The sequence below is a fragment of the Sinohyriopsis cumingii genome, chromosome 10 (genome assembly GCF_028554795.1).
Source record: "Sinohyriopsis cumingii isolate HCF-2022 chromosome 10, ASM2855479v2, whole genome shotgun sequence".
Taxonomy (NCBI): Eukaryota; Metazoa; Mollusca; class Bivalvia; order Unionida; family Unionidae; genus Sinohyriopsis; species Sinohyriopsis cumingii.
The window spans coordinates 64,767,193-64,831,890 of NC_142970.1; the positions used below are offsets into that span (position 1 = coordinate 64,767,193).

A 64,698-nucleotide genomic window follows, 5' to 3' on the forward strand; every position below is an offset into this window, starting at 1 on the left:
AAGTATGGCACAAAGGAAAACATCAGTTTTCCTTGGCAATGGTGAGGTAACACGGTATGGTACAAGTGGGTGCGAGGCAAGACTTTGCCGCTGATGAAGCTTTTGTATTGTCGAATTTGGTCCAGATCGATGTGCTCCATCAGCAATTGCTGGTGCCCAGTAGGAAAGCGACAATATGTGAACACACGTCCACGTATTTAATTTTTTCTCCTTTCTCTTCATTAACGTGGTACAGCAAACAGGTGGCATTTGTCCGTCCTCCGTACAAACTATCTCTCGGGTTCAGGGGGTCCACCAGCTTGAAACTTTCTACGATGCGTTTAAACTCGGGATCGGTTTTCAGACGGTGATCGTATTCGTGTTCCCACATTTCCACCACTTGGTATCCTTACTGTTCTAACTTCAAGCGTCGCTGACAAGTGGCCTGGTACAAGTCTTCTATGGTTCGCTGTAAAAACTGATTTTTAGTGCCACGTTCAGGGTAACAGACGGGACATCCGTGAAATAAGCAACCGTTAAACTCGTACACTATCTTTGGGTTTTCTAAGTCTCAGCCATCTACCGAATACGTTCCGATGGTCTTTGCGCCCCCTCCGTTGCGGGCGTGCTTAATCCATTTGTCTTCCTAGTCGCACAAGTAATGTAACCAGTGTAGGGCTTTTACCGATTATTGACGTATGACAAAGTTAGTTGTTTGTGGACTTATGACAGCCCGGGTGTTTTCGTGCATGAATCGTTGGCGGTACACTAAGGAACATGCTTTGGCAATGGTACAGGCTTCTTTCAAAGGATCGACCCCTCCGTGTTTCATGAATAGTTCTCGAAAGTTTCCACAGCAACGCCGTAAAATATCCGCGTCAGAACGACACTACTTTAACATTTCTTCCTGAAAGTCGAAGGGGTCTGAGGCGCGATCCTGCAACAAAGCGTAGAAAGCTACTCGTTGTTCGCTACGCATGTTATCGGGGTCGTGGTCGTGAGCGCAGGCAAATGGGGTAGAACGGCGTAGTGATTGGCTCGGGTATTGAAAAAATGAGGAAAATAACCTTTGGCCATTTCTGCCATTCCAAACGTTTTAGGCATTCCACCCAAAGGCATGGCTAAATAGTTCATCGAATCTTTAAAATGTACTTGTCCCACTTGCACGGAAATGATTTTGGCCCCGTGCAAAGTTACTTTAGGACGTTCGTTGCCTTGTTCAGTATGGTATCTCAAAAGAAACTGTCCATCATATCCCGAGAAATTGTGAGCCATCACTGTGGCATGGCGATGACAATCACCGTAACGTTCGATGTACTCTAGGCTCCACGTCTCGTCGATGGGGTCGAGGATCCATTGGACGAAATCGGCCAACGTGTTCGGTCCTCGAATAAGTTTTTCACCTCTTCCAGAAATCTTGCTGCAGTGAGGGCAATGACTAAAGATAGGTTCTTGGATGAACTTTTTGCACACTCCTCGATGAGCTACGCAGAAGTTAGGAATGTTCTCTCAGTCTCTTTTCCATTCTACTGTGTCGTTCTTGTTGGCATACGTTCGTCCCACCACGATAGCCTTGGCTAAACACATCTGGTCTTGAGAATTGTTAATTTGGACGAGAGACTCTTTTTGGTGATACGAAGGTGGTCAACTAATCACACCTTGCGTCCGGTCCCTTTGGGGAGAGAGGTGGGTCATGAACAGTGTGGCTTTTCCATCGATGATGTGAAATTTGTCGTTGGATTGTTACACGTCTTGAATCTTGTCGATGACTTTGGAAGGTTTCAATTCTGCTGAGTTGCTAAACTCGATCCAAACGGGGGATTTCAGACTTTCGTGATGAATGAAAAGTCTCATGCGATCGTTTTCTTTGGCTTCAGATTGGCGTTTCAGAGTGGTTAACAAAAAATCCCACACCTCGGTGATGAAGCCCTCTGCTTTCTTCAGCGGTACGTTGGACTTGAAATCTTTAAGCGTCACTGTGTACGTGTAAGCCGTAGTTCTAAGTTTTCTAGAGGAGCGTTTTTCTGTCTCTCGAATGTAATAGTAATTTTCAGGGTTTACTAATGGTGGTTTAACTTTGATTGGGTGAATAATCGCTGAGTCTTGATTCTAGTTTACTCATGTCATCTTTAAAATCACTGGCATGAATTGTGCCAAGACTTCAGCACTGTACGAGGGGATAAAGTACGTTTCTACCTCTTACTTTCTTCATCTTTCTTCACTAATTGGTGCGATTGTTTCATCTTGACTGTGGAAAGTCAAATGACTACATTTTAAACACCATGGGTCACCGTAAATCCATAGCAGACCAGCGAATATATAAAGGGTGTGTGAATTCTCTTCCAATATTCATGTCACTCTCAAACCGAGAAGAACGATGGAAGAGCCCACTCAGTCCGAACCTATGATCAGAGCTTTGCGAGGTGTCATAAGAAAATGTTCTTTAGACAAGCCGACGGACTACTCATCCTCCTTTCGAGATATGTCAAGATACTTGCTATATCTGAAGAAAGTTATTGGCCTTCAGAGTGTCCAGACCGTCAAAAAAGCAAATCAGGTGCTAAAAAAAGACAAAAGTCATGATACCTGTTATCATTGTCAAGAAAAAGGATATTGGTCTTCAGATTACCCTAAGAAACAACAGGAGCAAGAGGAGAGGGGTTCCGAAAAAGGAAAAAGAAGACTTTCCCTCCCCAAAGGAAGGACCCATATATGTGCAGAAAGTTATACATGAGAAGAAAGGAAGATGCGGAGAAAGTGAGGAAAATGTGGAGGTAAAAATTGGGAAAGTGAAGAAAGTATAAGAAAACCAGAGAGAGTGAAAACAGAGACAGAAGAAGCCTATGAACTTTTTAATGTGTTGTGAACTGGATTGTAAAATTCGTACTAGAGTAGACCAGGCATGAAACGTAATTGTCTCTTGATTTTGATTTTTAGAATAAGAACCTACACTCACGCACTCACTCAAACATTCACGCACGTACATGATGGATAAAATATGGCTCTTTTGAGTTTTAAATGATTTTGGCAATTGATATGCTATCTCTTTTCTAGTGAAGTGGGTGGCTAAAAAAACAACTCAGGAATGGGACGTAATCAACTTTAACTGTCTTAAGCCTTTCCACTACCGAGCCTACTTCTTAACTGACTCCTGTCGGTGATGATTACGTAGAAATAACTAAGGGCGGTATGGCAGGCGTAGTAACAGGGTTGGGTTGTTTAGCTAGGGATGCTTATTTTCTATTCGGTCATAATAAAGAAGTCTAATACATTTGTTTCAGACTCCTTAACTCTGCTAAAATGTATTAGAGTACCGTGGCCGTTTGACTTATTATCCTTTTCTATTAGACCTTGTTTTTTCTGCTTCTTCTTCCTGTCGTTTCCTTCTTGCTTCTTCTTATCGCTGTTGTTGAAGAAGTAAAGTTTGTTCTGCTTCCTTTTGCTGCTGTACAAATTTCTCCAATTCTTCTTTCTGTCGCTGTTTAAAATTATCCACGTGTGGTAAAGAAGGAAAAGTGGTGAAGGTACTGGTACCGGAACAAATTCTTGCGAAGAAGAAAGAAAATCGACAAAATCCCGATTAAAATCAACCTCTTCTGCAAGTAGACTTGTGTTAACTTGAGTAGCCGCTGCTATACCATCACTTGTCTTCTCCACAGCCGGTGCACCCAGTTCATTGTCTTCTTAGGTTCCGTCATGATTGAAAACTGTGTCGCATGGATTGATTGTGCACAGACGCTAGCGCATCTATATAGGGAATGTGACGTCACAGTCCGCTCTCTTCGGATTGGAAGACTGACTCTGTGTTGTGACTTAATTTTGTAACGCTTGTTTGGATTGGTGAATAAATTCAATCCGTTTCGATCCTTTCTTCCCCTATAAATAACCGCAGTTCATTGCATTCCCTTCACCTATTCTCGTCACAAGATGTGGACGAACGTAGAATCATCTCTACACATAACAGCATTGAATGCAGCTCATCTTCCCAATAATAAAAAGAATATCCCTAATATAATTAATAATCCTCTTTATATAACCTCATATATAGATATGATATTATTCAATGACAAAAAGCAATGATACAAATCGGAATAAAATATGATGTTTAAATCACGCTCGCGTGATGTTGATTTTCAATCCCTGCATAAGTGCTTAGGTACTTCCACAACAGAACGAAAGACTTAAACACACTATATACATGTTTTCTATCACGTCCTTGTGATAGAGGTTTTCGACCGTTTTGGGATGCTAAGGTATTTCAAAAGTAACTATGAAATGACTTGAAACATACACCAGAAAATTATACAACTTTACTAAATCATAACTGTAACTAACAAAAGAATAACTCTCTCCTGATAATTGTACTAAATCATAATTGTAACTAACAAAATAATAACTCTCTCTTGATAAGTATGCAATCATAAACGTGCACTCTAAAGAGAAATTATTAGAGATAAATGTAGGACTAACACAGAAAACTTCAATCCCTTATATCAGGTGCTAAGGCATTTTCTAGTAAAAGCTTAAAGCACAAAACAATGTTTTCCATCACGTCCGCTTGATGGAAGATTTCAATCCTCTTTCAAGTACTAAGGTGCAACAGTACAAAAATAATTGGACAACAATATAGATACAAATAACAAAATGCAACTCATACACTCATGGTACAAAGATAATATGCATATAGACACTTTATTATTTTTAACACATATTTTTGGATACGATTCAACATTATACACAGACAGGATTAGATAAGAAAATAAACCATAGAAGATTTGACCAAGATACAGCCGTCCATACACGAAAAAGGGGACATAATACAACAGAACACACATAAGCACACATCACATTGGACTAAAATGACTCTGGCAGAGTCACTACTCAATATTAAAACAGGGGAAAGGGAAGGAAAACTACCCCGGGATTTAAATAGTCCGCAGGGTGGATAGTACTCCCCTATGTTCGAAGTAAGGAAGGATAGAAACCAGGCCCAATGCCAGCCCAGGTATAGGGAAGGGAGTACAACCGACCAAACTTTATTGGGATAATTTAAACTCTATCATATGATGAACAAAACTTAGACTAACCCTGACCAAATTTGTACCTTTATTTGTCTTGGAGACAAACAGACTTGTAACACATTATGGGTGGGCAGGGATACACAAAGCATAAAGCATCATTAGAAAACCAGGGTGTCACTTCTAAGTCTTAACCAATTAAATGGGATGGGATGAGACTAAGAGGTGTCAACATAGTAGAATCCTCTACTCTCGTATCGTCAGTGCTGTTCCGTACGGACGTACCAATGTATGTGAACTCATCAATGACAATTATTAGGATCACGGACACGAGCACTTGGAAAAGAAGAATTTATGTGGAGAGACAAGGCTGCTTGAAGAGGGTTCTGATTTACGGCCCAGAAGTGAGAAGAAGTTTGAGGAAGAGAAGAAAACCTATGATATGCCCTCTATTTTAACGGAATAATATTAACATAAACCCAAAGGCACTGTTCAGGGCCACACATATGCATTGAAAAGAACTGTTTTCTTGTCTCAAAAAAGAATGTTTAGTGTTGTATAAGTGTTTGTAACTGTATGTTGGCTACTGTATGTGTTATATAAATCTAAGTCCCCTCTATCTTCCCGACTGAGGTCAGTCCGGTGCATACCTGTTCCTACCATTGTTGCAAAATTGTTACCAATCTCCCATACCGTGACGTCAGACGCTAATGAGACTCCACTTTCCCTTGTCCGTAAACAGACATAATATCCCCCATGTTCAATTCCTCTTGTGCCCTTTACAGGCCCAAGATGTTTTTCCTTCTTTGTTCTCCTTTGCCCTATAAATCATTGCTCTAAACAAGTCCAGAGTGTTTCTCCTTCTTTGTTCTCATGTATCCTGTAAATCTTTGCCCTAAACGTATCCAGGGTGTTTTTCCTTCTTTGTTCTCATATGCCCTATACATCTTTGCCCTAAACGTACCCAGGGATTTTTTCTTTCTTTGTTCTCATATGCCCTATAAATCTTTGCCCTAAACGTAACCAGGGTGTTTTCCTTCTTTTGTTCTCATTTGCCCTATAGTGCCCCACTTCACTACTCTCATACCTCCTGCTCTGGAGACTGTCATAATACGCATGGTTCTTGTACCTTCTTTGCGTCTCATTTTGTGGGGGGGAAAAAACCTTCAGCATAAATGGCACCTCTCATCATTTATTTCTTTTAATTATGTGTTAAGTTGGGTATCATGGGTGTTAAGGATCTACTGGGTTCGACGTTGTCGTTATCTATTATTAGAGATGGGAATAAACCAACGAATGTTTGAAAAATTAACCAACATGCTAAGTTATGCTTACAGTACTCAAAGTATTTTATTTTTGTGCACAGGCCAAGAACGAATTGCCCGGATGTAAAATCTGTCAGCTGACTCTAAGTTTCTACTGCGCAAATTAGACAAGTTTATTTTGTGCGGGCCAGACTGTCAGCTCATTTAGAATATCGGAGGGACCCGATTTACATTTAAATGGGTCTCGGGCGTAATGCTCTCCGATCTTTTGAACTCTGCTAAAAGAGCAAAGTAAACGAAACATCACAAATTTCAGGATATATTTTGCACAAGCCTAGTGCACACTAAAAGAGTAAATTTACTATGTTAGTTAAATCGTCACATTCCTTTGAACCTGGCTTTGCACAATTCATCTTCAAAACTTCTTTCATAATATCTATTCAACAATAAAAACATTTCATGCTATAAAGAGCATTTGCTTTGAGTTTATTCACTTGCATCCATAATGTGAATTATAGTATAACATCCGAGGTATCCCAAATACGGAAGTCGTAATAATGGTTGGAATCGATACAAAAGACAATTTCTGGAATGATGAATACAAATGAAACACTTAGCTAAATAAAAAGATAAATACAAAAATATACAGAGAAAACGAGACACAAAGAAAGATAAGAATAAATACGTCAAGTGTATTTAGCATTGTTGCAAATTCTGTATGAGAGTTATTCCTTCAAATAATCTATTCCTTTAAAACATTGTTTCTTTGCAAGCTTAATATGTAGTGATATCGCTAGACACTTTTTTAAATGACTGCCATTATTTTAACAATAGATGAAGGGATGAAACAATGTGCTTCCAAAAATGTATTTATTAGTCTCCAATTGCGTTTTTTTTCAGAGCCGTATCGTTGCGGACGCGTACTTGTTTTGCATGTTTTGGTCTTAGTACAGAGAAGAGGAATGTTTTGAAACAGTGAATGCTAAGACATTAACAAGTACCTCACCGATGAAGAGAACAAGAAAGGTCATTGGACTGGCCTGATGACACTAGCTGGATTTGATACCTTGTTTAATTAGTTTGTCCTGATTCTATATGGGCAGTACCTTTGCTTCGTGGTCGAAATATACACGGTTACGGTAGTGCGGTTTCATTTTTAACAACGGGTGACCAATCATCGAATACCCAACATTAAGTCCGTCAAGTTCTGCACAATGGCGAACGATTTTGAGTTCCTTGGCTTATGATAGCGTGGACATCTTGCACCAGCGTTTAGCGATTAACAAATTTTCGTTTATAACCACAATTGCAATAAAAACTACAAGTCCATGTGATAGGGGTCAGGTGTTGTAGTTGCTGCATGCACATTCAGTGATTGTTGTACCATCGGATCCTCAGGCGTTGCCTTTCGCTTTTGTTTAGACTGCCCTTGCACCGACAGCTATTGAGCTGCATATGAAGAACGCGCTCTCCAAATCGAAAACGCAAAATTTACCGTCATACCCACTCTTCTCTTGCCATTGTTTAACTATTTTATAACGTTTGAATTGCTGCCTCTAAACTTCCATTCCAAATAGATCGTTTCCAACTATCATGGCTATTTTGTTTCTTTTCAACTGTTTGCAAATATTATGTGTTACGTCTGTTTCTTCGATGATATATTTTTATTTTATTTTTCTATTTGTTACAATGTTAGACTTAATATGTTATACTTTCCAATTGACAACTGTTACTTCATTGAACCAACCTCTCTTTATTCTCTTTCATTTTGTGGAGTAAATGGTCTACGCTGTGCAGGTGCAAGTTCTTCTCTTCGAATTTTCTCGTTGTAATCAGGGCAGAAAAATACGGTGCTTGCATCTCGAGGCAAGGAAATTTTGGCTTCAGGCAACCACACTTCTCAACGTTTGCTCTCGACCAGATCCTGGCCGTGAGTAGTTTATGAGCAACGTTTACTTTCATGTACTCGCAATAACAGTGGGTTCAGTATTGATTTTTTCTTCCACTAAAGCTGAGAATATTTAAGCTAGGTTTGACCTCTGCCCTATCATGACAAACGTTGTAATTCTATCTGATTGCATTTACGTGGTTAACTATAGGTTTTCCTCATTGATTCAAGTTGCGGCGCTATGATCTTATTTCATGAAATAAGCTCTTTTGAGTCGGCAAATCAAACAAAAAAAATGCTCATTATCAAGGGCTCACAAGATACAGGATATAAGAAAGTTTTACCTAACATACCTCCAGACCAGCTATTTTACCGATATAACATAACGAAAGTATTTTATTTTGTTGGATGCATATATACATGCATATATACGATTGAACGGACAAGTACAGAGACAGTAGATATCTATAATGAGACAATACACATCTATACAAAAACATGACCGTGATAACAGTAGATTCAAAAACAATACAATAGTATACAACATACAAAATTTTAGAAAAGGTGAAACATACATGACACATCACCGGAAAGATTACATTTAAAACATTAAGTTATAAATACAGCAATTATGTTTTCAAAGCATGCACAATGCAAACGATAACATCAGATTAAAAGACGATAAAATTGTGCATAGGAGGAAAATGCACATTTTCAAGCGTTACAACATAGAGTCTTACGTATCACAAAAATCTCATGCATCTTACTACACTAATATCTAGAGCAAGGAGGTTTATTTTGCTTGACCGATGACCTATTAAAATCATTAAAAGCCAATTTTAGTGGCGTATTCTTGCACTTGAGTTGACCATCTCTATCTTCTCCAAGGAGTTTTACATAGTTCTCCTTTTCTGTCATGGTGAAATGGGATATACATTTCGCGTTTTTTTGGACACGAACAATTGCTTGGAATGTGTGTGGGATTTTGCTTGAATGCCATTGGCTGCAAGCAAGAAACTCAGTATATTGTTCCCATTTGACCAATGAAACATACTTTTCAATTCCGGTTCGTGTGCACAAAGCATGTTATGTTCTTCGTATATATACTTTCTGCTTCTCTAAATTGTGAGTTGTTTAGTGTCATTTGTGGTGAGCGTTTGCATGCCTGTTTCATTGCGAACTCTTATTATCTACTTTTGCTTGGAAGTGGGTTTTAACAGCTGTTGTTAAGATCCGTCAACACGTTACTGACACATGTAGAGGTAGGTGTTAATATATAATTTGGATTATAATGTTTAGAAATTTGTGTGAATTTCCGTTGTCTTCATTGCGATACAATATTTTACAATACTGTTTAAGTGAATCTTTATTAATTAATATTGCACCATCTATATTAGAAACCTGTCTCCGTGATTATGTGAATTCACCTTCTAAGTTTGTTGTAATAGAACTTGCAAATCCCTCACTGTGCAAATAATTATCATTTGAACAATTTCATTCATTGAATTTTAAACATGTTCATCAACGTCATCAACAAAGTAAAGATGACTTTTTGACCTTCTGCAATTGTACACTGTTTAAAGTGATTATAAGAACTTGAAAGAGAATTAGATTTCAAGGAAGATAAAAATAGCAGATAAAAAATACATCCCTTGAAAATTAAAATACGAAAAAAGACTTAAAATTAGGTGTAGCAAGCAGGATATATAAAGAGATAACCGGTAAATGTTTAAATGCAAAGAAGTCCGAAAAATGGACATCAGGAAAGAATATAAGATCTTTGTCAGTGAGAGATGAGTTCGTAAGGTCATAGTTAGATGTTATTATACTAGCTGTAATAGTTGTTGATTAGCAAATTCTACATGTTGACAATTTAAAGGAATTTTACAAAGTTGAAAGAAGATTTTAAGTAGCATACATACATACATACATACATACATCATTAGGTTATACTAAGACGGCACGCCCGGTATCGCATTCGACCGGCATGTTTATGTATGGTAGTTTCGTAATCTAAATACAATGGGTACGTGAGGGGTGGGAATGTATATAAAGATTACCCTGACTATAGGATGATGTAGCTGTTCTCGGTAATTGGTCTTATATTGCCGTGACATTTTTCAATCTTGTATGAATTTGCCATTTTAGGATATAAATAATATGTTAGAGTCGAGATTGCAAACTCTGTAAAGCAGTTTGTTTAAAACTGAAGCCCTTGCTGTGCAAAGGATCTTGCGACCTTTTGTAGTGTAAAGCAGATGTTTATCTGTGTTGTTCCGGGCAGAAGTTCAATATGATTGGCTTAAATATATCATACATTCACAGATTATAATCTCAACCCAGAGTTTTGTTGATTCTGCACAATTACGAGACGACTTGATTTTGTACATTTAATCCTTTCACATTATTATCATTATTATTATTATTATTATTATTATTATAGATGGCGTTGCCATCTTTTGAGCTCCTGTTGGTGGCGGTGTTGGTCATATATGGTGTTACGTCTCTGAGCCCCCCACCTTATAAATATGATGCCTTATGGGGTGAAGGCAGCGACCTAGCTGAGGAACAAGACGTGGGGGCTCGAATAAAAGAAGATGGTAATCCATAAGTTTATTAATATGTCATAATTTTATCAATACGTACTAATTTTTTTCCATATGTCTGTATTAGCTTCCAGCCGATTAGAACCTGATATTAAACTCCGCTTGTAAAATTCCCAGAACCCCGCCCTCGTTATTCTTGCAACGTTACTGCCACCAACTATTGCAGTCAAGCTATCATTTGCTTGAACGAAAAATTTAAAGAAACCAGAGCGGGTCTGTTCAATTATTGTTGGTTTAAAAAATAATGATAATATGACGTCACACGCCCATTTAAACATGGCAATACCTCAATACCTCAGTTTGCCTGGGAAATCTGCATTTATTCTATGTCTGATGAATAATCCATTTTGGTTCATTTTGGTGAAATCAGCAAAGTCACGCTACCTCGCGAAGTTATCCATATAAAACTTTATTTATTTACCTATTCATTATTTATTATTTATTTATTTATTTCAGATGCAGGCAGACGTTCAGGACGTAGATATGAAAATCTGTTACAAAAGAGTCACGGCTACATACCCAATACTCAAGAAATAAGCAATAGCGCAAACCAAATATTGTACATGACGCAAAGACTTTTGGAGGAGTAAGATTTTCAACACTCAATCTCTTAATGTAAATTAATTATTATCCGTTTCAAGTGGGATTACTTTCAATCCTGGTGTATCATATATTTTGTTTTTCGAATAAGGATTTTAAGTACATAGAAGGGTTCATCAACAAGTACCGTTTATCTGGACTTTACAATACTCGGGAAAGATTTATTAAGACACAAGTCCAGTCGGTAAATTAATTTGAGTGCTCAATACAATGACACACGGGACAAAAGTCGAGTTCTGCTTAAAAATGAGCGATCCGATTTCTCGATTTCATAATAATAACCCTGAAAAAAACGATACTGAGAAGCTGAGACAGAAGGATGTATATTCGACATGAAACCTTTTACCATTTTGAATAAGTATATTAATGATATAAACTGTTAACTAAGTATCTGGATAAATCTGTATCTTGCCCATCATGTTCTGCTAACTGATTCTTTTCTGTGTGAGATTATATATATATATATATATATATATATATATATATATATATATATATATATGCATTTGAGTTCACCCCACTTGATTCTGTTAAAATAATTAAGTAAAGTATGATCGATTAAGGTCCTCAACGGTGAGCTTGGCAGATTTATAAGTGTTAAGTGTCGATGGAAATCGAATTATGTGCGTGTCGATTTATCAGAAGTAAGAGTGGTTTCGGTATGAAGAGTCCTCGGCTCGAAGCTAGAACCTTTTTATATGTTGCTTCATCACCTTTCATGACTTAACAAAAGTATAGGACGCATGTATAAATATATAAAGGAACAAACGAGTTATTAATTCATCTATGAATATTTTTTTCCTTTATATTGTGACATCATTTTTTAATCCTATTCCCCTACATTCTGTACGCATTCTCCCGCATCCCTTCCTTCCTTCTTTCTTTTTTTAAACCTTCCGTCTTTTAGCTTTCCTTTACGTATTAGTTTCTTCTCTTTTTTTTCAATGAGTTAATAACATCGTTTTTTTTTAAATTTATTTTCATTATTTTCTGTCTTTTTCTTTCTCAGAGGATTTACCATTGAAAAAGTGACAAGTGACTCCGTGGCATCCGCGATAAAAGATGCCCTCGTTTTAAGAGGAGTTTGTAAATCGCCCACCGTGTACAGATGTAACGCATCAAGTCCGTACAGAACCATCGATGGATCATGTAACAACCTTCAATATCCCGAATGGGGGAAATGCTTCGTGGCCCAGCGAAGAGTTATCGGCCCTGCCTACGAAAAAGGTGAGTAACGCAAACGAAAAGATTACTAAGGTAATTTTCTCGTTTCAGTAATATTTCAAAATTTCAAAAATTGTCATGGTTTTGGTGCGTTTACATGTCGGGGTGGATAAGGGAATGTTTACAATGGGCATTAATTAGGACTACACTCATATGAATGATTGGACAACTAAAATATTTACTCGGATTTGACACATAGTCATGACAGGGTTCGGTTATTATTATTATTATTATTATTATTATTACTATTATTATTATTACAGGTACTGTTGGAGGGCCGCGTGTTACTGGTATTACTGGTAGGCCATTACCCAACCCACGAACGGTCAGCAATGTCGTCCATAGCAATAAAAATGGTGTTACGATCAACGGTACCATCTCTCTACACACGTTCCAAATGGGGCAATTTCTTGACCATGATATCATCTTTACACCTACTGAAACAGGTATGAGAAACTAGCTCAGCCATATTAGATAAATTTCAAAGATTAAACAATGCAGAAGGGATAGCACGATACAATTGCTACACGTAGACACTAACAAACAAGCGCACGCACAGACAGGATGAAAATCTGGATATTTTCTTCGAAAATAGATTAATATATCTGATAAAGTTTTCTATTTCGTTTCCAACGTTAGTTTTCTTCAACGGATGATATTTATAAAATATCCCAAAGGAACAAACGAAAGAAAGAATTAAAGAGAAAATAGTAAAATTTAGATACAATCCCTCTTTTGGAATGTTCAGGCAGTACATTCAGAGAAGTTAAGTGTAAGTGACCTTTCAGGAACCGAATTAATGACACCTGAGATGGTTACGCCTTAAGTCTGCTTTCCATTGAATGAAAGTAACATTCTTCAAAATTTGGAAAATCTCTTGAAGAAAATGATGTAATAAAATAAATGATTTTCTTAGTGAATACATTAGTTTGCAAACACATTTCTTATTGATGTAATGAGCATTACGAATCCATGAAGTCTATATGTAGTTTTCGTGGAAAGTAATGCACACGATTGAAGAAAAAAAAAGGGAAAAAAATCCATAACTCAGTTTGCCAAATATTTGTATTTGAGCGATTGGCTTTCGAGAACAAACGTTCATGCAGTTGAAAAAGAAGAACAAGAAGAGAAAAATAAACGAAACCATTCTTTGTATATGCTTATTAATGTTGAACTTGCACATGCATTGAATTTCTCGACGTAATTGACATATCTTTTTGTTACCATAATGCCACATTATATATATATATATATATATATATATATATATATATATATATATATATATATATATATATATATACACACCGCATGTTCCAACGAGGTATACTCAGCTTGGCTTATCACTCTTATTTCTGAACATTGCAACGTGTGCTCATTACTGTCTATACTTTCATCCAGCTCATGTTAATAAGGGTTTAACATTATGAAACTTGTCAAAAAAAATCAAATATTCCACTGCAAGCATTTCGTCAACGATAATAGCTTCGTTAAAAATAACTGCAGTTTAAAATTTTCTGATTCAGTTGAAGATGGATGCATAGAAACCTGCGAAGATAAGACTCGGTAGGTATTATAAATAAAATAACTAAATAAATAAATAAATAAATATTAATGAGAGAGAGAGAGAGAGAGAGAGAGAGAGAGAGAGAGAGAGAAGGAGAGAGAGAGATCGTCAGTCCTAAGCACTTAGCACAATTAAAATATTAACCACTGGGAGAACCATGCTTATATTCGATATTTAATTGATGGTAACGAACGTTAACTATTTTGTGTAGTATTTTTTGTATATTGGTAATTTTGTATTTCCACAGGCCAGAATGCATTTCAATCAAAATCCCTGCAGGAGACTCTTATTTTACCGACGGGACTTGCTTGCCTGTTGTTCGATCGGCAGCTGCAAATCCCGACTGCACACCAGGTACCAGCCTCATTGTTTCTCTGTCCGTAAAATAATTTAATGACGATAAAAAATATGATTTGCTGGATGTCATATACAATGGGGACATCTTTAATCCTTTCTGTCACATGGAGGAACACAAAAAAACACTCCCAGAGTTCATTGCGCTTGCTCATTTTACTGTAGCATTATATACTTAAAATACTACATTGCTAAACGAGAAAGGATTTCTTTAAGACCATAAATGTTTCCATCATTAAGTGCCGAGCATTCGACGTTAATGTTTACATATTTACCTGCATGTCAGTTGCAAGTTCTACTATGGCCATGGTTTGGAGCAAAGGTTTCAAAAGATGTACTCACCGTTGAATCGGTAGCAGTATAAACATGAAAAGATTCAATTGGTTAGAACAAACCGCTCCAAGTGATGCAAGTACGATTGGATAGATGTTTGAGCGTTCGTTTATTCTTGTTTTCTTCCTTCTACTTGTGTAATCCTCATTCATGCTGCCCGTCCGTCCGTCTCTATACTTTAATGAATGCTTTTGTTATCAGATATATTCGAACAATACAACATATTTTATCAGTCAAATATGTTTATAATTATAATTATAATTATTATTATTATTATTATTATTTTTATTATTATTCAGGATTCCGTCAGCAGCTGAACCGTCTCACTTCCTATATCGACGGCTCCAGTGTGTATGGCTCGACTAACAATGAGCTGACGTCATTGAGAGATGGCGGTAGGGATACATGGAAAATCTAACACACTAAATTATCAAACCTTCAGATGGTGTCTATTAAATATTGACCTTGAGATTCCCTGTTTTAAACCGATTGATTGTCAGTAAAGTATTATCAGTCAAACAACCCGTCTATAAATTCAATAGTACACTTTGCAGTCTGCCATCTAGGGACACACAATATTGGCGAGTGTCATTAAAACAAAATATTTTAGCTTTGATGCAAATGTAGGCAAGAATGCAGTCGATTCCTAAAAATAGCTTCTGCTTAAATTATAATATGTAATATATAAATCTTTCATTCGTACCTTCTTGACTATTACAGTGCCAACTATTTACAGCCGGCACAAATACAATCTTTTTGCAACCGGCACATTTTCTTTTAAATAATTCTTTAAATTAGCTTATTACTCACGCAATAACCTATAATTACTACCAAAACAATGAAATGTCCGGGATATAATTTGCGGTTCCATAAATGTACAAAAAATAAGAGATGGCGATATAGCTCATCCATTTCTTTGTCAATATAACAAAGTGTTTAGCATCAGCATCAAGTTGAAGTAAACTAGTTGAAACAAAAAAAAATCATGGTTTTATTACTGTAGAAATATTCATGTAATGTTTCTTAATCTCAGAAATTTTTCTGGGTTTTTTTGGGGTATGTTGTATTTGTTTTGTATTTGCCTTTGAAAAGGATTTATTTAGAGTCGAAAGCTCTCGGATCTCACTGGATATTTGTTTGTTTTTCTGTGGGCTTTTTGTGAATTTTCATCCGACAGTGACCTATGACAGAAAAGGAGAATAGTTCTACATTAAAGATACAAATAAAAACTAACTAATGATTTTTGTATGTTTGTGAAATTATGCTTGAGGTATTGAGGTTAGTTCCTTACACAACTGTTGACTTTGATATTGAACCGACACTGCCACCAACCCCTCTTTTTTACGTTAAGTTATTTAGAACAATGATCCGTTTGGAATATTTTTCTGTGACAAACAGGCGAAAGGAATCGGTATGTGCCATATGCATGATTAAAGTTCACTAGTATAGTAACAAATTAGGATGCAATGTCATCACCTCTCAGCCATCTCGATTTTTATATATTTACTTATGTGGCAGGCATACGTGATTACGTAAGCCAATTCGGCTTTTCATTTGCAGCCCAGGTTAGCATTTAATCTCCAATGCTAGTGGAACTGTGACGGGCAGTCACCAAATAAGCCAACGCATTTTCAAACCTAACTCAAAGTAAATGTAAACCACATTACAGATTTAGCTTCTGAATGAATTTATAAACGCTAGGCTTATAATACTTAGGCTCATGCCTTCTACCTTAAAAATTAAGGAGGTGTTAAAATACGAAACTATTCTCAGGTTAGATAGAAACTACTGTTGCAATGTTCGTTGTCAGTTTGTTGCATTTATTCCCCGACACACGTGACCCAGTGCTGGATCCAGTGCACTTCAAAAGATGTAACGCGCTTAATGATTCGTATTATATATATATATATATATATATATATATATATATATATATATATATATATATATACATTCGCTTGTATGGATAGTTTTCCGATCCTGCCGCTCTTAATTTGTCTCTCTAAATATTTATGTGTTCTATCTATTATTCTAACATTTTAGAGTACATGAAGACGAGCCGTGGAAACAACTTGCCCACAAATCCCAACGGTCGCTGTACCATTGATCACGATGGAGAATTCTGTCATCTTGCAGGTACAGTTGTTATGTTGTAAAAGTGGAATCTCGTTAATTTTGATTACCTTAGTGGACATACTAAAAGCCTTTCGCAAAAAACTGATGAACCAGTTTGGCTTGTACAAAGTCAATGCGATGTGTGTGAAACCATATTGTTCACGGTAACCGATAACACAGATAAACAAAGTTTTAGATTAACAAGATGACGTACTCGGGGTTTATCGGATTATTGGAAAAGTCGTCCTAAATTTGCCCTTTGCGGACTTTCAGAATCGTATGTGTTTATCAGACGACGAATGTATGTATGTTTGTACGTATTTATGTTTGTATGTATATATATATGTATGTATGTGTAAGTTTATATCTATTTATGGGTGGTATTTGAGATGTTCTGAGTATTTTATTATGCCCTTTTGGGTTCACTGAACCTATGAATCAACTGAACTCCCATCGATAGACAAAATAACGCTCAATAACGAAAGAGCGTACTCTAAAATCCCGTAGCGTTTAGGACAACGACACTATTAACAAGAATGACTTCAATGAACTTTACTTATGTATTTCTCTGCCAGATCCTCATTTTAAAGTGCGTGTGTGTGTGTGTGTGTTATTTGGATTTTTAACATACCATTAACAATTTACCAGTCATTTCGCTACGATGTCAGCAGTGCGGCAGTTTATTGTGATCTCTAGCGCTGAGGCATCATGTCGCAGACATGTTCCACCCAGTAACATTATCCTGACACCTCGCCGACCAATATCTTAACACTGAGCACTAAGCGATATAGCTGCTAGTACCATTTTCATAAGTCCTTGGAATGACTCTGCCGGGTTTCTGCGATTAGTCAGCGGGAACTGGTTGCTGTGAAGAGTTGTTAATGAAAACGCTAGATATATACTGAACGATAATATGACTGTAATGGGAATTAAAACTCGTGACCTGATTTAAATACACCGAAAAATCACAATTTTATTTTTTGAAGCTTAGATAGTTTGTGTAAGATGGGGCCCGCGATTTTTTTGACGGCTGATAAAAAACAGTCTTTTGCAGAACTAGCCCAACAATATACTGTCCAGCTGTGAAATGGAGCCACCAGACACGTGTGAATGAGATTGTCAAAGGTGAAGAAAAAGAAACAAAAAAACAACAACAACAAAGATTTACCATATTAAACCAGACTAAAAGGAAAATAAAATTTGGATCGTATAACATGAGCAAAGACCATACATCGCTAAAATTGGTAGGACTATAGAGAGTTTTATGCAACATGTTTCTTTTTCGATGTAACCATTACAAAGCACCGATGCATAAATCAGCCGTCTTGACGGACTGCCTGAAGAAGCACAGCATCAAAACGTTTTCACATCTCTCATATTGTCCTGATGTAGCTCTAAGTGATTTTTGGCCGCATCACTTTATCAAAGACGTGGTAGTGGAGAAAGGTTAAACGCCGCCATGTGGTTGGATATTAATTTTTTCAGCGTATGAACAGCATACCAGTAAGCGAACACAAACTGGCCTTTAAGAAATGGTTAAGTGTGTAGAGGGGCATGGATGGTACTTTGAGGGGATTTTCTGACGTACTGTTCACTTATAAAGAACTTTGTTGTACAGCGCGCTAGTATTCAGAACTATTTATAATACTTCCCGTGTGCACGTATGTAGATATACGTGTATTTTATCCATCCATCAATCTAACTACATGTCTATCCTTGCAAAGGAAAAAATGCCTTAGGTTCAGTTGTGAGGTAATTATCTAGTAGCTGTGGTCGTAACAGTCGTTACCAATCTCTTATATATATATATATATATATATATATATATATATATATATATATATATATATATTACCTTGTATACTTATTGTGTTATAATACCGTGATTCAAATAGTACACATGCAGAAAATAGTAATTTACCTGCAAATGAGCGCAAACACACTTACATTGTTAACAACTATTATTTGTTTTGTGGAAATGGACACCCAAAAACCTATGCATCGTGCCTTGCTCTGATGGCCAATTTCACTGCTAAATAGACCTTCCGCATTAAGAAAAGTACAATACTGTACCTTCTCGTTATCATATCTTTTCCTGTAAACATAGTGGTGTTTTCTTGTTTCATTTTTGAAAAAAATGTTCATTGTTTGACATTAATAGGTATGTTCTGACCATATTGTTCAAATTTGAAATTGTGTACGTGTTATTGTAAATCCTGTATTTGCCTTCTTCTCTTAGCCACTAAAATATTACCATAAAAATGCAAATAGGAAATTATTCACATTCAGCTCGTGATTAAAGTTGTTGGAGGTCCAATATAAATTTGTTATAGAGTGTCTAACTGTCAGATACCAGCCGCAGCAGATGGGCCAACTATCTTTTCCGGAATCATATCTAGAAATAGCCTGCCTTTGCTGCCCCTTTCAAACCATTCTGCTGTTGATGGGGTGGATCACTCACTGATATAACGATATCAGTGGTCGTATGTATGTTCAGAGCAGCAGGGAAGTTCTACAGACCAGACCGTTCCAACAAAGAAAAACCTTCTATGAGAACATTTTCTGCAGAAACCTCAGAAAACAGAAATAAACCTTTCCAGAAAAACTAATTTGCGTAAATTCAACCCCTAATGCAATTTTTGTGTGCGAATTATGTCATTCTGGACAATAGAAAAAATATGATTTTTCGGGGGGGGGGTGGAAAAATGATCGGGTGTCGATGAAGTTTGCAAGGGAAAGGCTGCAAATTTATGAGTAAATCTGATCAAGACCGACTCGATACCTACTACGAGGATCATGAAGATTAATCGTGACAAAACCGTGTGGTGTTGCCTGAGCGTGACTGAAGAAATTTTTGAATTTATTTATATCCATATCGCCGTTGCACCAAGTCTGATGAATGTTTCTTAGCGTGTGAGTATCAACGCCATTGAACATTGATAAGATATTACAATTGTCTCTAATAACCTTTGGAATTTGCGTATATCGCTGTGTCACGTAAATCACATCGGTATTCTTGTGTCGGCCACGCGAAAATATCCTAGCTGGGTTAGTTTGCTTATCCAGCATTACATCATCGAAAACAACAAGATTATTAACATCGCCATCTAAATTTTCTACCGATGGAGCTTCATTGATATCCGTTATAAATTCTATTGTTCCTTCTTCAGTATTATCGCTAAATTCCTTCAGTACTTGATAACATCTTTGATCATCAACAGATGGCGCAACCAAATACAATTTGTCCCATTTTAGCCATCGCATTATCAAATTCAATAACAATTGTGTCTTTCCAGATCCCGACGGTCCAATGATTATCATTCTTATCGAATTTGGTAATGCCGCGGTGTGTTTTACTTGCTCGCGTTTTTTCGTGGCTGAAAAATCAATTACATTCATGTTATTAGAATACATGGATCTATATTGTGTTAAGTGTCGCACTCGAACTGCTACGATAAATCCAATCGAAGTCGTTACACGCAACAACAGGAATGCAATTAAGGGAGAATGCGCGGTTTGTGGAACAAGTAAATTTAGATTTGTAAAAAAAAAAGTAGAACCGGAGGAGACATCGCTGCCTCCTTAACAAATCTGCCTGGAGCTCCCTGGGCGAAATATCCCGGAGAGAAGCATCTACCAGGATATAATTACTGCGGACCTGGTACAAGGCTAGATATAAGACTTAACGATAATAATCAACCAAATCCTGGCGAGGATCCAGTAAACGCTATCGATAACGCATGCTACTATCACGATCTTGCATATCGCAGCGGAGATTTACAACAAAGACATCTCGCTGATATTAAATTAATTCACGCAATAGATGCTATTCCTGATAAAAATTTCAAAGAGAAATTGGCAACTTGGTTAATAAAAGGAGCAATGAAAGGTAAATTAGTACTAGGTGCTGGTAATTTATAATGGAGCAAATATATTATTCTCCGCGAGGATTTTGGCGAGGAAAATCAGCAATAGCCAAACTTGCCAAGGCAGCAAAAGTAAAGCAATTTGTCGCTGAATCGTGGTTATCGAGACAAGCAGTTTGGCAAATTTATCTTCCTCCGCCTAAGAAAATATCATATGCGAGTTTCTCTGTCAGCGTCCCTAATGAAGTCCATCAGGCTGATTTAATGTTTCTTCCTTACGATACCGTCGACGGAGTCACATATAAATACGTGTTGACGGTTGTTGATATCGCTAGCAGATACAAGGAAGCGGAACCGTTATCGAATAAAACAGCAACAGAGATTGCTAAGGCGTTTAGCGAAATTTATTCACGATCTCCATTAACATGGCCGAAACTTCTCCAGGTTGATCCAGGTCGAGAATTTCTTGGCGCGGTTACTTCACTGATGAAAAAGAATAATGTTAAAATCCGTCGCGGTATTGTAGGTGTTCATCACAATCAAGCTATCGTTGAAAGATTCAATAAAACTCTTGCAGAACGATTATTCGGATATCAGTACGCGAGAGAATTTATCCAAGATAAACGATCTCACGATTGGGTAACAAGATTACCTCACGTGATTAACGCACTAAATAACGAAGTAACACGAACAATATCAATGAAGCCCGCAACTGCAATTACAAAACTAAATATACCACTAAAGCGAAGTTCCACAAATCCGCCTGTGCTAGGTAGTGTTATTGTAAGATATTTATATAAGGAGGGGGAAGCCGAGGGTGGCAGAAAAAGAGCAACTGATCCAACTTGGAGCGTTACGACACATAAAATATCAGCTGTAACAAGATCATCAGGAAGACCAGCAATTTATTTTCTAGATTCGCCAGCACCACAACGAGGATTTACCAAAGAGGAATTACAAATAATACCGAAGGATACTCAATTACCACCGTCGTCGTTAATGTGAAATTTAATTCTACCTAACTGAGATAATTTTCTTACTCGAGAAACTGCTAGATAAACTAAATTCGACCAGGAAATTCTATCATCGACTATCCAGACCTGGCCATCTACTGTTAATCCCTGCGATGAATGTATCGTTGCTGCGTATCCGAGTTTCCATGGAGATCTTTCCGCGTTTATCGCATCATTGACAAGATTAATATCAACGAAAATAATATCATTCAAAACCATTATTTTTTCTTCTCCGCATGGCAAAATAACATTAATATTTTGTTTCCTGGTATCAGCGGGCCTGTAGCACAACGGTACCTGCAATGTTGGAAATTTCTCACAATGAAGTTTGAATAACATTTCCTGAATAGCATCGCGAACAATTTTTCTGCTAGCAACAATCAGATGATCTGGACGCCACAAATTTAGAAAATTATCCATCGAAGTCTCGTCGATTATTTTTCTCATTACATCGCATTGAAATTTATTAGGTTGTAATCGAATCATTTTTTTAAACTTGGTCAGTAAAATATCATTAGATCTATAATCAGCATCAATCTCTTCATAATAATCCACAAAGTTCCTAAGCCACTCGTGAGGAGATTCACCATCAATAGGATCTGGTTGGCCGTGATCTCCGCACATTATTACTGCGGTGTTTTTTTCTTCCAGCCAACCCAGGAACGATTTTAACGTGACAAGACTTACCGTACAAATTTCATCAAATATTATAATTTTATTGATATATTTGTTTCCCATGCGAGCCGAATCCCACAATCCACCACTGTACTTGAAATAACTATGATACGTACAAGAATTAACGCCGCGTTGTCTTATTTCTCTCGCTAATCTGTGAGTTGGAGTCAACACGATCATATCAGAGTTTGAAAATAAGTTTATTGCTCGTGTTGTTTTACCACTACCGCCAGGACCGTTCATGTAGACAAATTTACTTCGTGAAATCGGATCGAACGCAGATGCTGCTGTTGATACTTCATCGTATTTATCCTTATGAAACTTATCGCAATCTTCCACATCAGCGTCTTCGCAATAATCTAGAATATCCTCGTTTTTTATTCTCCAAGTTCCCCAGGAACCATCGGTGATTAAATTTTCCAGCCTGTGTTGAAATTTCTTATCGATATAAAACGAATCCGTTGCAACTCTTACCGCGATATCAGAAAATTTATTTATCATCGACAGCAAATTAATACTCACATAAGCTAGCATCGATGATCTTAAATGAGTATATTGCGCTGATTCTCCATCGAGATAACTAATCACGGTACCCAACTTCGTTCCATCAATAATAATATTTTCTCTGTTGCAAAATATTCCACGCGATACTGTATCAGCAATAATAAAATCCATCTCGGCATCATTGATAAATAACCTAGCGTGGCGATGTTTATGATCAACTGATCCTCCTTGAGTAAATTTACCAATTATTTTTCTTCCAATATCTTTCGCATTTTCACAATCTGTCGGCAACCACACCTCGGTCTGCTTTCTATACGATATAATCGCTTCACTTACCGTCAATGATATTAACATCGACGAATCCAGCATATATCTCAACAATACCGTAGGGACCCATCTTCGCTGAGATAAATGCCGACCAAACCAAATATAGCAAATCTTATGCAAATTTTCAGCAAACTCGAATGAAGTAACATGAGCGAATCCTGTCATAACAAAATCGGGTAACGGTCCGTTAATCGATACCCTTGTCATATCGCTGGTTGGATGACCAAATTTAGCAAAATAATCTGCACAATCGCCATATCCGAGGAAACTTCCAGGATAACACGCGCTCATGTCAACGGAAATCATATCTTCGAAATAATATTTGGTATTCCACAATCCTCCATGGCCGTATTCGATACAGCTAAGTTGAATATCAGTGAGAAATTCGTTCCTTGTAGGTTTCCACGAGTTTCTCTCTCTAGCAGCATGAGCAGTAACAGATGGAACAGTAAAGCAGTTCGTTAATAACTGATCCGGATTTGATGAATACTTCACTGCGATATTTTTCATCGATTCGTGTAATATTTCATCACGGTAAATATCTCCGCGCGGCAAGATAAATTGATCATATTTTTCTTCGCTCGAAAATAACCAAACCGATATTGGATCGGACGCGGCTAATATTTTGATATACCTAAACATTGCATCGGAATTGTCTTTCCCGGAATCTACGGGATAAAATTTAACAGAACGATCCCTCGGGAACATCATTACCGACTGTGACCACGCGTGCGAATTATGATCAACAATTTCGATTGGTGTTCCTCGAGAACTATACGGTGATGAATATAATATTTCACCCGATAGTGTTTTAACCGTAATAGGAAATTTAAGTTTTTTGCTCAACACAGCAACATCGTCAATCGATGCACCATTAACAACCGTCTTCGCCCATGAGTTAATTTTATCCAACCTCAATTGAGTCAAGCCAGATCCGCGTCGGGTATTTTTCATGTGCTCGATAACTCGCTCGGCAACACAATTTATCATCGGCGATTCTTTCATCGCAGGTAGATTTTTTACATCAGGATTATTATTCAGCCGATAAATTCCATAAACAACAGCACTAGATGGATACGCCCTAGCATAATAAGGACCGTCGATTCCCAATAACAATCCTGGTTTCGAATTCTTATCAAGAACAACATTTTTCTTACCACCGCGTATTGGGTCTCGTTTATCGCGAATGATCCAAGTATCATCAGGCATTTGTGCGATAAATTTTATTCCAAAGATAAATCGTTCTTCTTCATGTGAGTTTTTTATATGATCGATTATCTTCTTTGCTCGCTCTAGGTTCATCGTAGCATTAACGAAGTTAGTTTTCCAAGTTGACCAGGTATGAATCGCTCCATCATCGAAAAATTCCTTCTTCGCACGATCAACTTCAGGAATGATAAATTCTGCCTCATCAAGATCAAATAAATCCATTATTATATTTTAGACAAATGTTTAAATATAATGAATAAATGTTCATGGATAACAGTCGGATCAACAAAATCATGCGACAAATCCTGCAGAGGTGAATATTGTGGCGCTCATATATATGCAATTCGACGAGGCAGCAAAGGACCACAGCGATGTTTAGTTTGTCAAGTTGGCACCCGAGGAAAAACGCGTTTATGTTTCTCCTGTGGAGGAAAAAAATATCGTGAGTTACGGAGATATTATGAAAGAAGATCTTCCTCAGTGATAAAATGTGAAGAAGATTATATTAATAGATTCAAGGCAAATTTCGATTTAGACATATAAATATTATATAATGGATTCAAAATCAACGATTCCTACACACGAATATAGATCACATCCAACAATCATTGGATACGAGGCATCTGCCGATGGTAATGTCAGACACATCAAAACAAAAAATTGTATTGGTAGTGTTGTTAATTCGGGTTATCTCAGCTTCACCGCCTCCCACAAAACCAAAACAAGATATTATAATCACAGATTCATTTACGAGTGTTTTCGAGGACCAATAGAAATTGGACTTGTTATTGATCATATCGATGGAAATAAACTCAATAACAAACTAAATAACCTTCGAGCGGTAACCCAGAGTCAAAATTGCGCCTTTGGTAATACAGGTGGTTCGCGATTCGCTAAATCTGTCAAATCGATAAATCAGGAAACAGGCGAAGAACTTGCATTCGAATCAATGAATGCTGCTGCAAAACATTATGAAATTAATTCCATCACAGTATGGCGAGTAGCAGAAGGAAAAATTCATGCTACATTTTCATATAATTCCGACGCATGGATCAGATTCACCTACATCCAAATAATACCAGACTCAGATAACGAAGATTTTGAAGAATAATTGAATATTACAAAATTAATATAATGAACGAACAAATCATAAGCAATATCATCGAAGCTATCGATGACTTGAGAAAAAAAATAAATCTTCCATCGGATCTAGATACAAGTAAAATCAGATCAGAATTCGAGACGATTGTTCAAGGAAAACTCGAATACAAATACACATTGCCGTCCGAATACAAATTAATAAAGAAAATCCAAATTGCGATGTATCAATCACTAGCTACAGTCAACGATGATCGCATTGAGGATTTCGTTAAATTATCGATGTTGGTGGAGAATGCTAGATTGATTTTATCTGACGCATACGAATCAAGAAAAATTACAAGTTCGCGTGTCAGGCAGTTGAAAAAACTTGTCGATGAAAACAAAATTAGGGAATCTTCCGATTCCTAATTCCACAAAACAAAAAAAAAAATTAATTTTGAAAATTTCCCTGGATTTTATTTATTTTTTTTCGCCTATTTTTTCCCGTGGACAGATTTAAAAATCTCTGATTCTCACGATTTCACCAAAAGATTGATACTCACAGTTTCCCCGCGTATATCAAGTAAATTTCCTTTCTGATCCGTTAATTTGAAATTTATTCTTGTCAATAATCGATTATGACATCGCAGGTAAAACGGATTCATTGGCTCCTTGATTATCAAGTAACCAGGAGATGCGCTAGGTGAAAACGAATACAATATAAAACCCTGATGAGCTTGATTTGATTCTGACGAATCCACGTTGTAGCTACCCTCGACAACATCCGCGTGAAGATAAATCGCGATAACTTCCGTTATATTAACGATACCCGGCGATATATGTCGTCCACCTTTGTCAGGATCGTTATTGTGTTTAAGAATCAATTCTGAATGTATTTTTTTGGTCCATGCGGCATATAATTTCGGAAATAAATCATCAATGGTATCAGTGACGGATTTTCTCATCGCATCAAAATCAGAATTAGGAAATTTGAAATTTGGCAGTGTTTCCTCGGTTAATTCAAATACTCTCATGAATTTTTGTTTCTCACCCGAGTTCTTGATCAACTCGAATTTGCTGATAGGAAGAACATAGTCGGCAATTGATATATCGTCGACTATCGCCCGAATAAACATATCATGATAATATTCAATATCATTCGCGAGTTGATTTAAAATTTTCACGTGCTTTATAATTTCGCTACATGAACTAGATTTATTTAGGATGCATTCATGAAATGATCCTCGCAATAAATTTAATTGTAATTCGTGTTCTTGAATAAACTCGTCTAGTGTTCTTCTTACCAAGATACCGTCTATGGGGGCTATTATCCTGTTAATGTGGGTAGCGTCGAAGATTTTCACATCTGGGGGGATTTTAGGAAGAGGCAGCCATGAGAGAATTCTTTCGTTAATAAAAGTGAAAGCGAATATTACTAGGTTAATTTTGTGGTTATTCATGAGATTGATGGCGCTGTGGATCAGAGGCTTGTGTTTGATATCTCCATACCATCCTTCGTCGGTTGTAAAATCTTCCTTTTTTGGTTCCGGTAGTTCTGGAAGGGTTTCATCATACCAACCTGGAATAATAACATCCGATTTCTTTGGTTTCATCAGAGGTGCGACCTCGGGCCAACCTAATATATTCCTGATCGATGATTGGTAAATATCTACCACGTACGGTGATTTCACTTCTATCATTGACGATAGTGTTGGATCATGTGAAGATATCTTTATTCCCGGAGTAGCATCGCCGGTTAAATTTGATATTCTAGTAGTAAACTCATTATTCAGCTGATCAATTTCGTAACTACCGGTTGGTATACCAACGATGATCCAATCGGGTGTTCCATCGGGTTTATTTTTATTTGCAAAAACAAGTGAATTATTTGGCATCAAATTACCGAATGATTTCGATCTAACATTAGGCCAGCTGTTGTAGACACGCAACTGTGTTAATGCAATTTCGTTGACGTTAATTGGTGTTGAGAAATTAATACTAAACTCGGGTTTCGTTGAACTTAGCGATATTAACGTTGTTGTCGGCGGTGTCGTGTTTGTCACGATCTGGGCTAACTCGGACATTATTAATATTCATTTGTTCAATCTCCGAGTAAATACTAATCATTGAAGAAAATTCTAGATCGGATATAATACCATCGTTGAGACTCTCAGAAAGTAGCGATGATAACTTCGAGTACGCATCATTGATCTTAGTTAGTTTATTTTTGTACAAAGATAATTTCTCACTTGTGCACGAGGATATCTTTTTTGCGATGATATTAAGAACACCCGCGATTGCTGTTGTTGACGAGATTATTATTGTTGCAACGATTGGCGCTATCATTGTTACCGCGGATAGAATTATTCCTGCACCAGCGACCACAGCTGATACCGCGTACACTGCAACATCAATGATAACTAATTTGCGCTGGTATTTATTTATTTTTGTTTGATAATCGTCTAGTTGTTTTCGCAACGAATCCTGCCATGATCGCGCCTGATTGTAACGGTAATCAGATGCGTTCATTTATTAGTTATTTATCATTCCAAATCAACAGGGAAAAATAACCTTTCATAATCCGAAATATCTTCGGCTAAATATTCGAAAACTATACTATAACCAATTGGTCCCATATTGGTTCTATCTGGTGGTTCCAGCACAAATGTATTCTCGTAACCTGTGTACATAATATAATTAAAAAATTCACCAAAAATTTTACCACCTGCGGCTATTATTTTAAAACCTATCGGAGATTGAATAAATATTCGATAATATCCACTAATTGGCGGTTTAAATTTAAATTTGTTATTCACGGGTGTCCACCATGCCTCTTTTCGTACCTCTACCACAAGTGGCACACTGCAGGTAAGATTTTTTGTTTCTACTTCCTTTGGTATCGAAATTCGCGATAATCTTCCAAGGTTCATTGACGATATTTTTGTGGTTATTTCGATAATTTCCTTACCTAATTGCTTTACGTCAGTGGCGTGACCAGTTTTATCGACGGATTGGTCAATCTTTGCTATTGTAGCGAGAAGTTTCGTGTTTAAATCTCGAATTTCTCCGTCGTACGTTGATGTATCGACTTTTTGACGCGCTAATTCACGTACCACGTTAATTTCATCGTTGATGGATTTTATTTGTACTTGCATCGCGTTAATCCCCCTGGTAAATTCAGGAACAACAACATCGCCGAGTTTAATAATTTCCTCGTTGATTTTTTTGCTGAGATCGTCGATGGATGGTTTCTGACCCATCGAGATATTTACTTCGTTAATTTCGGCAAGAATATTAGTAATTTCCTCGTTGATTTTTTTTATTTTTTTGTTGAGATCGTCGATTGATGTTTTATCGATTTTCTGACTCATCGAGATATTTACTTCGTTAATTTCGGCAAGAATATTAGTAATTTCCTCGTTGATTTTTTTTATTTTCTCGCTAAGATCGTCATGTGATGCTTGATCGGCTTTCTTATTTGCTAGTTCGTTTGCGGCGGAGGAAGTATCACTGGATGTTTTTATATTCTCGTCAAATTTTTTGCTAAATTTATCTAAAGCATCGTCAAGTTTTTTAAGATCGTTATTTAGCCTATTAAGTCTTTTTGTCATTCTATCCTGAAGATCGTCGTGTAATGCTTTATCGGCCTTCAGGGGTAACTTTGCTATAATATCGGCGATATCAGCAATAGATTTTAATACCATCTCCGATTGGCGAGTAAACTGACTAATGTGATCGCGGTATTCGTCTCGCTTAATTATATCAGTTATTTTGACGTTGCTAGTTTGTAATCGCCCTTCTGCATTTTGAAATACAGCAACTTCGCCAGGATCCACCTCTGACAGCGATAAAAGATTATTAATATCACTCTTGGTTGCAAACTTTGATGTATCGATGTCGACTGCATCTTTTTTTTCTTTTCTGAAGAGAGATCTACCGTAAATGTCAACCATGATATTTATCTACGGTATATTCAAATAAAATTTTGCGATAAGGATTGGATGATTTTGAAATTGCATCAAGGACGTTAATTGTCTCTGGACCGCATATTGGTGGATCCGCTAATGTTTGTGTTGGAAGTGTTGAATACCAAGTTGGAAGTTTTAGTTTTGACACGTATTTGATAAATTCATTTGGCGGTGCTAATCCGTATGAATCGAAATAAATGATTTCGCGAGGATTAATCGCGTAGGCAACCCAGTGAGTTCCAGGACCAGAATTTTTATCTAGATTTATTATTCCTGTCTCGGTGGAATTTGGTTTATCTGGTAGTTGATCTCGCATAAATACGCCTCTGAAAAATTTTATTTTCTTTTTTTTTGCTTCACTAATTAAATCTAAATTTGAGGCTGGTAGGCTCGACTTAGACCGGATCCGTATGGGGGGCGTCTTAGGTAAAGGCCGGATCCTTGTTGCGGCTGCAACAATTTTGCGAGAAGAGGGAGAAGAGGGAATATCCCTCCCTTTTTTTTGCGATATCTTCCTCCAACGATCTTTTTTCCCAATACGGAACCTATTCCTCCAAGTGCACCTAATCCTACTGTCTTTGCAATCATGGGAGCCGCTGCAGCTATCAATCCTGGAATAGCGGCCAATAGAGGGAAAATACCACCCACTTTGATCATATCTCTGATTGCTCCTATTGAGAGATTCAGGCGAATACCAGTATTTGCTGATCTGGCTCTGGTGAAATGTCCGTGTTGATTTTTAGTTAACGATAGTTTGTTAGGTCCACCGTGAAGTTGATTACTTTTTAAGGTTAAACTTAAACCTCGTCGCGCTGTTGTTGCTGCATGAAGTTTTTTCACCTGACCGGGGGTCAGAGTTACGCTGACGTGATCGTATGGCATATTAATAATCACTTTATCTAAATTTGGAATTTGTTACATGTTTTCTACGGGTGCGTCGATGACTCTCATTCTACCGCTGATGCCTTCCAGAAACATTGTTCTATCACTGAGAATAACCGCAATGGCTTTTGCGTTTTGTCCAAATGTGTTAATTCTGGCCTTGAAGTGAATATCGACAACCGACTGTTTTACCAAATCGAGATGTTCCAGGGAAAAATAATAGATGGGATAGAGAGTATTAAAATCCAATTGTGATATTTGCAATCCCGTATCAATATTTTGATCGCGTCCCATGAAACTTAGTAATCGATGATATGCGCGTGCCGTGGAGTAATTATCAAAATTGATAGCTATTTCCTCGGATGGCTCCTGTTGGCCATTTATTCTCAATGATACGTTTGTTGCCCCAAATTTATCGAATATCATGTGACTATTTTCTTGATTGTATCTAGCCATATTTTGTATAGCAACAAAGATATGTCTTGGTGCGGACGAGCCTTGTTGTGACGCAATTCGCCAAGTAAATATTCCGTTCATATTAATATTTTCGATAGAATCAGTCATCGTTGTCAACCAAGACATTATGGATTTTCCTCCCTGATTCATAAATGATAATAATTTTTCTTCTATGATCATCGATGGTGTTATCGCTGGCATCCACAAAGTAAATTTTTCAAGGACAACTCTACCGATATCAGCTGCTGCACCACCTGCTCGCCAGATGGCTCTGTCATCATTGGCATCTCGAACGAAAGATATCGTATGTTTTGCTCCGTAAATAACTTTTCTAAAATGTCTGCAAAATCCAAAAATATGAGATAATGGAATTGCACAGGAAAATCTTCGACTATTTCCAACTAACATTTTCTTTCGCACATTAAATCCAAGGTTGTAACGATCATTAACGCTAATTATCATATCTTCGAAAGGAGTAGGACCAACAGCTTGAGCAATAACAGGAGGATCAGCACGATTATTCGGTTGTCTGACGACATACGGAAAATGATCGGGGTCATTAGTATTATCCTTCACAAACATCATACTAGGACCGGCTGATCTGGTAAAATCATCCGAGTATCTTGCTAATCCTATAATCGTCGTTGCTATATCAACGTTATTCGTAATTGATTCAATCTCCTTTCCATCGATCATGTAAATGGCGCTATTGAATAGTGCCATAATTCCGTTATTAACAAATCCAACTTTAAAATCCGCTCCAAAGTCGGTACCGTCTGTCCTAACAAGCCTTCCAACAAATTCGATATAAGCCTCAGATGGAAGAAAATATCTTGTTGTATCGTGGACTTGTATTTCCTTCCGATTTCTTGAATTGGGTTCAACTGTATCGTACGAGAAATACTGGAAATCTCGCACTGATGTATCCCTACCTACTGGTTCATCCATGTCAAATACTTCATTTGACACTTGTGCGAACATTTATTATTAATAATATCGTCTAAAACGAAGACCATCGCCTGAAATGAAACTTGTATTTGCTAGATTTGTATTAGCAACTTCATTTGCAATATTTGTCTTAGCAACCTCCTGCGCTAGATTTGTTACAGCAGCTTCTTGTGCTAGATCATTTATTTTTTTATTTGCCGCATCATTTATGGCCTTACTGACTTCAGGTGGCATTTCGCTGGTAATGGGTAATTTGACGGGTTGTTTTTTACGTACTAAACTTAATATTTTATTTTTGATGGCGTTGAAGCCTTTACTAGCCAAATTACCGATACCAGAAACAGCAGTCTCACCTATCTTTCCTATCGCTTTCAATCCTAGTTGTTTTACCATTGGTCCAATTTTAGGTATTACTCGCGTAACGAGACTTCCAACAATATCGCCGAATCCGTTGCCGTGGATATATTTGTACACAGGCAATCGAGAGTTAACTACGCGGACCGGTGTTGGTCTGCGCTGATATTTGTGAACAATCATGTTATTTCAATTGTGTTATTTTAATCGATAAGCTCATCGACGAGTTCCTTGTAAATGTGAGAATCAATGATACCACCACGAAATAATCGCTGACAAATATCTGAGGCTTCGTTGACTATCTCACGGGAGTTATTTCCGGCTCGTTTTCCTCCGATTAATACTTCGAGGCGAGATACGTCGTTGACAACACTGTTAGGACAGATGGTATATCCACTTCCTGTTTTGGGTTCATCTTCAGGTTCATCTTCAGGTTCATCTTCAAGTTCTTCGGGTGATTTTGATATTTCTTCCTGATCTAATTGTCTTATTTCTTTTGTAAAAATTTTGTAATCAGGATCTTCGATATCAACAGGTTTTTCCACAGAAGCAAAATACACAATAGGTATCCATTGTCCTTTTGTCATATTTAAATCATGATATTTTGTTTTCAAATATTTTTCTGGTTCTGCAAAACCAAACCTTGCGATTCGAATTAATTCATCTTGGTCTCTAATTTTTTCAAGAGTATCACTGGTAAAATATCTTGATGGCATGATTCTTTTTTGTCTAATTTCTGGAAATTCAGGTTCAACTTTCTCTGGTTCGGGTTCAACTTTGTGAAATGAAGGCAAAGATGGCGATAATGATTTAGATTTGTATGTCTTTTCATAAGTACCTACCAAAAGAATAAATTTAATATATTCTGGATCATTAAATTTAACTACTTTAACATTATTGTATGCATAATATACCCACCTTTTCCAATTTGTGTATGTTATTCTCTCGGATTGACCCGGTTTCATCAGTTTTTTTCGTCTGTTTTTCTCAAAATTTTCCACAGTAAATTTTACAACCTCATCCAGATTCATTGATTTTATTCTTGCGATAGTTTCATCGGTAAATTTATCGGAACCCGAAATTTTTATTTTTTCCCTTTGAGGTTGTGCTTGTGCTTGTGCTTGTGCTTGTGCTTGTACTTGCGCTTGTGCTTGTGCTTGCGCTTGTGCTTGTGCTTGTGCTTGCGCTTGTGCTTGCGCTTGCGCTTGTGCTTGTTCGTGTCGAATTTGCTCAAGTTGACCCGGAACCACTTGGGTATGTTGCTCAATATCTCTCGTCATGGGAATAAGCCCAAGATCTTTAAGTTCCTTATCCTTTTGTTGTTTGCCATATGCGACTTGTTCGATAATTCCAGTGACTGGACTCAACCATTTTGACGATACCTCACCAATATGATATTGTGAATCATCATACTCACGAACTTTTTTCTTAAATAATTTTTTTGTCGGAATGAGTTTCCTTACTGCCGCTAATTCTTCTCGTGTTAATCTTGCAGAATGAGGTTCTCCAACTGTGCTAGTTTTTCGACTCATCTTATTTTCAATGATATTGTTTTATTGTGAAGTAAAATTAGTATCCGCAGCCTTTCCCTTGCAAACTTCATCGACACCCGATCATTTTTCCACCCCCCCCCCGAAAAATCATATTTTTTCTATTGTCCAGAATGACATAATTCGCACACAAAAATTGCATTAGGGGTTGAATTTACGCAAATTAGTTTTTCTGGAAAGGTTTATTTCTGTTTTCTGAGGTTTCTGCAGAAAATGTTCTCATAGAAGGTTTTTCTTTGTTGGAACGGTCTGGTCTGTAGAACTTCCCTGCTGCTATGTTCAGACAGTCAGGACTAGAAGTTCAAGATCTGTCTGCAACATTGCTTTATTTTACCCACAAAAAAAGATGTTGGATAAGAATTCCTTTCTCTGTATCTGTGCAAAAATTAATAGAAGAACATCTTTTCACACGATATATTGGAACCGGAGATGAAAGAGATGAGACAATACGAGGTAAGACAATTAAGGCGAAAACATTAATTTCTCTTTTATCATTCCTAAAGTTTTGACTGCTGTTTTAACAATCTTTTCACGAGTTATTGGCATTTTAACTGAATGTGTCAATCTGTAATGGGGTGTCAACGCAACAAAGGTCCAGCATCCCTTGTGGAACCCCATTGTGATTTTTTCCACGTGAATGCATCATAACACTCACCCCTCTCAAGACAGACAGACAGACACACGCACACTCACACTCACACACACACCAGCTGAGTCAAGTATATCAGATCTGAGGATAAAGACGTTTGGGTAATGCACAAAGGATATCCGATTTTTAAATAAAGTTAGCAAACAGTGAAGTTTGATTTCTTTCCACAGGTGAAGTGAGAGTGGATGTATTGCCCTCGCTCGCTTCTTACCATACACTATTCGTGATGGAACACAACCGAATCGTGAACGCACTCAAGGCCTTAAATCTCGGCTGGACTGTGGAAAAGCTGTTCCAGGAGGCGAGAAAGATCAACATCGCTCAGATACAACACATCGTGTACAATGGATTCCTAAACTCCTTTCTGTCTCAGGACACTATGGCAACCTACAACCTGCTTAGCCTCAACAATGGTTACAGTTTCAGTTATGACCGGAAGCGAGATGCCACTGTCTCAAATGAATTTGGAATAGCCTACAGGTTTGTTCATGTCTCCTATCTCTGCAGCCGAGGATTCGCTATCCATTCCCGGCATGTGGAGAAAGTAATTAGTACAACTTCGGTTTCTTTCTTATTTGTCAACCATTGCCGTGAAATGGTGATCAAGTTTTAAAAAAAAATTGATGCCCAGAGTTGCTACTGCTCTTGAAACTTTTCGTGTTGGAAGAGATTACTTTTTAGGGCTGGGTCGCTTTAAAATGGTTACTATATGCCATTTATCGTTTTGTTAAACTTAGTCTCTTTTAAATGAAAGACTTCAATATTTAAAAGTGGAAAATCGTTTTTAAACTATTACTGACTTTAGTGATATTTCACTTATCATGCGGACATATTGGAGTGAAAATACTAGTACGTCTGACTATAATTCAAGTACTTTGGTTTTACAAATAAGTATATATAAGACATTGTCTTTGAAACGTTGGTGTCAGAAGTTGATGTGTAGAACAATTTGGTGTCAGAAGTAGATCCAAATGATTAAGTATCATCAAAACATAGATATTTGGAATAGGAACTCTGAACTGTTGTAAATATTTAAAATATCAGAACAAAGAATAATTGAAAGATAATCTTGAGCACCATGGTATCAAAGAGAACATATCTTGATATACGAAGCAGGTGTTTGCGTTATATTTAGCATGTGCGGCCAGAAGTGGGTTGAGGCTAAACGGCACCAACTAATTGTTTAGTGTCAGAAGTGCACATATATGGGTGTGCATGTAGTGTAACTGCACGTCAGCACAAATAAAAATATACGGTCCCGAGTTAAAGTTAAGTTCCCAGGAGGGTAATAAGTTGCAAAATAAATTAGGAAGGCAAATCTCCCCCCCCCCATATATATATATATATATATATATATATATATATATATATATATATATATATATGTACCACATCGACATAAAATAATTAAAGGTACCAATTACCAATTTATATTTGATTAAAAGGCACAAAACAAAGAATAAAGGGAAAAAATAAATCCCCACAGTGTCCGTTAAAAAGTTAATACGTAAACCACCTTCGTTGAAAAATTCCCAGATTTTCTTTGGTGGGACATCTTTGGATAGGTCTTATGCGACTTCACGCAAACTAACATCTGCGTTACAGGTTAGACACTGATGCACCCGACAAAATACGCTCCACTGTGTGTCCTATTCGCGATCTGTATTATCCCATCTCACATTTGCAATATGTTTTAGTTGGCTGATGCCATTTTCCGATATTGGTTTTGAGGGTCCAAAGCTTGACTATTTTTCGTTACCTTATTTTACTATGTCAAGTGTACGTGTCGATTTGTGTAAAATGTGAAGTCTCTATCTGGAACCCATTCGGAAACTGGTGTCTGTAGAGCAGCTTTGGCTACTTTATTCCATTTCATTGTCCTTATTACCGTTAGATAAGGCAGATAACGGTACATATTACCTTTCCGTGATTTATGAGTAATCATCGCTCTTAAGGTCGGTGAAATTAACATGTGCTTTTTGAGAAGCTTGAATGTAGTTAAATAACAGGAGCATGGGTATAATGTCTGCTGTGAAACTGGAGGATTGATCATGCAACCGGATCGAAATGTTGCTGTGGGGTGTTAAAAGATAGCAACAACCTTTGTTTTGATCCTTGGAACTGTCTGTAAAATGGGATAAACAGGCACGATAGGACTGTATATGTGTGATTTGGATTTTAACGTAGCTTAACAATTTTGCACTCAAATCGCTAAGATCTCTGCAGTGTGATAGTTTATAGTGATGTCTAGCACTGGGTATTACGCCGCAGACATGTAGCATGATGTCCTACCCAGTCACATTACCCTGACACCAGGCCGACCAGTCCTAACGCAAACCTCCTAATGCTGAGCGCCTAGCGAGGCACTTGTTAGTGCCATTTTTACAAGCCGTGGTACGAATCCACGACCTCCCGCATCTGACGCGTACCCTCGAACCAATAGGCCACCGGAGCGGTCTTCGAGATAGGGCTGTATGATTTTAGGGACCCTATTCTGAAATCTCTTGGATTTTTATAATGTCAACGAGCAAATAATAATAAATGGATGTGGTTTAACAACTAAGGTAGTAATTTGGGAATAGGGAGTTTAATAGTAGCGATAATACTGGTTTTAGTTGCATCTAAGTAGGAAAGAATTACGAATCGATGGTACAACGATCGAAAAAAGTTTGGTATTTGAGATTGGATGGACTAGACGTGAGATTTATCGTTTACTAAAGAGGCAGTTTAATTTGTCTTAGAAAACGGATGGCTCTTTATCCTCAAAAGAAATGCTCCAAGAGAAAGTCACAAGACGCTAATTATATATTGGATATGTAAAGAAAAATAATATGTCACATGTCATAAACATGTAGATTGTATTTTGACGGTCCATCAAATTATTTATAATGGTCAATTGTTGTTGTGGCGATAGGACATCACTGTATGCGCTACACACTGAAGACGGTTCGTGTCTTACAATAAAGGCTGGTGTTTTAAATTGCTTAGCTATTGGTACAACCATTCATCTGAATAATCTATTCCAATCTAATGGTAACTGGTCTCAATGTTAACATTAATCCTGTCCGTGTTTTCGGTTACATGGCATTCCAAGACTTAGATTTCCAGCTACTAATGCTTGCTTACTTTGACCACATTCCATCCGTTTTTACAAAATAGCTTTTTTATTTGGGTTTGTTGATATATATATATATATATATATATATATATATATATATATATATATATATATATATATATATATATATAAACTCCTCGAGCTGACTTCTTTTATAACTTTCATCTTTACAAAACAAACGAAAAATTCAGTTTTATTTCAACGAAAGTTTTGGCTCTGAAACACAATAAGAAAGAACCAGTTGTCGAATTCGGAGAACATATAATAAGATTTTCACATAAATTAAGCGCACTCTTTGTTGGTAGGAAATTACTACAAAATAGAAGGAATTTTTTTTTACTATTATAAACCTGCTGGCAACATTGCTACGGTATCAAAGGGAGGCGACATTACAACAACGTTAGCACTCCGAACAATAGCAGCTAATACGGGAAGTTAGGTTTTGATTAAGTAAAGTTCGAGCAGATGACAAACTAAGCACGCGCGTCAGTCTAACGCTGAAACATCAAGCAAAAACGGGATAAAAGTTAACCGTTTGGTCCCAGCTTAACCTACGACTGCACGTAGTATCTTATATCTTACTTATCATTTTCTATTCACTACACGTGCACTCCCCTGATCTCGAGAGAGAGAGAGAGAAGGAATGAGAATTTCTCACTGTGCGATGTTAATTTTCTGAGAGTAAGTTTGTTTTTTTGGCGAGAAATAAGGTCGCACTCATCTTTCTTTTTTTTTTTTTCGCAGGATGGGACATACATGGATACCAACATATCAAGATCTCTACAGTGATCTCAATTCCAGACTGTCAGGTCCTGAGAAGGGTCCCTTTGATTTGGTGAAGACGTTCTTTAACCCACATCTCACATTTCTTAATGGGAACAAGGGATGTCCGGCACTTCTAAAATGGATGACAAGCGAAGCTTCCCCAGAAACAGACAGGTAGGTGCTGTCTAAATTCACATCAGCCGCAACACAGTGACGTAGGTAACAAACGGCACTGCCTGAATAGCATTGCATATAGCCGGTATTTTCAAAATGAATCTCATGTGACCGAACTTTTATAACCCGAAGTGTGAGCCTCTTGGTGAGCGGACACAACTTTGGTCGACGTATTTAGGAATACAATTTTCACAAATTAATTTCTACCTGAAACTCGTATGTTTCTGTTCTATCCAGAAAATAATATTTCATTAAAAGTATTAATTTATTGAACGGTTAACTTTTTTTTCATGACATTGATTATGTGATGGCGAGTTTCCCTATCCACGATTTGTGTACTTGTTCAACATCGAGAGTAACCCAGATTAATCTATGATTGCAACAGCAAACGTTACATGACCGCAACCATGGCCAGAGTAGCGCAAACACAGATCAGAATGTACTACAACTCGGACAGCCTAGTTTTGGCGTTGTTATTTCTGCCCTTTACGCTTAACATTCGTGGTGAAAAAGATGAAATGTAGGTAATTATCTTGCTATGATTGCTGGTTAAGAATTTATCATTAATATAATTTTCATTACTGTTTTGCACATTCCATGCAAACGACGTAAAATGAGCATTGAAAGTAGCAGATATGAGCTTCTTGCGCAAGAGTTGTGGTAAACAATTTTTTAATTTTTTTAAAATTCTTTATCAGAGTAAGATTCATGAAGTGGACTATATGCCATACTTGGAGTACGTTACAAATAACATGTAGCAGTTGTTTCAAACTCTGTTTTTTCCCGGGGTATCGACCCACATCCTGGCATCTATTTTGCGTTTTAGCTTGACGTATTGATGTTTTGAGATAGGATGGGATAGTCGTTAGTGCTTTAAGCCTTGGGAAGTTAAAGTGTTTTATGTTGTGACCAGTTTTAGGGCTATGTATTTTATTTTCTTCAAATTATTTGGATTTCAAGATTGTTTTCCCTGGAAATACTTGTGTTCTAAATTAATTCTTGGACAATTACAGTTATCGAAATTTATAAAGAATTCAAATTGGAATGTTATTTTCTGTGATTCAACAGAGAAATGTTGACACGTCAGTACAACGCTGACCACAGCATACGTCATCGCCTTCCATTTTGGCTTCCATCAGGATTCGAACTCAGTTTCATTAGGACTTTTTTATTATTAGGACTTCTATTTCTTAATTCTTGGATAATTCTTGAATTATTTTTGGATTTGATTCGTAAAACCGTAAGATTTGTCTCATTTTTACCTTGTTTTACTTGGGAAATAAATTATTTGTTAAATTTTACAAAGCTTGTTGTCGTAACACTTTTCTTGATAATGTTTGAAAGAGCCTAAACACGTAACAGGATAAATATATCTCGCCAATAGCATGTGGACAATTAATATTTTAAATGTGTCGCGATAAAGTTTTGTTTAGAAAGACTCAAAATAACATTAAAAATGCTTCAGATTAGATGCATGATAAAATCAAAAATGCCAATTGTGCTTATCTTGCTTAAATGGTTTGCCGTAATAATAATAATAATAATAATAACAATAATAACTCCATTGCAGATTAGTAGAAGATTCGGTCAGAAATAGACTTTTTGAGGATCCTTCTACAAGGGCGAGCTTTGACCTTGTCGCATTAAACATCAACAGGGGACGAGATCACGGTGTACCGCCATATGGTGACTATCGAGTCAGCTGTAGGTTGTCCGCTCTTACTAGTAACTGGAACAGTCTTGTTGATCACAAAACAGCAGAAGTGAATCTGCTCCGTCAAGTTTACGAGTTAGTATCTTTCGAACTATGGTCCGTTGACGACTTTATAGATTTAATTTATACAGTAGATGTTTGAGTAAGATATATATATATATATATATATATATATAATTCTGTCTTTTCTGCCTCGGTGCTGCATTCTTCAAAACCCCACAATATTGCGGTTTGGACTAGAGAAGGTATGTTAAAATAACTTATTCAATGAGTGAACATAAGGCGGGGAAATAAATATAGTCATTCGGTGTGACAACCAGTCAACATTGTCAGAGAAAAATATTTAAATAAAAAATACTTAAATTATCACTGAGCGTGAAATGTACGTCACCGTGACTTTAGCAGTTAGTATCGATTATACATGAAATAACGAAAGGAGATAGAGCTCAAATAAAATTACACAGTGACCTACTTAAGCATTAAGTACGATTCCTCTAGAATAGGTTCATGCAACAGTTTGAGAAATGAAGCTGAATTTAAACAGCATGGTAACGACCACAACAATAAAATCACATCTGGACGATCGATACATGTGTGTCGACTTGATAGCTAGATATTTCGAAAAAAAAGAAATATCACGGAACTTTATGTTATCATGCTTATCCGAGAATTGGTGTCTACGTAATTTCGCTTACCTTAGCCTCATCCTCCACACTCATACACGCCAACACGTTGATTTTGATGGACCCAAATACAAAGTTTGCAGTATAATTTTAATTGGCTTCTTAAACTAATGAATATGATAAGCAGTAACATTATGATATGGATATTGTTTTGACAATGCATTTTGATGACAACCAATAGTTGTTGTAACTGTTGTTCTTCTTCTTTTCTTCTTGTATCTTGATTTTTCAAAGAGTTGTTATAATATATATATATATATATATATATATATATATATATATATATATATATATATATATATATATATATTAATCTTATTGTCATGAGAGGCTTCGATTCATCGGTTTCTTGTTCGTAGTTGAACACTTCGCTGAGGGCGGTACATTTCGCACATCGAATATTTAAATTTACATATGCATTTCATATTATTGTTATTTTACATCTTCATGATTTTGTGTCAAACAATTATTACATATTTGAATTTCCTTATCTCTTATTAGGTGAACGAGATGTACCATTCTATCGTGCTCTCGTTAATAGTGTAAAAATGGTTTATTCAAGGTCTTGAAAGTCTACATTATAAATTATATCCATGTTATATAGCAAATGGTACATTTGTTGCTAACAATTTAATAATTAAAGCGATGTAATATAGCTAAACAGTAAATATACTGCTAACAATGTAATAGTTTTAGAGATGCTAGCTAGCTAAATAATACACGTATTGCTAACAATAAAATAACTATAGCGATGTTATCTTGCTAAAAAGTATATGTAATGCTGACGATGTAATAATTATAGCGATGTTGGCCAGCTAAATAATACATGTACTGCTAGCTATGTAATAATTATAGCTATATTAGCTAGGTAAATAGCACATGTGCTTCTAACCATGTATAAATTATAGCAATGTTGCCTAGCTATATAGTACATGTACTACCGACCATGTATAAATCATTACCCATTAATCTTTAAGCTTTTTAAAGGTCTTAAATATATTTACTCAGATGTCTTTGTAGATTTATTATTTATCATATGCAATTTCACATTTCTGTACCTTTGTCGTCTTTTATCCAACATGTACAAGTTTATATTCCCGTTACCTGATTTCATCCAAATTTCTTACAAGTGTGAGTATATAATCTGTAAAATCTGTAAAATGTGTCAAATATGTAGCACGTGTTTTTAATAACAAATAACAGGTTTTATTTGATATAAGTTTGTATGCAAGTGATTTGAGACAGCATGATTAATGGATAAACATTTTTATTAGTGACCCTCGCGACATTGACCTTTTCACGGGGCTGCTTACGGAAAGAGCGATTCCCGGATCCAATCTTGGGCCTACTCTAAGTTGCATTCTGGGAAGGGAATTCCAGAATCTCAAGGAGGGGGACTCCTATTGGTACGAACGACCAGAACCTCAGGGATTTCCACTAGGTAAATTTAGGATAGTGTAGTTACAAGAATAAAATTGCCTTTCGGGGAAAGTACTAAGAGAACATGCGTGAAAGACAATTTATATCGTGTTATTCCACTATTACAACATGGAAGACCATTTATATCGTGTTTTACCATTAATGCAGCATGAAAGATATTTCTTTTCGTTGAACTTATAAGTTGATGCAAATCTGACCGTATGTAACCAGAATGTGCCTGCAGGAAATGTTGTGCTTTGTCTGGCCAACTTTTCTGGTACAGTGCATAATCCACAAACTTAGCATAGTCAGTTTAGCAAGAACATTGTGCCCTTTAAAAACTTACTTTTCATGGGTGCTAACGAAATTGGTCAAAGTAAATGTACACACCAAGTTTCATGCCTAATGATGCAAAATGGCCTTAGTTATAAGAATATAGAGAATATGAAGAAAAAAATAATGCACACATTAAATCGAGGTATGAAAGTTCACTTGTGTTCTTTATATATAAATTTATCTTCTGCCTCATTTTCACCTGGCAAATATGTCAATATGCAATGAACTTGATAATTCACCTTTGTTTACAGATAATCTTTTTGCCTATGATGATGTCAAACGTTAACACACCCAACAACTCCAATGACCATGCACAAAGAGTGCATGTGTTCACTTCACTTCGAGAAGTTGGTCCATGTGACCTACTTTTGTTCATTCACCCAACAAATTTTGTTGACTGCATATACAAAAGTATACGTGCTTCCCTGACCATTTGCCAATAGTTGTCCACTCCGTGGTGAACATCCTGTTCAGCGATAATTCTATACGACTTGATCAGCGATCGTTTGGCCTTTCCCAGTTTAAAATATGTGATACATTCTGATGTTATGGCAAACCTTTCTTGTATGAAGTTGCGAAAGACATTACTCTTTAAGTTAAGGAACAGAACAAAATCTACCGTCTTCTGATACTACATTTTGCCACCATTTGTTATGTATATGTATATACTGTGTGCTGAACTTTTCTCAATGTTTGTAAGTAGTTAAGAGAAATGTTATATGGCTAACGTTTGTCCCTGCCGATAAGTTGTAAACAACATGTTTAGGTAGCAAGAGTTGTCTATCTTGTTTACAGTTAGACTAGACTTTTCCGTTTCAAACCTTCACATTCTATTACGTTTTAGGTAAAGTGAAACTGAATATACAAAGGTTCTTGATAAACAAATAATTCATTCCTGGTTTAAAACAGACTGGGAATCCTAGTTGATTTGTACCAGTCAGGTATAACTCGAGAGGAATCATTTATTTAAAATAACTCGAATTACTAAAGCGTTCATTCACCTTTTAGATTTGGTATACACTATTTGGGAGTTATAGTGAATTCATTCCAAGACATTTTGGATAGCATCATTGTGTTTATGAGACATTTAAGACTACTGGAAATTATTCGGAAACGTTCTATATTTTCGGAACAATCTATTATAGGACTTGTCAAAAGCATTTAAGCTTATTCTGAATTTAATTCACACTGCTGTAAGATAAATGGAGTTTTAATTTTGTTTTAGATACATAAATAACGTGTTGATTTTATTTCAATTGTTGGTTTCACTTCTTTCTGTTTGTATTTTATGAACTAGATTCGTAACACACTGTATGCGTGCATCTTTGTTAGACCTGCCGATGTTTGCCTAAATTACTTTAGTTATACAAGGAAACCCGTTTAAAGACTCTTTCTTTTAACCTGCTGTAATAGCGTTATATAAAATCAACTTACCCATTGTCTAAGTCCAAATTTTGAATGTTTAACCTCTCCACTCACCTACAAAAAATGAGACAGACTTTGATTCACTTCCTAATGAAAATGCTTTAATCAGTCAAACAAACCTGATCCTATAGTTAGTCTTCGTCAGACAATAAAATATATTAATGCTCATATGATGTAACGTCCCTTTTGTTTTCTTTATGCTGTATTTACTTTGGATTACAAACTAGTTGGCCTGGAAGGTAAGTTATAGTACAAAAATTGGTCAAGCAGGTGGAGTATTGGTTTCTACATGTATAAAAAGGTGAAATGTTTTAAATGTGTTCGTATATCGTATAGATCTCGCGCTATATAAAGTGTTACTCTGGTTGTTTCTAAAAATCAGTTGAAATTGAAGGACAATAAATATGGTGTAAAACTTCACATTTCAATCATACTTTGAGGTAGGAACCTACGTTAAGGAGCGGGATATAACCATATACGGTGTCCGTCGATGGCAGATTTTTTTTGGACTTAACAGTATTGAAAATTGCCCTCGTTTATAGTTAGTTTTGGTTTCTAATGTTTGTTTATTACAGTGCAGTTGAATGAGATTAGGAAAACATCGCTATCAGCCGTACTTTGTGCCAACCTGGATTTGACACGGATACAAAGTGATGCCTTCCGACTACCAGGAATCAGGTTAGTTCATTAGTGATTTTACCTTACCTACCTCCTCGCCTGCCTACCTATATATCTCTGAGATATACATTTCAGCGCGAAGGCAAGAGAAACAATGTTGCTTGCCATTAGGTTTTTACTCTTGAAAAATACGTTTGAGTGCTGTTGCGGTGTATTTATACTCGCGATTGAAACATTTACATTTCGAACACTAGAAACATTTGTTATGATGAACTAGTGTATATGTTTACGTTTTTAATTATGTTCTGGGATAACCACTTTGAATTATAAAACTTTGCTCTGGCAGAAATCAGACGATGAATGTAGATCATCAATTGCAATAATATCATATATAATTTAAACATGTAGGTAAGATACCATTCATGGCAGCCAGTTCATCAAACCACGATAATTAATTTTATCCTTGTTCATTTCATTCTGAGTATAGGTTAGCCATAATTATCTGACATTTAGTCCTTTCACCAGAATATTCATTTGAACTTATGACAGATAACATATGGATCATTGGATATATTTTCGTTTTGCATGATCAGTTATTAACATATGCATAACTTATCCATAACAATCATGCTAAAGCCATGCATGCCAGTGCACCTATTTGTCATCTAGACAGAACCTTAAACGATTCTAATGTAAGGTCAAACTGTAAGGTCTTCATGGGTATCTAAACTAATGCCAAACTAGGTACGTTTCCTGAAAGATACGATCTTTATGGAACTATAAACATTTCAGCGACACTAATGATGTCGAAATTGTTGGTCGTTCCTTGGACTAGCTTATTTAAATATGTATATAATATATGACATAAATGACAGTACGATGCACTAAAGAAACAACAACTTTCAGTCTTTTAGGAATCGTCTTTTTTAATAAATACTTTCTTTTTAAAGCAATCCCTTGGTGCGTTGCACTAATGTGCCATCCATAGACTTTACAAAATGGACACCGACACCTGGCAAACGACCTCCAAACGGTGGTTACGGCCGTGAAAACCAGCAGCGAAACCTCCAAACTGGACAAAGCAACATGGACGGTCAATCATCACTGTCTGAAATTTTGCAAGAATTGATTAAGCTAGCCTCGAAAGACGAGGAGTAAAATGTGTCATATAATTTCTGAATGTATCACGCGGATTGTACATGTAACGTTATCGCCTGATTTGTAACGACTCTCAAGGTGGTCTTAAGATAATTTTTCTCCATTCATAGGAAAATATCAGAATTGCTTTCTTTCTGTTCTCATGTGAGTTTGTTATGTAGGTGATGTCCATTTTATTACACCCAAAACTTTGAGGTATATTTTGAGGAACTACTTTCAGTTTCGACATTTCTACTCGCATGAACATGATAATTGCCCATATTTAGGCGTATATTGACCATATCTGTCGCCATGGAAACATGGGTTTACGAAATAATTTGAAAAACAATTTCTTTAAGTTTGAGGTGTGAACCAGTGAAAAATAGCATCACACCAATTCTACTCACAATGACCTGCGTGAAAAAAGGCGTCGAGAAGCGGACTTTATATTGCCTCCCCATTCTTTTTTCTTGCTTTGTGTTCGTCCAAAGTTCAAATGTATTTACAAGGCCAATGTATTCGAATTCTGCTGATATTAAGGTCGATTATTAAAATCGATATCACGATGTTTTAGAGTACCACATGGTGTGTTATATGTAATATCTGACATATCTGTTATTAAAGAATAGAAGAGAGTTTGATTATAAATCATCCAAAGAGATAGGAAGTGATCCTCTAATAGTTTTGTTTTATATCTTTTCATAACAACTCTATGTAACGGTTTGACCCTTAATATATAAAAATATAACAAAATCAGTTTTAACAAACCATGTTTTCACAAGGCGTTGTTTTTATCTATTTCTTCTTTTTCCATGTGTCTATTTCTTTCTTTCTCCATCTGCCCATATATATTCTATGTAAGTTAACAAGTAAGCAGACTTGCACGTATTTATATAGGTATGTATGTATGTATGGTTGTATGTATGTACGTATATACATATGTATGTATGCATACATGCATGTATATCTGTATGTATGTATGTATTGTTACGACTCTATGGTCACAATTTAAGCAAAAGGAAGAGCAAAATCAACTAATTTTGTAGAACTTAACAAATACTGTATGTTTCAAGTTATAAAATGGAAGAGAAACTTATAGAAGCGAATCCAGTAAAATCCTGAAAAAGTTCCATTAAGGACCAAACAAAAGAAACGCTCTGTATAAACTTTAATACCGTAATTAACTGGTCCTCCAAGAAACGTGACTTTGCTAAATGCGTTGTCCAGAACTCCTTTGAATAATTCACTAATGTTCCGAATAATAGTATCGTCAGTTTCTATTTCCACTAAACAATCAGAGCAAATGTTTGTTTCTTCTGAAAAATATATAAGTACAACATAAAATACGTCTGCAGACTTGATGTTACAACAAGAACACAAAAATAAGAATTACGCCAACATAGAAATCAATCTGAACAACTGTCTCTTTATATACACATTCAAGAGTCTTTTAGCACTAAATCTTTTAAAATCCTCCGCTTGACATACCCTACTACTCAAACTAATATTTCAAAATACCTCTTTACTTGACCTAACCCATCCAATGGAAATTAACTCAATTCTTCTAAAATACAAACTATCGATCTGTTCAATTTGAAAAAAGCGAATGTAGTAAACATATTTACTAATAGTTTAATTATTAGTAACTGTCAAGATGTACAAAAGCATTTATTTATAGATCCTATACAATTCTACTTTCTTTAATATATTATAATAGACCCAATGACCTAGGCCAAATCTTGCGTGGATAATACTAAAATATGCAGTCATTACTTAAACTTGCAAAACCTAGAAAAAAATCATGTTCCAGGAGTTACAAAAATATAGATATACATAAACAGCTCTGCTGGAAAAGAAATACATATGTAATAAAACTTTGTTAATTACCATATTAATAAAACACACAAATGATAATCATCATGAAACAAATCTGGAAGACGTATAATGAATGTACAAAAATGTATTAAAAAAGTCAAAGCAATACGAAACTCCAATACACACGTAAGTGCATCTGCGGTTAAATTTTATTTTTCCTCGATATGCTGAATGTCACTGTTGAATTCTTCCAACATCAACTCTATCTCAGCAAAGTTTGATTGAAAATTTTCAATTTTTGGATGAAAATAAGGCGATTGTGATGACTGAATACAATAATCAGAGGAGCTGATTTAAAACACACTTCAATATGGTGTAAGGCCAAAAATAATTCCCAAGCACTACTTCTCAATAGTGGAATAATTTCTCTTGTGCTTATTCAAATAGTCTGATAGTAGCACACTGGAAGATCCGCGCCATTTTTATCTTCTTGAATTAATGCGCTACCAACCCTTACGTCACTTATATCAACATTCGTCATAAACCATTGTTCAAATCTGAAGCTGAAAGAAATGGTGCACTTTTAAATATGTCCTTTAATTTCTCAAACGCCTCGTGACAATTGACGGACCAAAAAAAATCCGTGGTCTTCGTGCTGAATAAACCGTTCAGTGATTAAAATAGTTTAATGAATGTGACCGTTCTAAATGAGACACGCTGCATGTTTTTGTAACAGAATTGCAGTATCCGTCATCTTCTTGTGTCTGATGATTCCAGATTCCGTAGTAATTTTGATAGTGGTGCTTATTCCAGGGTCAATAGCGATGTATATGACATAGTAATATGTACCGCACCCATGGTCTGCAACAAATATCCTTCCATGTCTAATAGCTCAGGTTCCTTAAAATACATACATTCTGTATTATGCAACAATCCAACCACCCTAAACAAGGTTAACATTTACCACTGCATTTGGTCACTACAATGTTATGTACAGCAGCAAAGGTTCGTTAAAATAGATCGTAACATATACAACTCCCAAGGGTCCCTGAAATATATCCAGTCATGTACCACAGTCCAAGGTTTTAATCATGTTATGAATAATATATGAGGTTTCCTAAACATTATGATGTTAAGAACAGCACCCCCACCCCAGGCTGCATACAATATATCCTGTCATATACCATTGCTCTAATTACCTAAACAATATCATTTTTGTACAGCAGCATAGGGTCCTTAAAAGATAGCCCAATATACACCGCAGTAAATATAAGTTCATAGGAAGAGATGCATAATGATGCACCGTATGTCTTTAAAAAGAAATGCACGTCCCCCGGCACAAGTATAGAAGACCCTTCCCCACTGAGCTTTTGTTTTTAGCATGAAGATTATAGTGCATATGTTCATCAACGGCAAAGCTCCGTTTACTATCCTCGTGAGAACTCGTGTTGATAAAAAGGAAGAGAGCTTCAGGTGGAAATTATCGACAATTACCCACTTCTAAGCAAAATTTTAACCCACCCATCCCACTCCATCATAGACATTTTAAATGCTGATACCCCATGTCAGTAATGTATGAACTAAACTTACCATAGCACAAAGAGATATTAATAAAGGTAATTATAGTTTTAACATTAGAGCTTAAATTTTCTCTCGCGTCTTTGGCTTTAATTTGTCCAGTAAAAGCACGTTCTGATATGTTCTAATAGCTGTCCTTACCAATCTTTATCTGGTCATGGAAAATTGCATTCCTGCTATCCCATAAACACTACGAATTTAAACCAAGATTTAACGTTGATTAGTCTTAATTCTCCATTAGGCAGGATTTTAATGAACTTAAAATTATATTAAATCCTTACTGAACGTGATAAGACATTTGTTTGGAAAATATATTAAATCTTTATTGGAAAGTAATACGACTTTTCTGTGTAATGCTGCAAATTTCAAATAATTTCTAATTTCTTTTTCATATTTTTGTGTCAGAAAAAATATAACCGTCTCGTAAAGAAAGGAATAATAAAATAAGTACATTAATTTCCTCTTTCGTGTGTCTTTATGGCTGAGACCGATACAAGACGAGTTCTCAATGACATTGGGTCGGAAATATTGTTAAAGCTAAACGAAAGAAATTGTTAAAAAAGGATTTTAATATAATCAGAAACAGGCCTCCGATTCTAAAATAAATTTAGCAAATGTCGTTAGCATGATGCTGTTTAAATCCATTTCATATTGACAACTTGCTAACTTGTTGAATATTGATGTCATGCTGTATTAAATATATCAGATCGTTACCAACAAATAATTAGAGCAAAAGCATTTTTGATGTAACTTATTTCGATCAAAGTTTTAGCATAAACCAAAGTAATTTATCAATACGAAAGTCAATTTAATTAAAACAATCTTAATTAATGACTTAGCTTCAACAGTATACTGTTCATATTATAACGCTGCAGCGATACAAAACTGAACCAAGTACTAATGAAAGGATAATTAGTTAGGATCCGAAAAGTCACTGATAGATTTCAAAAGTATCTGTATGGTGGAACAAAGTAACAAGCGGCATAAATAATAAAATCATCCATATTGTCATAAAAGAATCTCAGTATAACATGGTTACATTCTCATCTATCTTTTAACAACCCCATAGTAAACGAGCTGTGACCTATGTGATTGCTCTTAGGGTCACATTAACTTCGTTGTCTGTTTCTTCATTATTAGCGCCATTATGCGTTTCTATAAAGCCTGGCCGACTGACTTATTCGATTATGAAGATCGCCTGTAACTAAGACATCGCCCTGCTAAATAAATTGAATATTTTCATCGAGGTATAAAACTAAGAAGTATCATAATCAAGTATATAATTCACATGTCACCAATGGAGCCAAAATAAGCAAGAAACAGATCTTTCTACGAGAACCAAGGAACTTAACAAACTTTAACCAAACAATACCATGAAAATAATTATTTCCAATATCTATCTATCTATCTATCTATCTATCTATCTATCTACATCTAAATCGTTGTTCATATAGTTTGGAATGCGTTGACCATAACAGTGAAATTCATTATAGCCATCAATACCTCTTTGTCTATTTGTCTTTGATTATATTAAGATAGAAATCAAATTATACCAAAGTCCGAATTAATTCTCATTCCTTCAACTCTCTATCACAAGACTGACATTTATCACCCGAAACATCAGCCTTCTCGGTAATATCATGAACTCTGTTTTAATCTCGTCTTCAGCTTCACGTAGAGACATCGGTTCTTCTTCATCATTCAATTGTCCGAAATTTTTCTCAGTACAGATACAATAAGTAGCTTTCTCACTTAAGAGAACTGATAATAGACGTGGCGAACGCTGATTAATTGCGAACGGGATTAGTTAAATAATGCTGACGATACAGCCTTCCTGACATAGAAATAATGACGCCTGTTGTATTGAGAAGAATAATAATGAGAGGAGTTGAATGATTTGAGGGAGCATAATTCGAAATGGAATATTAGTGTTTTCGTTCATTGCTGGATGAAAACAAATGACAAGACCCATGAAATATGACAACGTTAGCAGTTATGCTTGCTTCTGTAAGTGTCTGTATTACCGGTTGTTTATCTCGTGCACAGGACCGTTTACATAAGGCCGTGCCTGCTTTTTTGCCTCCACTCTTCAATGATTCGAAATGTTTTCTTCCAGTTTACAGACAGGAATGTGTATAACAAAGGTAATATAATACCGTTACGTCCTGGGCAAAACAACTAACAATTTTAATTCTGAAACACTATTGACCCAATCCCCGGCCAACAATTAATTCCCTTAAGCATTTCGTTTACCTTTCAGTGGATTTATTTAATAATTTTATTTTAATTTTGCACAACGTTGACTAAAAAGTAAAATTCAAAATATTTTCGCACAAATTTGACCCAAGAATCTAACTTGGAAAGTATACCCTAGTTCTCAACTTTTTGTTTAGTTAGCCCAATGCCACTGGTCTTCAACATGGCAATGGATAAAAGCCGAGAAAATAGGTAAGAAACTATCCCCACTCACCCTCAGTCATGTCCCCGTTTTATTATTTCAGCACTTTATGAATCATATTAACTATACGATTAATGCAGATAAGTATTAAATGCCTATTAGAAATTGACCAATTTAAGCCTGGCCTATGTGGATTATCATTTTAAAGAAACAGCGTACCCACAGGAGAGAGACTGCATCTATTTGGGTGATCGTGTTTCTGCACAATGATAACTTTTACTCAAGACTTTTTGTGTTGCTCAGCTTTATGCGGCTCTTTATGCATTGGATATATGGGGAAGCCCTGAATATGCCGTACCTACTTAATATTTCTGTCGTCGGACGGTTTTTTACAATGCTAGTCTTGTGGTCTTTCATGGCTTTGGGGTTCATTTGGCAGTTAAGTGAGGACTTATGATGGATACGTCTGCATTATGGAGTGAAATAGATGTAATGTGATCAACAGGATCATTGGTAGTAATGTGATCAACAGGGTCATTGTTGGCAATGTGATCAACAGGGTCATTGGTGGTAATGTGATCAACATGATCATTCTTGGCAATGTGATCAACAGGATCATTGGGAGTAATGTGATCAACAGGGTCATTGTTGGCAATGTGATCAACAGGGTCATTGGTGGTAATGTGATCAACATGATCATTGTTGGCAATGTGATCAACAGGATCATTGGGAGTAATGTGATCAACAGGGTCATTGTTGGCAATCTGATCAACATGATCATCGGTAGTAATGTGATCAACAGGATCATTGGTAGTAATGTGATCAACAGGGTCATTGTTGGCAATGTGATCAACATGATCATTGGTAGTAATGTGATCAACAGGATCCTTGGTAGTAATGTGATCAACAGGATCATTGGTAGTAATGTGATCAACAGGATCATTGGTAGTAATGTGATCAACAGGATCATTGGTGGTAATGTGATCAACAGGATCATTGGTAGTAATGTGATCAACAGGATCATTGGTGGTAATGTGATCAACAGGGTCATTGGTGGTAATGTGATCGACATGATCATTGGTTGTAATGTAATCAACATGATCATTTTTGGTAATGTGATCAACATGATCATTGGTTGTAATGTGATCAACATGATCATTTGTGGTAATATAATCATCGTGATCATTGGTGGTAATGTGATCAACATGATCATTGGTGGTAATATAATCAACATGATCATTTGTGGTAATATAATCAACATGATCATTGGCGGTAATATAATCAACATCATCGATTTGTGGTAATAAAATCTAACTCTGTTAAGTCTAGTTTACTAAAATGTTCCACACTTGGCCAAGTAAACTTTTTTTAAATACCAGACTGGAATTTGGTCATTGTTTGATGATGTTGATCCTATTTTATAGAGCTTGGGAAGTGATCACTGCTGTCAATGTCATAAGCGACCTTCCAATTATAATCCAAAAGCAACGAAAGAGAACAAATGCAGGTCCATGCACATACATATACCCGTTCCAAGATATGTATATATAGACACAAGTCGTGTCTAAAAATGAAATCTTCTATGCCTCTGTTATTTATGTACTTTGGACTAGCCATACAATATTATTGGAATTTAAACCCCTATGTAGAACAAACTGAGCTGGCAGAAAGTTGAACGAGATTCTCTAATTGATTTGATAGTCATTTGTTGGTTGGTGGTATACAAAAAGAATCGATAGAGAATGATAGTTACAGCAAAGGCTTTACATTTCTATTTAAAGGAATTGAACTATGATCAGCCTTATTGTTCACAACAATGGCAGTTCCTCCTATGGCCTTGTTAATATTTGTCGACTGTGTGATAAAAAATGAGTAACGATTAACAGTATCGTTTTCCGTATTTTAATAGAGATCTCCTGCAGACGTAGCACGGCAGGATACTGTTCACGTAAAAGAAGACAAATAACAGTTCCACTGTACCATGATGTTCTTTAGGAATTAAAGGTGGAGATGGTGCACAAATTAGGTTAGCGCTGGAAATCTTCTATATTCTCATTGATTCGACAGAAGTACGAGCTTGAATGTTTTGTTCTTCAGTCTGGAGCCATCTTGTGCGCATGGAGCAGTTTCTCCTGCATCCGTGTTCGCAAACCAATTATGCAGGTTTATAGGATCATCAGACCCCTTTGTGCTGCCTGATATGTTTCTGTATCTTTGTTCGAATTACTTTTGGTGTTGATTCTTTATTGAATGTTGTACGTGTGTAGATTGTTATATTTTAGGTGTAGAGTTTGGAACACTTGCTAATGTTGCTGATCTTTGATACGGTTGAGAAGGCTGGGTAATGACGATGGGTCCTAGATTCTGCTATCTTTCTGGCCTCTAAAAATGGGATGCTTGAGGCTTAGTTCATGCTTTGATTTCCGTTTTCTAGTCCCCAGGTTTTGCAGTCTTTCAAGTTAGCATTGTGATTCTTGCCACAGTTTTCTCAATGAGAAGATTCGTCGAATCGGCAATGCATTGGGCCCCATGATCATCTGTCTTCGTGAAGACCGTATATTTGACACTTGAAACATCGCAGTGGATTTGGCATATACTCCTCAACTTTCACCTGTAAAAATCGAAATTTGATACTTTAGGTAATATTGGTTTGTTGAAGGAAAATATGATGGTATTGCTGTCCTACAAATGTACTCCAAGTTTGATACGAATTTGACGAATTGTAAGGACCCATTGGTTCTTCAGTCCTTTAATGATTTTAGTGTTACTGATCTTGCCAATTTGCAACAGCAAATCACACCCATATATGAATCAGGTGAGCGCAGTGGGTATGGAATCTGAAATATCAAAAAAAGTCTTATTATTTTCATTGACGTTTTCCGAATGTCCCTGGTCGCTGAGACCACACAAGCTAACAACCCGATTTTAACTTTCCCACGCTTGTATGGTGTGTTAACCCTTAAACCCATTTATTGTCTTTTTACTTGAAATGGGGAAAGTACGGCAAGTGGTAGTGAAGCATTTTTCACGGGAATGACCATGAAGCGTGAGAATGATTACATGCTACGCGATTCATCGTAAGAGAAAGATTTGTTTTCTTTACCTGATTTTATTTTCATTTTTCATCGTGTTTTTTTATATATTCATCACCTGTGCTCACTCGCCCACCACGGATCCCTAAAAGGGGACACATTATAAGTAGCACGGAGAAACTGATAGCATAACCTGCAAGCAAAGATAAAGATACCTCCTGGTTTTCCCCTTGAAGCCAAAGCCTTCTAAAAAAAAGTCTTCAGAGATTGGAAAAGGATAGCAAAAGATTAGATTGTAGGTGCAACTCGGGTTATACAAGGAACAAGAAATACGTAAAGAGAAATTGAGGACGCTATGGTCCTATTGTACAACCCGGGACTCATTCCGGGTTAAGCCTCTCTGTTTAATTGCACACTTATACTAACGCTGATGATATTTGCGTAAGACCATTTTCCTCCAAGATTGTTATGCAGACTAATTCGTTTCTGGACCTTTGATTATGGCGACGCTTACCTCATATATATATATATATATATATATATATATATATATATATATATATATATATATATATATATATATATTGTTGCCAAGTTATGATATCTTGTACTTTCCTCAAATCCCAGACATTTTCAGCGCTATTGTATGTCGTTTAGCGATAACCTGGCAATATATGTTGTACTATGCTGGCTTCAAGTGTAGTGTTTGCTTATCTGCTTTTTATGTGGCTGTCGTTAGCCAGCGTGGAGGCACTTATTGCATATACACAAAATCTAGGTGGAAAACCATTTCGAACCTAAATGTTTAGTTTACAATAATGACACTTCGAGCGGTTTACATATATCGATTAGTTATCGATAATATTACACTTCGAGCGGTTTACATATATCGATTAGTTATCGATAATATTATTTTTAACCTATTTTGATGACTGGAAACAGCAGCAGACAGGGCGAACATACCAAGTTTGGAGCAAGTCTTCATTAAAAATGAAGCTTCCTCCGAAAAAAATGAAAATATAAGGTCAATAACATCAAACCGAAGCCTCTAACCGACCGAGATTTTCTCTAATTGGGTTAGCTCATTTTGTTACTTTATCTTTGTCGCTGGTGTTTTCAAACTGATTGCGAAAGCTTCCGTGGGTCTTCTTCCCATGTTGGAGCAAACCGCTAAAGCAAATGAGCAAACCGCTAAAGCAATTGGAAAAATAAAAGAAAGAACTAAAAAACATAAAAGATTCTAAGAGAACTTCCAGATGAAATAGCTGGTGCAACTTATCAACCAAACACACAAGAAATACTTTATTGTATTGACCAGCTTCGTCCTGAAGTAGCTGATATAAACTATCGATACCAGAATCAGAACCGGAAACAGAACCAGAACAAGCACGAGCCGAAATCGATATAAATTATACATTTACCGAAGAGAGTATTACCCACATTAAAAAATGACGGCGTGGAAATATTATCTGCGTATGCCGTGCGTAGTTTTGATCAAAGAAAAAATGTCTTGAAACCCCAGTACGTCAATGATACTGTCGGTCGTGATAACTGGTACAAATGGATATTTCGCTTACACTACGGAGTTGATCAGGCCCGAAAAAATGATACAAAATATATTGAATTTATCCATGGAATATATAAATATTTTACACTGTTACAATAACGACAACTACAATTACAACAACAATGACCACAACAACCAGCCCAGATAACAATTTAAGAAGATGCAAGTTTTGCCCCCGGTGCCACTGGAAGTGGCAATGGTATAGATACATAGGGGAGTGGTCTTATTACTCCATATCCCAATAACGTCATTGCTGATGTTTATAGATTAGAAATCCTCATTGGAAGAAAACGCGCCGGTAATAATTCCACAGAAATTATTAATGAAGCAGCTGATATTTGTCGACCATTTTGTACAGGGCGGTATCATGGACATTAATATTTATTGGTCCCTCATCGATGGAAATTATCACAGTGATTGAGGCATACAATTAGATCAGTGACAAGAAAATAAAATGATCATACATAATGCTCAACGTGTAATAGTCAGGGCGATAAATTCACCATTACCAATATACAAAGCGATATACAGTGATGTACTCGGTGATGTTGTTCAGGGTCCATTCAGAAGGATAGCCCCAAAAGTAATATCGATCGCAAAACAATTATCAATGAAAGTTAGTGACGTTGTTCGTGATAAAGGTATTGGTTATGTTCCTAGTAAAGCATTCGCATTAATCAAGGGTAGACTATCACGATTAATGTGACAAAAACCACAGACACTAATAAATATAATCAAATGTTTTTATTGTATCTGATTCAGCGTTTGACATGGACCACCAGTTCTCAATGATGAATATGTGCGTGATTAATGTGTTACCCTTATGTTAGTAACGTTAATCGTGACGCCCAGTTAAGAATCCTACTTTAATTAAATTGGCTCATGCTGGATAACTTTAAATATAGGTCAACCATAATGATCTTCGCCAGGATATTTATTTAAGCCTACATCAGATAAAACAGCTGTCAGTTGCTATGCATTCTTCGATTCTTCATGTATCTTTTTATGTTGGCTTGACTCATCGATGCTTAGGACGTACATGCCAGCATACCTATTTTTAATCTTCATAGACGGTAGAATAAACAGTAAAGCGGAATGGTTTTTATGGTTAAGCTAAACAAATGTCACTCTAAGTGCCATCTTCAAAGATATGTTCTTTGCAGAAATACGAACATTTCGAAATGACCTTTTCAAAGCCTAAATTGTTACACTTTTTGTCGTCTAGCCCTTTAAAATTACGATACAAGATGCATCAGTAAATATAGTTAGATGCACTACGGAAACAACTTTCATTCTTAAAGGAATCGACTTCTGTAAGAAACGCTCTCTTTCCTTTTCTAGCAATCATGTGATCCCGTGCACAAGTGTACCGTCAATTAACTTCATAAAATAGAAATTGGCTACACCATCACCCCAAAATCGTGCTGTGAGTGGGTGCTGATTTAGCTGGCTTTGGAAAACCGAACTTAAGATGTGTCACGTGATTTATCACAAGACCCTGCATGATCTAGACAGCGATCTGATTTGTTAAAATTAAGCGTTATTTTATTCTTTATTTTTGTTTTAATTTGAGCTTGTTGTTTACATGATATATGTTGTGTCGTCGTTTATTTGTTTGGAATTATACAATTAACGCGATTTAACCAGTTTAAGTTGCATGTATGTATGTATTCATGTATGTATGTATGTATGTACGTGTACGACTCTATTGTCATAAACTAAGGAACATAAAGAAGCCAAACCAACAGGTTGTGTAAACTTTGCAAATCATTTCATGACCAATGTTAGACAATGAAAATGTAAGAGGAACTTACAGTATTATGAAGTGAAACCAAAATAATCCTAACAATTATATTCAAGTCCAAGAGGAATCGAATGTTCCGAATGAATTTCAGATCCTCTAATGCACTGGTCTGCCAACTGTCCTGGTGTATCAATATAACTCTGTCAAAAACTCCACTAAATAATGTATAATAGTCACAGAATAATATTTTATTCCAAATATGACTTTATACTTCCAATGAATTATCGAAACATATGTTTCCTCTTCAAAAATATCTAAACACAACATTAAATACGTTCGAAGACCAATGTTACAATAAGAACATACGAAATAAGGCAGAAGAATACTCCACGCATAGCCATTTATATACAGGTGTATTTTGTAAATCATTAATTTTGCACCTAAACGTGCACGGCAAATCTTCAATATCGTAAACGAATCCACATGCACTAACCTATTTAATGAACCTAGCTGACAAACCTGTCAAATGTTAAACAGCATAACACTTTGTCAACATGCGTACTACAGCTATTATAATTAGTATTAACCTTAAACATGTACAGTAAGCATCTATTTATAAATTCTACTTTAAAAAGGAAGTTATACGTACACCAAATTAAGCTATAGATAATCACTCAAAATTAGTCATGAATAAATATTACAAAAGTTATAGATATGCATAAACAATATTTTGTTCTGCTAAAAGCCGATTGCGGCCAGGGAAGTTACGCTTGAACACCTAAAAGTTGGACGCAAGCAATGGATTTAATTAAAATAATATGATAGAGAGGGAAATGCTTCACGTTATTATCCCACAATAAAATGAAGGCAAGGGAGGCAACTGTTATACGCTAGCTATCATTTTTGTTTAAAATAATTATATAAGCTAAGCTAGTATTATCTGCCATCATCTGTCATTATATTTGTGTAAAATTACTGTGTAGCGTCATCTGCCATCATATGTCATCATACTGTGTAATATTATTGTGTAGCGTCATCTGCCATCATGTCATCATATTGTGTAAAATTATTGTGTAGCGCCATCTTCCATCATCTGTCATCATATTTACGTAACCGTATTGTGTAGCATCATCTGTCGTCATCCGCAATCATTGTTGTCTAAACGAGGATAAAATATATTCGAAATCCTAATGTGGGTTATGGAATTTTTGACCATATCCGTAGGTTTTCCAAGACCTCTCACCAGTTTTTTCCCGATAACATGGTTATCGAGACTAAATTCGTCTATCGACCTGTTGTTATGGTGAAGATCACCTCATGGGATCTAAATGATCATGGTCTAATCTCAAATAGTATATGAGAAGAAGTGAGGGAGCCGCTGGAAACACTTCACGGGTCTTGTCATAGACCCATCTTAAGATAATAATCATATATAGTTGTTTTTATCTGTATGGTGTTGCAAGGCTCTGGTTTCTTGTGCTTTGCTCAATACCAGCACATTGATACTTTATCCGGTTTATTTCGTTTAATATTACAATTTATTTTTTAATTGTTTAAGCTTGCCGTTTAGTGTTTTCTTATCTGCTTTGTTATGTCGATATGATTGGTCAGTGTGGTAGTATATATGTATAAGCACAAAAGTTTAGGCGGAAAACTAATTTGAACCTAAATCTTTGGTTCACATGTATGCTGATTAGAGCGATTTGCCCATATAACTCAGTTATCAATATTATGATTTCGAGCCTATATTAGGACTGGAAACAATGTATGTCTGATAGCTGACTTAGATAAATATATTTCATTTAAATAATATCAGCTTCAAATACCTTTGCATCTTAGATGAAATCCAATAAGTGGTTTTTTTCCTTATACCTTGTAGGTATTAATGCTATTCTTCATGGTATATTAATTTATAATAGGTATTCATTCTAGTGTGATTATTATATTGTATTAGGAGGAATATTATATATGTTCTGTACCTTCTTTTAGTCTGCTTTTTTGATTATTACATAACATCTGATTTGAGTTTCTTTATCTGTTTTGTTTTATTTTGGGGATAGCTTTACAGCTTAAGTCAGGCCTAATACAAAGTAGACCAGGATATAAGTAAAAATCAGGAGGTCTGTGTCCGTAACCTGTTTCTCGGCGTCACTATTTCATAGCGAGTCAAAACCTACTTATTTGTGACATTCCACGATAAGATATGCTTACAACAAAATGCTTTACTTCTGAATTGCCTGAACACATATTATGGAGAAAGTAATATATTCAATATTAAAGTAATATAGTATTTCAATAAACCCGGACTTTAATTATTAATTTATTCATCTAAATTAATTTACCAAGAACTTCAGACGATGCCAAGACTAAAACAAAATGGTGTTATGCTAATATGGTGTCATAACGTGCGAGATCTATTTGCCATATCTATAAATGTGAGTCTCAAATTGCAATTTTTGGCGTATAATATCTTTAGAAAAAAACTTAGTCAAGAATTTAGTACTCAAAAATACTATAATATTTGCATAACTAATCCATTGTTACAATAAAAGACACAAAATTCTAATAAAATGAACAATACAATGAATCATGGTTATGAGAAATGCGAATAAGATCCTGAGATCTCCTACTGTGTCAGATGCCAATTAGCGAAGCTTAAAGGATTTGTTGTTGTTGTTGTTGTAGGGTTTAACGCCATTTTTCAGCACACGATAGGCTATACATGGCGGCCAGTATTAATGGTAGAGGAAGAACCCGGGAAAACTCCGGAAAGAACCACCGACCCACGAGAAGCTACTGGCAAGCTTTCTCACATACCCACATTGGCTGAATCCGAGACTCGAACCCACGCAGACTGAGGTGAGATGGCAGTGATCCGTAACGGAGAACGCGTCAGACCACTCGGCTACTCGGGGCCCCGCGAAGCTAAAGGAAGACAAGCATCTGTTCGTTACTGTGTGAAAAATGGGGTCATAATGACACAATGGAGATTTGCCGAGGTTCTCGCTGGTGATGATTGGTCAGTGAACTGTCACCTTAACGTTACGTGGTTATATCGACAGGAACGTTTTAGTTAAGCCCATGATATTCCCTTAGCCATCGTTGCTAGTCTCTTTATAGGTACGTCTTTCTGACAACTCTGTCTTCGCATCTTATATTGGTAGCTACCTAGCCATCATCCAGGTGAATGAATACCAAATTTCAACATTAATTTGCTTTCCATGCTTAAATTAATACGCTCTAAAGGACGATGCTTCGCTTTTGCGTAACGTGTATATTATTTCCTCTACTTGTACTGAAAATGTTCCTTTTTTCATTCCATTCACCTCCTTTGGCCTGGTTTCTGCTCTTTTCACATAATTAATAGGTTGTCAAACATAATTGGTCAAACTATAATTAATATATGAATATTGCATTTTAAAGGACAGGGTATAACAGGGAAGCGGAAGATTTTCATATGGACTGATGATTTAAAGGTATAAGCATTCAGCAAGAAACGTACTCTATTAAAGATGTTTCTTGTCTATAGAAAAGGGACGCATTCTCAACGTTAATAGTAAAGGTAGTATTGGGGAATCTATTCTCTTTGATTCTAAATTTGAACTCATAATAAACAGTTCATGTTAAGTGGAACAACTAGTATAGAATGCCGAAGTGATTGGAAAAGATAGGGGAGACTACTGATGAAATACTTAAAAGGAATTTTAGGATTATGACACAGTTATCAATCCTACTGGGGTTGTGAGAGTGTACCGTGAATTTAAAGTCAAAGACCACGAATATTATATGTAAATTGACAAGAAAATATTTTTTTATTTTTTTTATTTTTTTTACATATGGCGTAATCTAAATCCGGAGGAGAAACAATTTATATGGCGCTCCAATAATTTCCCACCCATATTACGCAGACTTGACAATTTTCTGCGCTTCCAACCGGCTAATAAACAGTGTTTTTGAAAGTAAAATGATGCACCTATTTGTTTGCATCATTCGGCACCAGTATATTTTAAATCAGATAGTAAAATGAAACACCTATTTGTTTAGATCGCTCGGCATCATGATATTTTAAATCAGTAAAATGATACACCTATTTCTTTGGATCACTCGGCACCAGGATATTTTCAGTTAGATAGTAGTCTTCCATATGCTCAATGCGAGATAAAGTGAAGGCAGCCATTATCATAAACATCGCATCTGATCCCGATGTTAAATGGCAATTTATACAGGTATTTTCAGGAAAGATACGATTATATTTTATCTAGGAAACTAAATACTCGTATGGGAAACTAATACGACAGTGAACGGGTAATATTATAGTTAGCTTATGAAATGAACCCATGTGATGCAGAAAATATAGGAAGGCAAGCTAAGTAAACTCAGGAATAAGAAGAATTTGATTCATTTTTTTTTCTTTTTCGAATGCAAGACCAGAGATTAAAAGTAGACCTAAAATGCCGAAGTTGTAACGTACTCAGCGGAGAGTAGAAAATATGCGGAATAGTAGATTCGATTGGCATAGGCTAAAGGTAGTAGAGAAATTACGGAAGTTTAGCAGACTTTTGGAAGCTAAAACAATCCCAGATTAAACGTTCAAAAAAGGTGGCCGAGAATACAAGCAAAAAAAAAAAATCCGAAATTTTTACGGACTTTAGCGGAGACTAGCTAATACCCGGAACATTGGATTAAATTTACCTTTTACGATAGGTAGTAGAAAAAGAATTTCATAACTCTCCAAGACTTTAGCGGACACTGATAACATTCCAGAAAAATGATTAGAAATAAGTTTTAAGACTACATGTAGTATTATATTTAAGAAACTGTCACGAACTTTAGCGGAGACTGAAAATATCCGGGAATTGTTTTTTTTTTTGGCCTAAAGGTATTAATGAAATAACGAGACACATCTGGAAAAATTGTGGTATATATGTGCTACGAAATCAAGCCAGTTGTCCTTTGCCCTGTAATACATAAAAACCAAACATATTTTAAACTCTACCATCTTCTCCGATTCATTACCAGTAATTTAGTCATTACACGATAGGAAATTGGGAAGAAAAAAGCATTAGTAGCCAATATTCTCAAGAAACATGCCGTGATTTGCAATTTTCATAATATAACATAGTGTTTGTTAGATGGCCATGTTGGTATGAAAGGTATTGAAAAGCGGATCCCGGTGCTAAAAAAGCCGTATATCTACAAATAGCCATATATATACAACCATTTGATTTTAGATGGCAAAGACTGATTTTAAACGTGATATAAAAATCCTTGTTCAGTAAATAGCAGGCATCCTGGAATGGTGTTGTAAGTATCAAACGCCATGCGGCTAATGGTCTCGTTCCTACAGAACCACTAGTGGTATTCATTGCAAGAATTAGAATTGGTCGTACTTATATAATCCACTCCTACATATCAAGGAACATCCGAATGTAAATTCTTGCAATGAACCTTTCACCGTGGAGCACTTTATCATAAATTGTTTCCAACTCCAACGACTATGCGATTCTTATTACAATGTTCAAATTACGAAGGAACGTTTTGTATTTTTAGTTTCTTGAATAAAGTTAACATTTATTCTAAACTATAGCCTTTGTACAACCATATTTACTTGGAGTATTATTAACCAACATCTGTACTGTTAATCACTTAATTTAGCTTATATTATACATTCACCAAATATGCTTACCATATTCATCTCTCCATGATCCGGTACCTTCATATAGTATCCAGTGGCCTAGTGGTCTAAAGCACTCTCCGTTATGGATTACTGCCATCTCACCTCTGTCTGCGTGGGTTGGAGTCTCGAATTCGGCTAATGTGAGTATATGAGAAAGCTTGCCAGTAACTTCTCGTGGGTCGGTGGTTCTTTCCGGAGTTTTCCCGATTTCTTCCTCCACCATCAATATTGGCCGCCATGTATAGCCTATCGTGTGCTGAAAAATGGCGTTAAACCCTACAACAACAACAAAAACAACAACAGCATGTAGTATCCAAAGTATCTAAATATTGTGTTTATGGACTACTATCGACCCTTGGTAATGACCCATTTTGATACATACATTTTTTTCTTCTTCATATAATCTTTATGGTAACCCGATAGAGCCGTACAGTGCTTTTGCCAACCAATCTTCTTCTTCTTCATCTTCATCTTGTTCTTCTTCTTCTTCTTCTTCGTCTTCTTCTTCTTCTTCTTCAGAATATTCATTTTAATCTACTTTTCCTACTTTTCCTTTTTCTTGTGACACTTGTATAACAATGTTTTTTGTTCTTGACAATGATATCGGATAATTTTACGTTTGTCTCTATTTCCAACTGTCTTTGAGACTCATTTTATTTGACGTTCTGCATAGTCTGGAGTTCAATATCCTTTCTATTGACAAACATCACCAGCATTTTTGCGTTTATTTCAAAACGTATAGAATTGAATTTCCCTAAAAGTCTTCTCGAGAGTGTATTTTTCAAACGAATCGCTGTAAGTCTCTAACCAAAACTGTTAGAATCAAATGTGCGTATTCCTACATTTTCTGTATGTTGGGAAGTGTGTGTATTGGTCACTATAAATGGCGTGCTCGTCGTGTAGTGTGTGAATATTTTAACACGATTTGTTGATTAGTGTGTATGAGTTTGTCAATGAAAATAGCCTGTGCATGAGAGAGAGAGAGAGAGAGAGAGAGAGAGAGAGAGATAGCGAGAGAGAGAGTGAGAGAGAGAGAGACTCATTGTGTGTGTGTGTGTGTGTGTGTGT

General features: G+C 36.2%; 1 protein-coding gene across 1 annotated transcript; it reads left to right on the forward strand.

The window, feature by feature from the left end:
- Positions 1–9,259: 9,259 nt before the first annotated feature.
- On the forward strand, positions 9,260–46,586 carry LOC149790279 (salivary peroxidase/catechol oxidase-like). Its single transcript, XM_089972324.1, has 15 exons — positions 9,260–9,412; positions 10,594–10,750; positions 11,213–11,342; positions 12,366–12,583; positions 12,844–13,026; positions 14,107–14,146; positions 14,395–14,501; positions 15,134–15,229; positions 16,878–16,970; positions 34,601–34,910; positions 38,293–38,487; positions 40,058–40,276; positions 42,159–42,325; positions 44,640–44,742; positions 45,633–46,586. Exons 2-15 carry the CDS (start codon positions 10,594–10,596, stop codon positions 45,838–45,840), a joined length of 2,226 nt encoding a protein of 741 aa, XP_089828450.1. The 5' UTR covers positions 9,260–9,412; the 3' UTR covers positions 45,841–46,586.
- Positions 46,587–64,698: the final 18,112 nt, after the last annotated feature.

Bases quoted from the DNA above. Each gene is read 5' to 3' on its own strand.
- LOC149790279 (XM_089972324.1), top strand. From the start codon at position 10,594: ATGGCGTTGCCATCTTTTGAGCTCCTGTTGGTGGCGGTGTTGGTCATA. The intron at 11,343-12,365 runs GTAAGATTTTCA...TTTCTTTCTCAG, and splicing joins ACGCAAAGACTTTTGGAGGA to AGGATTTACCATTGAAAAAG. The intron at 38,488-40,057 runs GTAGGTGCTGTC...ACTCCATTGCAG, and splicing joins GCTTCCCCAGAAACAGACAG to ATTAGTAGAAGATTCGGTCA.